This window comes from Rhea pennata, chromosome 5, assembly GCF_028389875.1.
Source record: "Rhea pennata isolate bPtePen1 chromosome 5, bPtePen1.pri, whole genome shotgun sequence".
NCBI lineage: Eukaryota > Metazoa > Chordata > Aves > Rheiformes > Rheidae > Rhea > Rhea pennata.
The window spans coordinates 17,687,574-17,745,515 of NC_084667.1; the positions used below are offsets into that span (position 1 = coordinate 17,687,574).

Here is a 57,942-nt window from a genome sequence, read left to right on the forward strand (position 1 = left end):
TCCCTGTTGCTGCAGCACCAAATCCTTCATCCTCATTTTCCCCAAGCCTTTTCTGCCTCATCCCTTTAGCTCCTGCATTCAGATTTCTTGCCTGAGGACCAGGATGGAACAGATGAATGTGTTCTCTAAATTTCAGCAACAGCTCAGACCTCTTCCTAGTGACTCATCTTGTACCATCCCTCCCCAGATAAGAAATCTTCCTATAGAGGCAGATTATAACAACAGTCTTACCCATTTGTCTTGGATTTCTGCCTAAAGTGCCTAAATCCCACTCTCTCTGGGATTAGATTCATCTCACTGACTTCAGCAACATAAAAACTGGATGTCCAGTTTAAAGCAGTGGTGCCAGTGGTATGAAAAAGGTGCTTCCATTTACTTTGTCTCACTGCCTCTCCACTGACTCTGGGGATTTGGGGGAACATAGGGTCTTGGCCTTGTAATGTCCCCCCAATACTCCGAGGAGCAGCCCTGCCTTTTGCATGGTGTCACACATGTGGCCAAGGATGGCATTTTTGGTTGTGTATCAGTCAGTCCAGAGGGATCCAGGAAGATCCAGCAGTAACAGCCTCAAGTCCTGTTGTGCTTTCTGACTGACGTATGAATGGGTCAATTCACTCCCTGAGTCCTTAGACATATTTTATGGGTATTAGCACACTCCTTCAGAATGATTTCTGTCCCTCACAAATGAAGGAGGTGAGCAGCGAGTACTCAGAGAAGACTCCCCCTCGGCGAAGGCTGGCTGTTATCCTGGACACACCATGATCTGACTGCCAATAAGAGGCCTAAGTGTGACATGAGTGATTTCACTACTGGCTCTCTTGCCTCCTCTTTCTCACAGTCAGCATCATCCAGGATGGGACAGTATCCAACCTCCAGCGAGATATCTGCTTCACTGGCCTATCATGGACAAGTTTAACTCAAGCCCTGGCACAGCAGTTGGCTTTCCTAGGGATGGCAGATGTCTCTCCACCAGCCTTGGACAGGAGATAAGCGACTGCATTGATCCGACCACACTGGCCACAGGTGGAAACCTTGCAGAAGCAGGTAGACCACACCAACTCCATCACCTTCCTCACAGTTTCCCCTGGTTAGCCCCAGCCTTCTGCGCCTGGGGGTCCATACCTGGGCCATTGACAGCTCTGCTCCTAGAAGGTCTCCAGGCCTTAAACTGCTGCACAAAGCTGGGCAGCCAGTGGCTTAGCTGGCTCAGTGAGCGGAGGTGAAAGGGCTATGTGAGGCTGGGCAAAGCTGAAGGTAGGTTGTGGAGCAGGCTATGGCACCAGCATCAGCAGGCAGGCAGACAAAGCTGGGCTCCAACATGGCAGATTGATAGGTGTCTCACAGAAAATGTCCTGCTGATAGCCCGAGAACAAAACACAAACAGGGAGAAATGACAGCTGTCCCTGTAGCTTTTCCATCATCTCTGCCGATAGCAGCCGTGGTGCCTGCAGCTCGACGATTGATGCCTCTCCCGGGACTCTCAGAGTGCGGATGCCGCAATCAGGAAGGATAAAAGAATTGCTACTGGAACCCAGAGGAGACTTCAGATCCTTATCAGGAACAAAAAGGACATCAATCTGGTGCCAGCACAAGCCTGTCAGATGCAACCTGCACACTCAGCAGTCATCCCAGCAATACTGGTAAGGTATATTTACCACTGCAAGGCTCTCATTGCTGTCTGGGGTAACTATTTCAGCCATGTACCTCTGGGCTGCAGCCTTCCCAGGGGAGTGCCACCGAGCCTGAGTTAGTGCGTGGACAAGAGATGGCCAAGACAATCCTTGGCAGGCAAGATGTGGAAAATGGAGCAGGAGACATGCCTCTTCTGAATACCTGCTGACTCTGGTGCACTTGGTACTATGGCTTCATGCAACTTTACACTTAGCTTAATACCCTGTATTTCTGTGTCAAGAGAGTCTCAGCCAAACTCTCCAGCCTGAACTGCAATATCTCTTACTGGTCCCCTGCTATTTGGCCTACTGTAGTCCTGGTACCAAGAATATAAGTGATTGATTTGTACAGCACTGGCCTAGGTTGAGAGCCCTTGGAGGTGGATGAAGTTAGCATTTACCATCTAGGTCTAACCTCTGAGCATGCTGGGAATGGGGCTCTGAGGGGCAAGGCATGTGGTATTGCTGGTTGGAAAACACCCAGGTCCTTGTGTAAGCTGGTCCCAGATAAATCTTGCTGAAGGAAGCCCAGTTGCTGTATCTCAGATCTGTATAAGGGGTAGTAGTCATGAGCCAGCTCTAAGCACTGCCTGTGGCTCAGTGGCAGGAGGATGCTAACCAAGGTCACTGGGAAGGGAGGGAAAGGAAGGAATGGGAAGCTCATGAGAACAGCCTTCTTGTCTCCCCTTTACCTACCCAGCTCCTGCTACCAGTTGTGAGAAACAACACCAGCCAGGCCCAGACCCCCTGGCCCTGAGAAGCAATGACTGCTGAGAAGGATCTGGATCCCTCCTCTACAGCTGGGTGGCCCTGGGGACTTTGGAGCCACCTGCAGCCTAGCAGAAGGTCAGAGTGCCTTGTCACAACAAACACTAGCAGCATCCCTTTAGCTGCCACTGCTCAGCAGGCGGCTGGGAGCTCCCTGCATAGGGATATGGTGGGCTGCCATCCAAAAGGATCCAGATGCTACCTCTCATGATGTGCCAGTTTCAACCTGCCTTGTAGGAATGCCATGGCCTGCTGCTGTGCTGCAGACTCTTCTGGGGCTGAACATCCCAGCTGCTTCATGACCCTGTTGCTTAAAACACGCAGAGGTTAAAGACGACATCACAGCATGTTCTACCCAGGGAGCACAGCCAGGTCCCAGGGCTGGCACAAGTCTCATCATAGGCACCTGCGATATGGATAGCGAGACTACTGTGTTGGGCCACATTAGTGCCAACCATGAGGATAGAGGCTGCTTGTGCTGCCTCTGAGGCTGCTTCTGCAGCACCCATATGTCCTGCAGAGACCAGCCATCCTCAAACCCAGGCACACAGCTGCATTGCTTCAGATCAGGCCAGAACAGGGCTTGAAAGTGGCACAGCTGCTTGCAAGGCCTGGCTGAGGCCCAGCAGCTCCAGCTGTGTCCCATCACCAAATGGTCTCCACCCTGAAGGAAATGCACACCACCAGGACCACCAAGCTAATAAAGTCAAGGAAAATTGGTGGGTATCACAGTTCAAAGAGATGCTGCCTGCTTGGTGCTATGACAGTTTTCTGTGGAAATGCAGTTGTTAAAGTGCATATTCTGCCTGGTGGGGTGAGTGAAATAGCATGTCCAGTAGCCATTTTTTCAGGCTAGTTCTGGGGCTTGTGAAATGCTGTGGTGAGAGCATCCTGGAATGTGCAGATACTGTAAACCTATCATTTTAATTTTCCTACTTATGGTGAGCGGTAGCAAAATTGTAAGATTTAAACAGCGAAAGTGAACTCTGATTTTAGTAATAGGAGTGTTTTGTTAGTCTTGGTGCACATGTGTGTGCACGCACACATATGTAGTCCTGCTGCACGTGGATCCAAAGGGGGAAAAGTTCTGATTAAATGTGGTGAGATCTTGCTACTGTATGGAACAACTACTAATGCATGTAAAGAATTCTAATTTGTCCAGAACTGAAGCCTGGGAACGTTTTTTTGACCACATCTTGAGGAAATTGCATTGTTGCCATTTAAAATTCCACTGCTGCTGCCCCCTGGAGAATGCTGACAACACTTATATCCCTCCTGGTATAATGTTTGCCTCTGCGACTTTATTTTGTGTTAATGCTTCAGCTACCATAGGGCTGCTGGAGATACAACAGGTGAGGGAGTGTTTTGGAGTGAGGTTTCACCTATGTATGGCACTTTTGCACCAAGTTGGATGGGCTTTGACCACTGCACCAGCACAAAGCACACCCTGGCTGTCCAATGCGTGGCTGTTGGCACAGCGCAAGCCGCAGTGGGAAAGATGATACGAAACGACTGGAGGAACTCTGTGACATGTAGGATTCTGGGCAGGGACCTTGAGGCTTGCATCTAGCTGGAGAAAGCTGCAAAGGGTGCGTCTGGCCAGAGCTGAGGTCTGGAAAGCAGAGCTGTGAGGCTGAAGGTGGTAGGCAAGGCTGGCTGCGAGGGCAGCCCTGGGGCTCCCCTACCTGCACCACCAGTGCCCTACCTTTTTCAGGACTTGCTATTGCTTCTGCAATCTCAGCTCCTGATCACAGGAGATGCTTGGCTTGCTTTTCTGTCTCTCCCCATGCTACTTTTTTTTTTCCTTTTTTAAAAGAAAGCTTCTATCCCTTGCTGCTTCTACAGAAGCTTTGAAAAATCTGACCCCTGTGCACTGTAGAAGCTCAGAAAGCAGCAAGTTTTTTAAAAAAAGAGACGTGTGCTCTGTTCTGGCTTAAAAGTTGCATTTAAGACATTGGCAGTCTCCTAACCCTCTTTGGCCTGATTCAGGGAACTATCTTCTCGTACCCCTGCATTTCCCCACCCAAACATGGGGCTGCCTCAGGAGGTTTTGGGGTTGTGGAGCCAGCACAGATTCCCCCTTCTGACAAGGTTTGTGCCTGGGAACAAGCCAGAGGGCCCATGTGGGCTCTGTGCCGTGAGCTGCGTGGCTTGCTTGCTTGCTCCCGGTGGCTGGAAGTCTCTCAGCTGCCAGCCAAGTGCTTGGGGCCGTGGGAGACCCCAGCACTGCTGTCACCATCATCCTTTCCTCCTGGAGAGCTTTACTGAGAGCACAATACAGTCATAAAAGCTGTGCCTGTGCCAACAGCGTTGCCATGGAGCTCACTGCAGAACTGGACCCCTCTCTAGCTGAGATGGGGCTCGGGGGATTTGGGTCCTCAGAGCCGTTAGCGGGAGCCTGGGGGCAGACAGGGACCCACACTGTTCTTGGGTGCTCCTGTGGCCGCCCAGTGCCTGCCCCAGGTGCCTGTCCTGGGCATGTAGGCATCACCAGCCCCTGGCAGAGAGGGCAATCAGCCTATTTAGGATCTGGGCAAGGCTGAATGAAGGTGCCCTCCATGTCTGCTCCCCTCTTCAGTTTGTCAGCTGTAAATCCTGGCAGGAGATGCCCATCTGAAAGTGGGCTGTGAGCCACTGGCAGGTAATTGCTAAAGCAAGCAGGGCTGCATTAATTGAGATGACTGCAGCCAGAGATGCACTCCCAGTTAGTCTTGGCTCTGCAGCAGCCAGTGTGGAAGTGAAAAATCCAAGGGGAGCAAAATCCACTTTTCTACAGTGCTGTCCCCTGCTGCCCTGAGGAAGAGACCTGGGAGGGAGGAAGGGAAATCTGCATTTCATCCTGGGTGATCCGAGCACACAGTAGATGTGAGATACTAGTATTAGTCGTGCTCAGCTATTCACTGTGACTTGATACCATCCTGATGGTGGCTATGCAGTGTCCAGCACTGAAATTGGCCTTGCTGACATGTATTCAGGGACCCTGTCCTGCCAAAGAAGTTCAAGACCCTGATGCAGTTGCAGGGTGGGAGGCATGCAGCCATTTGAGATAGGATGCGCAAATACAGTGCGGGGAGGGAAAGTCCGCCCCCTCTCCTCCCACCCTTGCTTGAATTGTGCCCGAAGGTACCGTGAGCTGCAGATGGGTTTGCAGCACTCTCTCCCTGCACAACCCGTTGCCAGAAAGAAGTTGTTGCTCAGGCAACACCAGTGAGTGGGAGGAGAAGGGGTGCAAAGCAGGCCAGGAATGAGGGACATTTGAGGAGCTGAGCAGGGAGCCCAGGGCTGCGCAGGCAGGAGCTTGACCTGCTGGGATTTGGGGCTGCTGACAGAGCAACAGGGAAGGCTGGAGACCTGGCTGAGTAGGCAGTGGGGGGCAGGATGGAGGACTGCCAGCACAGCTCAACCTGGGTCTAGGTCTGGGGTTTCTGTGGCTGTATAGTTTCCTTGCTGCAACCCCACATCTTGCTTCTGGCCACAAACAGTGCAGCAAAGCTGCTAGAGCAATGATACAGCCACTTGCTTCACTGCTCTGTCAAGCCATTGCTGTTAAGCTCAAACTTGTCAGCCCAGAGAGCAGAGCCTGTTAGGGCAGGGTTCAAAGTGTAGTCAACGGCCATTCAGCTCCTGAGGAGGAATCGGGAGCTCTGGCCACACCAGCTTGCTGGCTGCAAGATAAATTAGAAGGAAACAAGTTAGTTGTTGTGGCTTGTCTGGAATGGAAATGAGATTAGCAGGACTGTTGCAAGGTGATCAGAGCATGGGCAGCAGCCAGTAATGCGCCCTGTGCAAGCTTTCCTGATGGATGTTGCAGCCCAAGGTGCTGCAGACTGGTGCTCCTAGAGCAAGCGTGTTCCTCCTACCTGCACCCTTGCTTGGCCTTCCCCCATGAGCCCTTCCAGGACTAGGCTGCAGCAGAAATGATGGACCCTGCCCTCTGCCACCTCAGAAAATGGCTATAGCTGCCCAATGCTGGGGCACTGCAGAGATTAAAGCCAGAGTGATTGCAGATATTCCTTTGAGTTCATCCTGGATGCTGCACACTGATCTGTAGAGGAATTATTTAATCAAGGTCTTAGGTTAAATGGTACTGGAAAAGAAATCTGGTAATATCAATATGGGGCTTGAGAGCAAGGTATTAGGGCAGAGTCTCCCTGGTGCATGGGCAAGGGGACTTGTTTCACACTATCTTTAGGGCAAAAGCAAAGCAAACTTACTGGGTCTTGCTTTGATCCCTAGCGAATGCAGCAGTGGTCAAACTGAGAAATCAAAAGTGCCAGTAGTGTGGTTAAGTCACTTCTCTCTTGTGGCAGTAGGCATCTTTGTCATGCTGAGATGGCCTCTCATCAGCCAAGCATCACTTCAAACCGATGCTGGGGGCTGGAGCAAGTGTCCTCTGTGCCAAAGCCCTGGCTTGAACACGGGCTGGCACTGCAGCCTGGGCTGAGGTCCCTTGCAACAGTGGCTGTGGGACTGGGAGCTGCTGAGTGTACTGCAGCCTGGGCTGGAGGCGCAGGGGAAGCCCAGCGAGGCCTTGGCAGGCTGGCGAATACCGGCAGAGTTGTTCGTGCTGTACTCTGCCCTTCTCCCAGCATAGTGGGCGAGCCCAAACCCTTTGGTGCAGGTGTACAACCCAGGCTGCTGTATGCTTTAAATCCAGCCCACTTCGTTGCCTGGACTTAGGGAACAACACTCAGCCTTTATGTCAGAGCACTTGTCACATCACAATTTTCAGGTTGGTGTGGTCTGTCCCAGGACACTTCTTGGTGGTTAACACCTCATAGCACCAAGTCTACCACAGCTGAGCCTGCGATCTGCTTCCTAACCAGCTCCAGTGATAGTACTGGTGGAGCTGGCACCTGGCAAACTCTAGTTGTGTGACATCCAGAGGAAATGGCAGGTGGCCACTGTGGAGGGCGTCTGCAGGGACGCATTACTTCTGACCAGCCTTCCTCCGCTCCGTTGTGCGGCACAGAGTCGCTCACTGGCCATGGCTGGGATCGGAGCTGGCTCTCTGCAATACCAGACATGTCAGGGCTCTTGGCTCTTATGCAAATGGCATCTTTTGGTGCTTTGGTTTCACCTCAGTGTGCAAAAGGGATTTATTTAGTCTCACAGAACACAAAAGGCATTTTCTGCCCGGTTCCAGTCGCTGCACATACCTCCTGGCGCCTCCCTGGGACTGTGCCTTGCTGTGGGGCTCTGCAGGCTGGCAAAGCAGCAATATGGCTTGGAGATGTTTTCAGTGTTTCCTTGAGGCCTCCTGCCATGAGCAGCATGCATAGGCGCAAGAAGAGGCGTTAGATGTCCATGGGAATGCAGGCACCTTCTGTGGCCCTGACTGCAGGGGATTTGGGGGAACCCAAAGAGGAACCCTTTGGATGATGGTACCGGAGCCCTTTTGGGCAGGAAGAGGGCCATACTCTGGGGGCACGTCCCTCCCAGGTGTTGCACCCTGCAGCATCCCATAGTGGGGCAGGTGGGCTGGGAAGGATCGGATGCGCTGTTATAGCAACAGGAGCTCTCAAGATGAAGGGAAGGGAAAGGCACTCTAAGTCATGTTTCCATAGCAACAACCATCTTCAAAGGCTGGTTTTTTTCCTTTTTTTCTTTCTTTCTTTTCTTCTTTCTCTCTCTCTCTCTCTCTCTCTCTTTTTTTTTTTTTTTTTTTTTTTTTTTTTTTTTAAGGAGGTTTCTGTAGAGGGGTTGCTTCAGCAGGCTGAGCTGCTGCAGGAGCTTTGGTTGCTAAACTGGGCAGCTGGGCTCAGCACTGCTGGGGGAGCAGGGGTTCACTGCTAGGGGGTGGAGGGAATGGGCTTTTGTAGCTTAGGGGACTGTGCTGTTCCTCCGTCCTCCCAGCAGTTTTTTCGCCAGCCAGGCCTCTGCTACGCACTGCCCTCACAGGGCAGCAAGGTGTTTGGCCAGGTTGGGATCCCTCTGGCCTGATGGCTCCCCAGGAGTCTGCTGGGAGCTGGGAGCCCGCTCTGGCCATGGCAGGCCAGCAGCAGGGCAGGAGAGGCGAAGGGGCAGGTTGGTGGGGGGACCCTGAGCCATGCCTGTGGTCCCCGCAGGGCTCCGCTGTGCTGCTGAGCTTGTGCCTGGTGGGCTGCTGCCTTCCCCACACTGTGCTGAGGAGCAGCTTTTGGCCTCTCTGGCAAATGTTTCGGTACTGCTGCTGGACTGAGAATTGAATGCCATTACATCCAAATCCAGCAAAGAGGGCAGGGAACAAGTAATCCAGTGGAAGCCACGGTGCAAAGAAACGTCTGTGCTCTTGTTCTGACTCCATCAGCTGTGTCTTCCCTGCTGAGGGGATGACTGCCACAAAATCCCAGTCATGAGGGCTTGCTGGCTCCATCACCTCCCAGTGACGAGAAGCTTTAGGCCACGAGCTCTGGGACAGTACCACAACTCGGAGTGGGCAGCACAGCTCCATGGATGGGGATGGGGACAAGGCAGCACAGCAGCAGCTGTGATGGTGATGGGCCAGCTACCGTGAGAGCATCAGTAACAGCATGTGCCATGCCTTGCCAGGGGCAGGGAAGGGACGGAGCCGGGGTGGATCGTGCACCAGCTCCATCCTGCCTCTGGCCATGTGTGCTATGGACCTAATCCCAGCAGTCCTTCCCAAACCAGAGATATCTCAGCAAGTACTTCCTTGAGAAGTATTGTATGTTAATAGAGGGCTATTACATGCTAATAAAGGCTATAGTGGGCACTGGATTCAGCTACAGTGTGTGCTGGGGTAGGCAGGCTTGTAGGACTGAGTGTCACAGTGAAGTGCTGCAAGTGGAGTTTGGCCTCCTTTATCCTGCTTCCCCCTCTCCAGCCAGAAGCAGGTTTGCCCTGGCTCTCTCTGCCATGTGACTGCAAGCCCTGAGCTCACTTTCTCCTCCTTCCCTGGTGTCATGCTCTTGTCTGTGCCCCTTGCTCTTGGCAGGCTCCCTCCTGAGGTGCTGCCAGTCTTGCCTTGCACCCCCAAGTTATTAGAGTAACTGGTTCCAGCTCATGGGCAAGAGATGTGGTTGTAAGCAGAAACGTGTCTGCCTGGAGCTGCCTTCAGAATCAGGAGGCCCACAGGTGGGTGCTGAGCTGCAGGACCTTTCTCTGCTCTTATGTTGTATACTTTCATAATTTTACTCACAACTTCATTACTAAGGACGTCAGGCACAACTCCATTTGTCCCAGCCTTAAAATAAATCTTTTTTTTTTCTTGCTCAGCAAACTTTTGTTTTTGGGGTGAGGGACAGAATGCTGGAGGAGCTGTTGAGATTATGGAAAACCATGAGGGTTCCAAATCTGTAACAGCTGCTCAATAAAACAGTTGAAAACACTCCCCCTGTGTGTTCTACCCATCCCAGATACCTTCAGTGTGGGATGCACTGAATTTTAGCTCACATAATTTCATTGGTATGCTTTCTTTATTTCAAACAAAAGAATTCACAATGAAAAGGAGGGACGTTACTGGCTGCCAGATCCCCGGCCCTGCAACTGTCACCAGTTTTCTATTAGAGAACTCTCTAAGGGGTGACTGGAGCTAGAAACTGTTGGATAGTCACTTAGCCAGGGGTGCTATTCCTTATGGCCTGCTCCCTGGGAGAGCCGGTACACGGCTGCTCTCCCCTCACCCTCAGGCTTAGCACAGCCCCTTCCCTGCGGAGTAGTGTACTTCCACTCCTTGTTTTAAGCCATCAGTTTGATGACTAACAAACTCTACACTCAAATGATTTTGCTGCAGACTAATGCTCCTAGTCCTCCCCGTAGCCCCTTGGGATGCAGGAGAATAAGTACTTTTCCCATGCGTCTGGGCTCTGCAATCATATAGCTGTATTCTACGACGTCTGATACGGTAACCCTGCATATGCACCAGTGTCTCATTTTTATTGATATATTTAGAGAGGTGACTTTATTTGGAGAATCTTTTGACTGGATTCTTTGTCTAATTGCCTGCAATATTTGGCAAGTGTTTTGTGAGAGTTTGGCCTCACATAGCTTAACAGGCTAGAGGTAAATTGGAAAGGACAAGTAATGAAGTAGAAGTGCATTAAAAGGGCTAGTTCAAGTGCATAACTGAGCGAAAGATTCTGCACAACCAGAAAGGTGTAGGTGTAGACTGAAGTACGGTATGAGCTCTTCAGATGCATCAGAGCTGCACAACAGAGCGTTTCTCCAGGTGCTCACAGCTGATGCTGTGGGCTGCACAGGTTGGAAGCTGTACCTCCCTCAAGGGAAAGGGGAAAAACTCGAGGAGCTGAACCTGCCTGTCTGCCCCAGCAGGAGCTGGTCAGAGCTCAGGTCCAGGCAGCAGCAGGGAGCGACCCGGAGACAGCACTGACTCCCAGGGAGTTGGTCGCTTGTGCTATGCGAAGGGCAGGAGGAATTACAGCCCCACTCTAGCTACCATTAACTCCAGTCAACAGCTCCATGTAATAACACCACGGTAATCCATAGGATTCAATTACACTTATCGGGCAATTAGACTCACAACAGTCCTGTTAGTACAAATTGAGCGCTGGGGACCTCTATGCTGAGTAATGCAGAGCTCAGCCTTGGGGGAGAAACCCATGGACCTGGCTGGTGATGACAGAGTGGATTAGGGTGTATACTAATCCACTGTATACTGGGAAGCCCTGGCAAGGAATGAACTAGGGTTGGTACTCTTGCCTCTTGGGAGTAAGTTAGCAGGAGAACAGCTGCTTTCTGTCCTTTGGGGAGCAACATGACCTCCTGCCTCCAAATGTGTATGGAGTAGCACAGGCAGAGGCACACAACTATGATGGAGACTGTGGCCCCTCACTGCAGAGCACAGCACTATCCCAGGTTTGCTGTACCCAGCTGCTGTGAGCCCAGAGACTTATTCTCTTTAGCTCCCACCCTGAGTGGTGAGTGCATAGCTCTGCCCTGCGGATGCACACCCGTGGGCCTCTTATCTCCCTCTCCTGACACTCAACTGCCTGCAGCTGGACCTGGTGGCACTGGTTGTGCCTGAGAGAGGACTCTCACCCGGCCTTTGGTGCTTGCTTTTCTTCACCCTATCTGCCAGAGCAGGCAACACCTGAGGGCTCAGAATAAATGGGGGTGAGTGCTCAGGGCACAAGTTCTGTTAGTGGGGATTTGAAATGTATTTTGTTGTACTTAGAGAGTTGGTGGAAAGGATCTCTATATTGTGTGAAGAATTAGTGGAAGCAAGGAAGAGGGAGAGAGTTCCTCCTACCAGAAAGGAGGGGTGTGTGCATGTATATACACACACACGCATATATATATATATGAGCCTGTGTGTGCATGTGTATTTTTAAATCATTCTGGCTTCACAGACCTTGCACTAACCTGTGCAAAATGAAGAAGCAAGGGTGCTACACCCCCAAGATGCATCTCTGCCATCAGAATATAGGCTGCTCTGAGGAGCAGTGTGACTCCTGGTTTATGTTACAGCAGTCAACAGCTCCTCTATGAGGCACAAGCTCTCTCTTCGCCAGGTTAGTGCACGGGATGATTTGCAGAGTACAACCTGCCCCATGCACTGAAGCATAGCCCGCAGCCCTCTCACTGCGCACATTCTGCATTGCTTATAGCACAGAAAGATCAAAGTGATAGCTTCAGGTAGGAGAATTTTAGATTTGACTAAATTGGTGATGGTGGTGGGGAAACTGGTGAGGAAGATAGGTCTCTGTATCCTGCAGCCTGTCTGCCTCTGTTAGCTATGCCCGGGTGTGGGGCAGGCAGCCAGCCAGCCTGCCCCTTCCCAAGCCTGTGTCCCCCACAGCCTCAGGAGAAAGGCTGATCCCCAGCAAGCTCAGCACAGTGCCCTGCTACAGCCTGTTCTAGGGGACAGGAGAGAGCTGCCAAAATTAGCAGGGCAGGCATTAGCAGCCTGGAGACCTAGGTTCTCCAGGTAGTAAGGTTGCCTCTATTTCTACCTTGTATGGAGCCAGGTTTCAAGAGTTGAGGGGCATGACACCTCCTGTGCTGCAGCAGGTGCTGGGAGCTGCACCCCAGCTCCATGTCAGGTCTCAGCCTGCTTCCCAGCCTCATGCTCCCTTCCCCTCCCCAGTGATGGTCTCCCACTTGTCAGCTTCTCAGCTGTCCTGGACTTGCAGATAGTCCCAGAGCATCAGTTCCTTGCTGCAGGTGGACTTTTTGAGTTTGCTCTCTGAGTTGAAGGCAATCTGCAGAGCCGCTGAGCAGTTTGGGAGGTCAGAGCTCCTCAGACCCCTCGCCCACTTTCCTTTTGCTTGTTCATGGGTGCTGGGCTCCCGTGTTCTCCTGCTATCCCCGTGTTAATATTCCAGGCATGAGACTGTTCAGCACGACTCCAACAAGAGTCAGAGGTTAAAAAGTAGAAATATAATTATGGTGATAACACTGCTGCACTGGAACAGCCAGCTAGAATGGCAGAGGGAGGAGGCTGGAGAGGGTTTTGCAACCAGCCTTCACTCTGCCCTGCCTACCTCTGACAAGATGGTTTTCTTCTGCAGTTGAGGATAACACATCCTCACCGCCTAGATCCTAGGCCACAGGGAGGCTGAGGGCACCAACTTACTAGTTGTGGGATAGGTGACTCTTGGGCACAGTTCACTCTCATTCCCCTTGCCAGCTCCTGTCCCCACTTCACCACTTGCAGATTCTTCAGGTGCAACAGAACTGGGTGCTGTCTTTAAAACATCTGACCTTGCATTAACAATGTGGTCTTCCTGCTAACCATATTCATTTAATAACAGCCAAGGCCTTGTGTATTGCCTTGGAAGCTTGACCTAAATTCAGCAGCAAGGTTTCTCTCTTCTGCAGCTTGCACTGCAGTGGATGGGAGAGTCTGCAGCAGCTCTGGGGGAAAAAAACAAACCATGAAAGAGGGACGCTTGGGCTGAATTAGATTAGAATCACATTGCAGCTATCTCCTCTGTTCTTCTTTAATTGGAAGTTCAAATTCACTTTATTGTTCACACTTCTGTCATTTATAGTTTCCAACATGCTGCAGGATTCTCTATTACAAATGACTGCAACTGTTATGCAGAGAAACTTCGACTGCTGTGATTTCTAGAAATTGGGAAAGGTTTGTGATGCGGAGTGCATGATGTATTATAAGGTTTCAGTTAACCCTCAGCTGGGATGAATGGGAGGTTTCCACTTCTGTGAGGCATTGCTGGACTCCTCTTTTGCCACCTGTGGAAGATATTCTCTACTATGATTTATTTTGTGATGTTACAGTGATGCTCAGGATAGAGCTTTGACAAACTCCATTCTTGGGGAGCAAGAAAATACCTCGGGCGTGAGTATAACAACCCAAACAAGTCTCATAAATGTGCCTTTAACCACCTTGACTAGCCCACTAGTAGAGCTAGAGCAACGGTATGCTTAACCCTGGATGTTTGGCTAACTCTTTAACTTTGTTAGCTTCCTAGAGGAGGAAGACTACCTATGGGCCTGCATGACTGGCTGTATGCTAGAAAACGTTCCTCTCCTCTGCTGGAGAAGGAGGCTCACCAAAGCCATTGCTTCTGCTGATTTAGGCAAAGATCTGCAGCACTGAAGGGATTAATGTGCAGCAGACCTGGCCTGACACAGAGAAAGGCAAATTCCATTTTTCCCTGTAGAGAGGCAAGAGTACTCGGTTGGCTTGTGGGGGGAGCTGGCCATGAGCCAAAGCTAGCCAGCCTTCTTGTGCTGCCTTGGGATCCCGCAAACCCTACCTTTGGGACACTTCCTCAGAAAGATCTTGGAAACACCTCTCATGCAGTGGTAGTATAGGAAGAGGTATGTAACAGAGACAGGACAGGGCAGAGGGGCAGGTACATCAGGGTCACATTGTGATACCTGAATTTTCCCGGAGGGAGATGGCTGTTCTTGGAACATTGTCTGATCAGAGCTTTGCCCCAACCCCTGAGCAGGTGTGTTGGCACCACCCATTGATCCTGTGCAATCCTCCTCAGCAGGGACTTTGGGAAATGCTTTTTCCCTGCCAGAGGACTGCCTATGCTCCACTACCCTCTTTTTCTTAATACCAGCACTTCTACTGGGAGCTGCAATTGCATACTGTTGGCTTAAGAAACACAAAGCCATCAATCCCTGTTAGGCAACTCTGAGCTCTGTCGACCAGTGTGTTACACCAGCCAAACGTTAAAGAGCTGAGCCCCACTGTGCAGCAAGTTCCTGGGAACCTGATGTCTTATGAGGTTGGTTTGGTATGGTTTGCTTTTGTGCCATCAAGGAGGAAGAGGGGGAAAATGCAACCACTCCGCTCCTCTCAAAGGCTGGGCATGTCAGCTTCCCCCGTCTCAGCTCGGAGAACTGTGTCCCCTTTGTGCAGGAGAGCCAAGGGGCAGGGGTGATACCCTGCTTCTCGGGAAGGCCAGAGCCTGCAGTGACTGAACCTTTCATCTTCATCAGGACAGAGACCAGGCAGCATGGGAGCCCTTTGCATCACCTGTCGCCCCAGTGCAGTTCAGATCTGCTCTGGGCTGTGCCAGGGTGTAAGAAAACACTCTTTTAATGGGGAAAAAGCAGGGGCTGCTCAATAAGTAAATGCACATTCAGTCTGGAGAGGTAGAAAAGGCAGAGGCAGCCCACAGTGCTACTAAGGAGGATGGTGGGTGCTGTTCAGAGGGGTGCCCCCTGCCTCCTACTGCTGGGGCAGCCTCTCCATCCCTAAACATGCCTGAGGTCTTCTTGGAGAAACTACTCCTGCTGTCTGGTGGGGAAAAGCAGCCTATCCCCAAAGGGAGTCCTCTGCTTCCCACATCACTTTGGGTACCACAGCAGCCCCTTCACTACTCCTTGCCTGGGGGAGCTGGTGCTCTTGCAGGCACAGTGGGGAGGGACTGATGGCCTGTCCTGTAGAGACATCCTGTCTGGTGCTCCAAAAAATCAAACCAGGGCAAATGGAGCACCTAAGAGACCTGGGGAAAACAGGCATGGTTTCAGAGCCCCTTTTGGGGAGGCTACCCTGCCTGCTTGGATGCCAAGGCAGGGGGACATCAGCACAGCTCTGGGATGCCTTTCTAGCGCGAAAGGCTGACTTCAGCCTGACTGCGGAGAATGAAGCCAAAGCAAAGAGAAAGTAGAGTCACCCTTTGGTTTTCCCATCTGACCTAGCCTTAAAAACTCAATTTGAAGGCGGTATTAGGGAAGTAAGATATCGTTTATCAGGAACGACAGATCCAATCTATAAATTAACATGCTCAGCCTGGGAGTCAGGAGGCAGAGATATCTATCAATTTCTCCCTGGCAGGCCTGACACAAGCGCACAAATTTGGCCAATTCCCCAGAGATGCATCCGGTCTCCAGTAGGTCTGAGAACCCAGAAGTGTTTCGAGGGCAGAGCCAGTAACAGGGAAATTATATGGGAGAGCTCTGGAAAGGAACAGAGCTCCCTAACTCCCCTCTTTACTCCACCCCACTCTGTCCCTGCTGACTTTGAAAGGAATACGGCACTGCAGTGAGAGGTCCCCCAATAGCATGGGACTCATTTTTCAGTTCAAAGGTATAGGATATTTTTAAATGCGATATCCAGGTACTTAACATATGATGGGTGGCAAAACTGCTGCAGTCCATCAGGGAATAGCTGACTATTTCAAGATACATCTACACAGTTCCCTCCCTCCCCCCGCCCATCCCAGGGAAAGGATAAACTGTATGGAGGAATTATATGGAATACTAAATATAATGGTATTTGCTGTTTATGGAGGGCCTACAAAAGCACAACAGTTTGCATAATGTGAAGTTATCTCTCTTTTCAGTAAATCTAGGATTTTAGGGCTGCTCATCTTCCAGTGCTACGAGGTGCTTGGCTGAGTTCTGGAGATACCTGGCATGGGTCTGCTGTACAGAGCAAGCATACAAGAACATTCAGGTCCTTTTCTCACTAAATCCATTTTCTACAAAAAATCACAGAGGCTAGGCCAGATTGTCATACGCACCTACTTCTGGTGCTCCTGCCCACGGTGTACTGCTGCTGCCTCTCACGCCAGCGTGCCTAGGTGCTTGCTCAGCTTCAGCAGAAATCGTAGGGGCTCAAAACAATCAGCAACATGTCTTCCTTGGAGCATCCAAAACTAAATTGTGAAGCGACTTTGCCCAGGTCTGTGTGTCTCACTGCCCATCCTCAAGCACGTGCCGGGAGCATGGAAGGTGCTGTGATCGTGGGAAGCTCCCTGTAGCTGTGGCTGTCCCAGCCCCAGGAAGCACTCAGGTAAATGAGGCAGCAAGGGGTCTCTTCAGTGCCCAGGGCCCCTGACGTAGCTTTCCCTCCCTTCCCCACCTGCTCTGCAGAAGTAGATAGCAGATGCCTTCTACATCAACCACTGCCCGCAAGAAGAAACTATAAGGAATAGTGGCCAAGGGGATTATTCCCTTCAAGGGAAACAGAAGTGAAATAATCAGGGGGCTCAGATGGTGCAGCCAGGAAGCCTGTTAAAACCCTCGTAAATAAGAGTCCATGTAGACAGCAGGTACTGCAGGGCTTTATAGGCCTATAAAACACCCCGAGCTGCCACCGAGGCTGGAGGGGACGGGTAGGGAATCTAATTTCACAGGATTTAAAGCAGGTGAGAGAGATATAAATGTGTGTTTTTAATAGTAATTAATGCTGCCATTCAGAAGCACTTAAGCAGTGGGTTCGGAGAGTTTCCAAGGGCCTGTCTCTTAAATCACCAGCCTGCTGCCGGCCCGCTGTGCTCTCGGGGAGCTGGGCCACGGCTGGCACGCTTGATCCAGGCACTGCAGCAGAGCGGCCGTCTCCACAGGGGCTGCACGGTGCAGCCCACCAGTCCTCGCCCAAGAGGGGCAGCGGCAGCTTGCTTCACCTCCGTTCTCTCCGGTGGGAATACTAACAAGTCACTGCCAGGCTGGTGTCATTCCCAGCTGGCTGCTGAGGGTTTTGCACAAGTTTGGAGGCTGAGGCAGCAGGGCTGTTTCCCAGCCTGAGCAGAGAGCAATTGGGCTGCTCCGGAGCTGCTGCAAGTGGAGATTTTCCCAGCAGCTTCCCCTCGGCGCCCTGGTCTGGCAGAGCCTGATGCTGTGTACCTCCCCCCGGCCCAGTGGAAGGGAGACGGTGCAGCCTGCAGAAGGGCTCTCGCCAATTTATTGTGATCAACAGAGTGGAAAACAAGCATTTGAAATGCTCTGAGTCACAGAGCAAATTTGTCAAGTACCAGAGAGGGATGTGCGGGATCTCAGCATGGCTCAGGGAGGAAAAAAGAAAAGTTTTCAAAGAAATAGCAGGAAAGGTAGAAGTATCTGTTCATTTGTTTCCAAGGAATCTTCAGCTTTCTGGCCTTTAAAAGAGCAACAGATGAGCAGCCGGGCTATCCCTCTTTATCCTGGGCCATCCAGGTATGTGCAAAGAGACACCTTCCTCCAAGGTTATCTCTTTTTCCTCAGAGCCAAGAAGGCTAACTAGCAGCTTCTTCATGGCTAACTTCTTTCTTTTCTGCCACTGGCTACCAGTTCCCCCCTCTGCCTTGTTGAGCTGTTTCTGCCATGCAGACACTGGGGTCCTGGGCAGCCTGGGTTTCTCCAGCTCCATCTTCTAGTTGCGGTGAGGTTGCAGAGGCTGCTGCAGCCCACAGGGATGAGGTGGAGAGCAGAAGGTGCCAGAGGAGGGCACAGTAAATGCTCAGGTGCCAGAGAGTATACATAAAACCCATGTTGCTTTTTGTGATGTTATGATTTCTAAGCTGACATCAAGACTCTTGTGGTCTCATTTTACATCATTCTTGGACAAATAAGGCTGAGAAGACGACAGAGGCCAAGTAATTAGCAGGGAAGTCTAGAGCTGGCTGCTGGAGATGTGCCTTATGCGTTGGCATCCACAGAGCATGCAGGAAAGGAACTGCAGTGCTTGTGGCCTTCGCTGCACGTGTGCACCCACTCTCACCTCCCACGGCTGGAAGTGAGGAGGCAAAGCAGGATGGCAGGCCTGGGGCTCCCCAGGCCAGTGCAGTTCAGCTCCAGCTTTGCCCCATCCTGTCCAGCCCAGCCTGGGAAGCCTCAACCGTGTGTCTGCCCTGCCCTCTAGCGTCACTTTTACCACAACTGCACTTCATAAGCCAAGCCACTCTCTGCAAAACCTCTAGCACAAATTGTTCAGTGATTTAAGATGTTAATGTTTCAGGCTGAGCTTAACTTTTATACTGGGGGAGCTGGATAGGTGAAGGATCTAGACTTAGAGATTTGCCAAATGGCGATGCATTAATTTGGGGGTGGAAGGAACTTTCCTGTTCCCTCAGCCTCCATCTCTGTGCAGGGTCAAAGCAGATCACTGCAATTTCAGCTAGGCAGGAGTCCTGAGGAGACCAACGTTTGGAGGAAAAGGGGAGAAACTTCTCCTAGGAATGAACTGGGGCTGTAGCAGTTTGTCACACTAAGGTACCTCAGCAGGGGCGCCTGTGAAGGCACTGCTCAGCCAACAGCACAGAGCTCAGGAACCGGCAAAGAGCAAGGAAGTTGGGGAAACCTTCGGTAACTCTTTCGCATGCGCTCATCTTCCAGTTATCCAGGCTGGGGATTAAGCAAGCCCCAGATGCAGAGACTGTCTGAGATATGGTAGCATTTACTAGCACCTGTACTGCTCTAGAATCAGATCAGATCTGGAAACCATCAGCTGCCTTAGCCTGGCACAGAGCACCATGCAGAGGTCCTGTTGGGTCCCACTGGCTCCATAATGAGCAGAATCAGTGTTGCTGCTCCAGGGTCCTGACACCAGATATAGGGGGGTTGAAGTGCACAGACACTGCAGGAGCTCTTTATGGAGCCAGTGGGGAGTTATCCTCTTTTGGGCTGAGCCTCAGCTGACTCTGCACGAGGTCCCTCCTGCCTTGGGGTCTAGCAAGGTGTCTAACCTGGATGCAGCTGGATCCAAGCACTCTTCAGCTACTGTGACAAAGCTCCTGGAGCTGGGCAGCGTGGTGCATGCATGTCTCTGCAGCAGCTACTTGGGTCAATGAGGCTAGTGCACAACTAACTAATGAATCCAACTGGACCAAATCTGTTTCCCTACATGAGGATAGCTCTACACTGGGGTCCCCAGATGATTCATATTCTTCTGCTCTATGAATACGGAGGCATCTATTATCCTGCACAATGGAGAGGTGACTGTAGCATGATTCATTTCTCTGATTAACCAAGAAGGTTCTGGAAAGATGTTGTATCAAAATGGGGAATTTTGGCATTAGAAACAGGTATTGCTCTGGAAAGATACTGTGAGATTTCTATATTCTCTCACCCTGATTCATGTTTACTGTGCTACAGACACCTGATATGCCTGTTCAGATCAGACAAAGCAGTCTTGGGCTTTGCAATGGCTTCCTTCTCCTGTACCATCAACAAAATAGTGCAAAAAAATAGTGGTGAGACTACTGAGGTCTGTTATTACCAGGGAGTATTTGCTGTTGAAAGATGAAACATTAAAGCCTCAAGTTAATTCCAAACTTGCTGCCTCTATGCTGACATACATAGCAATATAGATGAATCACTGGTAGGTTTGTAAAGAAATACACCTGCAACTGAGTGAATCGTCCTGGGTTTTTAGACTCTGCTTGGATTCCATTACAGGTTCACATTGATTGTGTGTGTGCATACATACTCACTCACATGCATATGTACAGCCATACATAGACATATATCTATGTAAGTATACAAATCTATGTGTTTGTATGTATATACATATACATAGATAGATACTTTGACTTCTAAGACCCTTACTCTGCAAATCAGACATCTACCAAGGTACTCCACACTCTGCAATCAGTGCTCAAATGTCTGCATCAGGGATGTTTGCAGTAACTGGAAATCAGATACTCATATACACAAGGAACAATAAATACTTAAGCATTCAGGAGTTACCTCACTGGTGAGCTGGTTTCTTCCCATTCCCTTACAGAAACACAGAGGTAGTGGAATGTGGCCTATTTTTGACCCCAAAAGGGTTTCTTCCTGAAGACCCAGAAATGCCTAAGACTTGTAATGTTTTCTGCTATTTTGTTTGCTACACGACATGACTTAAAACAATCCTATTTCCACCTCAACGAGTTGATTGGCACTTTCAAGATACCTCCTCTTGGGTGGCTAGGAAATGAAGTTTATATGATGATTCCTCATGGGGTCTGACCACTCCTCAGCCAGGTATCAGCTCTTCATTGCTGATTTGCTTCCTTTTATGCAAGTCACTTAATTTTGAGGAGAACGGAAGAGTTCTTCTCAGGGGAATAACATTTGTCCTATTTTTAAAGGTTTTTGGCTAACATAGGAAAAGATTAAATGAGTTGTAGGAGTGCACGTGAAGCTGTGAGCGTGCCAGCCCCTGCCTGCTCAGGAGGAAATGCCGCAGGCGGGCAGAATGCAGGGGCCTCTCTAGACAGGGAAGCAAGGATGCTCCAGGGACAGCCAGATTTCCCAATATCAAGAACCCGTCAAAACTGCTCATTTTCCAGTTTGAGACCTACACTAGTGATAACTGTTTATTTTGCAAACATTCAAGGAACATGAACCAACTGTCTCCAGAAGCATGACCAGAAATAATCCTGTGCTGATCCTTTGTTATATTTGTTATTGTGTGAATATATAACCAGACAGCAGGGCAGAAAAATACCTAGGTCCTTTCCACGTGAGGAAGTCAAGTGCTGTTCCTATACCATAGTAAATATGTTCTATAGGGAAGTTAAATATATTTAACTTATCAAAAACTAGGTGAAAAGGTAACTTGGTACGTCTGTAAGTGCTTGCACATGTGATAAAAATCAGCAAAATTGTAACAAGATCCAGATGTTGAAACCTTGAGTTAGGGAACTCCAAATATGAAAAAAAGAGCACGTGTTATTTAGAGAGAAAGCAGTCAGACACTGGAATGCTTTTGCTAATGTCCTGCTGAATTCTGTATTCCCTGAAATGTTTTTAATCAAGATTTTTTTCCCCTTTCCTAAAAGATCAGCTTTAAATTAAGCAGGAATTAATTCAGGTAAGTCCAAGGTCAGCGTTTTTCAGGAGGCCAGGCTACACTGTTGCAAAGGCCCCTGCTAGTCTATTAACTATTACCTTTACTCCAGAATCTCTAAATCGCCTAAAACTTTAAAGCACCTTTACCCCTAAGCACAGCACCCACGCGCAGCAGGTAGGCAGGCACAGCTGTGGCAGTTTTCCCACTTAGGCAAGCTTTTCTTCAAAGCACTTGTCAAAACCATTGCCATGCTGTAGACAAACTCCCCCCAGAGAGACTGACCAGCACAACTATCACAGAACTAGGTGATTATCTGAGAATAAATCACTTTTATTTTGGAATTCAGTGTCAACACCAGGGAGTTATATCAGCAGAGCTGAGAGAGCTGTTCTGGTCAATTTTCCTATGTAGACGTGCCATACATACATTACAAGTCTGGAGAACAATCTCCCAAGAGAAGCAATGAACACTTCATTGATTGGGATATTTCAGACTTGTGCTGGACAAAGCAATCTTTTATTTGCTGAATGAACAGACAAGGTGGAACTCAGAGGGATTTTTTTTTTCTATTTCTAATTTCTGTGTTTAGTTTAGAGAAGACATTTTGAACAACACTGGCGAGGGGCAGGGAAAAAAATATGATCTGTATCTGGCTCTATTAACCTCAGAGAGGCTGCCTTACTCATAGCATTATTGGCAGGAGAGGCAATTTCTTTCAAATTAGAGATGAACCTGTGAGGCTGAAGCCACAGGTGTGTGTAACAAGCCATTGGGACTTTTAGACTCTCTCCAGTATCTCACACACAGCCTAAGGCTTGTTTTGCTTTCCTTATCCATTTAGTACAATTCACAAAAGAAGTGTTGGGATCAGTTTGAACCTCGGACTGGAAGGAAGTGAACAGTCAGGAATACAGCAAAGGAAGTCTATGATGAAAAAGCCTTAGCTGCACTTCTAGTATGCAGGATAAAAGCATTGCTGCGCTAGAGGGAACACCTATCAGTAATTTCCAGCACATCAAGGCTTTCCCTGCCTTGATACCAGCTCCTCTGCAGACTAACCATCTCTTCTGTTTACATGGCAGGAGCTGACAAGCCTGTGTTAACCTGTTCTTGTGCCCTTGCGTGTGTTGAGGTATTTGGGCACCTTCACCAGGCAAACACCTCTCACCGTGGCAGCTTTTGCGAGCAGGCAGAGCAGAGAGGTCAGCGACGCGAGAAGGCTAGAGCCCCTTGGGACTCCACGGTTCGGACCAGGCTGGAAGGATGCGTGTCTGATGGCCCACTGCAGTGTGCAGGAGCGAGCCCTGGCATTCAGCGCGTACCCAGGGAAATGCTCCAAGGGCTGCTCTGCGTCACCCTGCGCGGCACTCGGGCGGCCTGGGACAAACCCAGGCGCCAACTTTGTCTGTCTAGCAGCAGCTCTATTCCCAGCAATGCCCAGATGCTTTTGGCAATGGAAGGTGTACACAGAGATACAACATCTTTTATTAGACAAATATAACTGGAAAAAAAATCCAGTGCTGTTTTAAGAGACTTGAGAAAAGTATCTTGTGCCTGAAATGTTTTCCAGCCTTATCAGCTGGTCTAACGAAACACATTATTTCTCTCCCCAGTAACCTTGTGGTGCTTCTGCCCTTCACAACTGCCAGAGCACGGCTGCTGTGAGGGCCATTAACACCGCTGACCCTGCCTGTGCAGTCGCGCTAATCATGCTCCCTGCGAACCGCTGGGCCCCAGGACAGCAGACAGGACGTTCTGCAGCAGTCTCGGCCGAGGTAAGGCGTGGGGAACGCACTGAACAGCGTTTGACACTGAACTCACTGCTGCCTCCTCTGCATATGGAATTTGGTATTAATTTTAATTTATTATGTTGTGTTCAGCAGTTTAAATTTGCAGCGTGCTAGAGAGTTTAGTATTGAAAAAGCTTCATTGTTATAAAACATCGCTAAGAAAGGACAGGAGATTTTGGCACATGGGTAGGGGCAGATGGTTTTTATATCTGGAACAGTGATTTGGGGTTGTGGGATAACCACCTTAGCAGGGGAGACTGTGTGCACAGCTTACATGGATACCCAGGCTACCTTTAAATTAGCTGGTTCCTGTATTGCTTGCACTGTAGCGGGTACAGAGTTCAGCACAAATCAGTAACGGAGCAGTTAATGGGGTTGGCAGTGACATTTTCATGGTTAGATTTTAAAGTTAACACTCCAGGAAGAGGAACAAGGCAGCTGACACTTCTCTGTATTATCTTTATGGCATGTTTGCAGATGTCACCATGCCTACTCCATTTTACCCATATTTACCTCCACAGAAAGGAGAACTTTATTTCTGTAAATAAGGCTTAGACAGCAGAGCACAGATCCATATTTTGTGGCCGGCTGTGGACAAAACGCACATTAGAAATCACTGAGTATACAGGACCCAAATCACATTTAGTCCAACCAGCACATAAAGGACATTGATATAAGATAGCAGAACAGGTATTATTTCTGACAGAGGTGCTGCTCTCAGTTAGCTCCTTGATGCCAAGACCTGTGTAGTGCAGAAGGAAGCTGTTCCACGAAAAGGTGACCTCTACCCTGCTCTCTCTCCACATCTTTAGTTGTTAATTCAACCCCACATCCTTTCAATGGCACATTACAGTACATTGATGGTAAACACTCAGTTCACCTGAAATATCTTTAGGCCACCTGACATTCAGATTTTGTAGCATCAAATACTTCACTGACAAAATGAGCCTGTGGTCCTCACCAGTACAAGGAACACAGCTCTGTGAAGAGATGTATGCTATCTTCCTGAATTTGCAGGCAGCTTCAAACACTGGCTCTGTTCTCATATTTGCTGTGCAGTCAGCCATGACTGCAGCTTGCAGAAGCGTACCCAAACTGGCTGCGTAAGCACTTCAACCATAGTAGTGTGCCACCTGATAGTGGCAAATTATCTGTATGTTTTGCTATCTTCAGAGGATAGCCCCCTCACAACAGTGAGCTCTCAGCTACCACAACTGTATTAGCAATATTTGTGATAGCCTACATGAAAGTAGCTCAGGTTCAGGTGCAGATGTTCTTTGCAAGCAGCACCTGTGAGGGAAATCCTGAGGCAAGCTTGCACCCCAGCTCGTGCCCTAAGCAGCTCGTAGCTGCCATCTTTGGAATTAGATTAGTATTTGCCAGGGAGCGCTGCCATCTACATTCAGAGACTTCACAGAAGCTCCAAAACCAGCAGGGGATGCAGCACAGATTTGCTTTTAGAGACATGATCAACCTGACCTTGTTATATTAGCTGAAAAGGTAACTTCAACAGGTAAGCATGACAATGTGTGTGTCAATACCAACTGTCTTTCTTCTGCTCACCATAGCAAATAACATAGAGAAAGAACTGAAACAGAAATGGGATAAAACTTAGGAACTACAGCAAAAAGAGGAGAGTTAGCATAGGAAGAGAGATGAAGATTGAGGTCCAGTGGGAGGAGAACTGCAAAGGGGCTCCCAAAAGAAGGCGTATGGTGCCCAAAGAAATCTTCTCCGCCACTTTCTTCAGCCAGATCCATGGGTGGAGGCTCTGGGCTGATGAGCAGCCAAAGCCAAATTGGAGGGTTACAGTTAGGGAATGAGCTGGGGGAAGAGTTAGGAGCAGGGCTGGGAAAGAAAAAAAACTTGTGAAAAAAACTTCACAAGGAAGTATGGGCTGAAAAACAAATTGTCCTGTGACAATATTTGCTGCAAGCTCTTGCATGGGCAGCCTTGCCTAGGCTTAGCTCATACAGGCTTAAGATTTCAGTTAGATTAGGGATAGGGTTCAGAGAGAGACAAAGTGTGGAGATGCAGGTGGACTGTCACTCAAGAGGAGATTCCAAGAGAAGTGAAAGGCTGCCAAAATATTTGTCTTGTGACAACCACTCCAAATGCATCACATACGAGTGTCCTTGTGTAGGCTCAGCCTCAACTATGATCAGGGTTCAGAGACAGACAAAGTGAAGAGCTGCAGGTGGATTGCCACCGAAATGAGCCCTTCAAGAGAACTGAAGTGTTGCATTAAAAAATTGTCCCGTAATATATTTTCACCTGGACCTAACATCTGGTTCGTAGCCTAGACTGAGTCTGAAATAGGGAGAGGGTAACAGATAGGGTTAGGGTTTAGAGAAAAAAAAGCGTAGAGCAGTACCTGAATTGACACTGAAAAGGGTGTCCCAAGGGAAGTGTAGCACTGCAAAAACATTTGTCCTATAACAATAATATCCCGTTCATAATATATGGGCATCCTGGCCCAGGCAGAGCCTGAATTAGAGCTATGTTTAGAATTTGTATTCAGAGAGAGAAAAAAGGCAGAGCTGCACATGGATTGCCACTGAAAAGGGGCCTACAAAGGAAGGAAAATACAGCCAAAACAATAGTCCTGGGACAAACTTTTCCATGGGAACACCTATGCATGTTCTTGCCTTGGCTCAGCACACACTAGGGTTAGCGTTCGGGTTATCTTTTGGCGAGAGACAGGCCGTAGAGTTGCGGTTGTATTGCCACTGTAAAGGGGCCTACAATGGAAGGAAAACCCTTCAAAACAATTGTCCTGGGACAAACTTATCCAAGGAACACCTCTGTGCAATCTTGCCTTAGTGAAACCCACAATACAGGTGACCTTACTGTTAGGGTTAGGGTTTGGAGAGAGACAGAGAGTAGAATGATGGCTGAAATGCCACGGTAAAGGAGCCTCCAAAGGAAGGAAAACATAAAAAGAATGTCCTGGGACAGCCTTTCCAGGCTGAATAACTATGCACGTCCCTGCCTTGGCTCTGTCCATGATAGGGTTAGGTTGGCATTAGGGTTACAGTTCAGAGAGAGACAGACAGTAGGACTGTGGTGAGATTGTCAGAGAAAAGGGGCCTCCAGGGGAAGGAGAACACTGGAAAAAAATATCCTAGGGCAAAATTTTCCAGGGAAAAACCTATGGGTGTCATTGCCTTGAATTAGCCCACGTTAGGGTTAGGATAATGGTGTGGAGAAAGAAAGACCATAGGAAAGCAGCTGAACTGCCACTGAAGAGGAATTTCCAAGGAAAGGAAAACCATACCAGAACAACTGTCCTGGGACAAATATTACCAGCAGAACACACAGGCATGTTCTTCCCTTATCTCAACCCACACTAGATTAAGGTGAGGGACCGGATTTGGGGAGAGAAAACCATAGAGCTGAGAATGCACTTCAACAAGAAAGGGGCTCCAAGAGAAGAAAAATCCTGTCAAAAAAATTGTCCTGGGACAATATTTAACAAGAGAATACACAAGCATGTCCATACCTTGGCTAAGTCCCAACTACGAGTAGTGTTATGGTAAAGGTTTGGAGAGACACAGACCATAGACCTGTGGCTGGGCTGCCACTAATAAAAGGACTCTAAGGGAACTAAAATCCTGCCAAAAAATTTGTCTGAGATGCACATTTCTGGTGCTCCACCTATACATGTCCTTCCCTTAGCTTACCATACACTAGAGTTAGAGTTAGGGTATAGAGAGGCAAAGACTGTAGAGCTGTGGCTACATTGCGACTGAAGCAAATCTGTGCCAAAACAATGCTCTTGAGACAAAATTGTCCAGGGGAACACCTATGCTTCTCCTTGCTTTAGCTCAGCGCACATGAGGCTTACGGTTACATTTTACACAAACAAAGATCACAGAGATGGGGCTCCACTGCAACCAGAAAGAGGCCTCCAAGCAAAGAAAATCCTGACAAAAAAATAGTCCTGGAAGGGCCATTTCCAGGGAAACATCAATGTATGTCTTTCCTTAAGCTCAGCTAACACTAGGGTTAGGGTTAGGGTTTGCACAGGGAAAGAGCTTAGAGCTACGGCTGCACTGCCACTGAAAAGGGGCCCCCAAGGAAGGAAAACCCGGCCAAAACAAGGCTCCTGGCACAACCTTTGGGAAGGCCAAGAGCTAGGCAAGTCCTGGCCTAAGCTCAGCCCACACGAGGCCTAGGGTTAGGGTTAAGGTTGGAGTTTTGAGAGAGACAGTAGAGGTAGACCATGGAGCTGGTGCTCGCCTGCAAGTGGAAAGGCGCTTCCAAGGAAAGGAAAATCCTGCCTAAACAGTAGTCCTGCGATACGTCCCTGCCTTAGCTCAGTGCATATGAGGATTAAAGTTAGGATTAAATTTAGGTGTAATGTTTTGAGGGATACAGAGCATAGAGGTTTGGTTGCACTGTCACTTAAAAGGGGCCTCCGTGGGAAGCAATTTCCTGCCAAAGCCATTATGCTGGGACACACTTTTCCAGTGTTCCACCTATGCACATCCTATCCTTAGCTCAGCCCACGTAAGGTTTAGAGTTAGGGTTAATGTTAGGGCTGATGTTTGCAGAGAGAAAGAACTTAGAGCTGTGGCTTCACTGGCACTGAAAAGGGGTCTCCAAGGGAAGGAGAACCCTGACAAAAGAGTTGTTATGGACAGACTTTTCCAGGGGAATAGCTAGTCAAATCATTGCCTTGGCTCAGCCCACAATAATGTTAGCTTTTACATTAGATTTAGGCTTTTGAGTGAGACAGAGAATAGAATGTTGCCTGCACTGCCACTTAATAGAGGCCTCCATGGGAAGAAAATCCTTGCCCAAAATTGTCCTGGGGAAACATTACCAGTGTTCCAGCTATGCATGTCCTTCCCTTAGGTTACTTCATACTAGGGTTAGGGTTACGGTTACGGTTGGCTTTATGGTTAGGCTTCAAATATATCTATCCTGAGATAATATTTGGTCCTTGGGCTTGCCCATGTGTCCTTGCCCAGGCTCAGCCCACACTATGTTTAGGCTTCCTGTTAAGTTTAGAGTATGGATTAGCATTCAGAGGGACAAAGCAGAAAGCAACACCTGGACTGCCATTGAAAAGATGCCTCCACAGAAACGGAAGCACTGCAAAAACAGTTTTCCACTGACAACGTTTTTCATTGTGCCACATATGGTTGTCCATGTCTATGGCAATACCGAATTTGAAGTTTCAGGTAAGAGTTTGCCTTTTTATGGAGATAAAGTCTAGCCATCCGGTGCAAGGTAGGTTGCAAAGGAGTTTCCAAAGGAACGTATAGCATGCCGAAAGAATTGTCCTCTGACACCTTCCTTGGCCTGTGGATGGGGGTCTTGGTCTGATGCTGTGTCAAAGCCAACCTTGAGCATTAGGGTTACAGTTAGGATTAGGGGTAGGGACTTGCCTGGGCATCCTTGGCTAAGCAAGAGTCAAAGCCTAAGTTCTGAGATAAGAGTTAGGGTTCTGACAGAGACGAGCCAACAGGTCATGTGTGTTCATTTAGTGACCTAAATACTGGGGTGGGGAATAGGCATGAGATGTATATATTTTACCCATCAGAAGATGTAAGCCAAGAAGCCTGCAGATGTCATGAGCAAGAAAAATTACGTCTAAATAGCTCCAATAACAAGGACGTTAGCTGCCCTTGTGTGATTTTAAGACTCCATAATCAGAACAGAAGTTGACAAGAAAAGCAGAGGAAATTGTCCTTGGAAGGAATGTAATGATGAGAAAAGAAGGCCAGTACCAAAGTAAGCACAAGCTTTACCAGCCTCACACAAAGAACTGGAAAGACCGCAACAAAAGGCGATCAAAACAAACTCAGATGCTGTGAACACTTTGTACTTTAAAAAAAGCAAAATCCACATGGCCACCGCTATCTTCAGGTTCCTGAGTCTTCCAGGATGTCTGACCAACAGACTGGCAAGCTCATGCACAACAGTTTGGGGTGGCCCGGCCACATCTATATTCAGCAGTGCTCACATAGCCAAGAGTGGACGAGTGTCCTGTCTGCTGCTGACGGCCCAGATTTACCCACTCGGGCAGATTTACCGCTCGGGCAGCAGACTGCTCCGATCGCCGCGTCTGAAATGCTTTCCACAACATTTCACCAAATGGTTCCTTAACCGAGCCCATCACTTCTAACTACATCGTGTACTCCAGTGCTAATTACACTCAGTTATTTGCCCATTATTTCCAGTTCCGGCTTCTAGCCATCCAATAGAATTTTTTTGCTAGATCGTGAAAAGAAAGAAAAAAAATAAAAAAACAAAAAACGAAAAACGAAAAACACGTAGTCATCAAACATCTGTTTTTTGCACAGTGCCCCAGCCGCTCCTTTGGGGCCGGGCCCAGGCCCCGGGAGGGAGGCGGGGTAGAGGAGTGCCTGGTCCCGAGGAGCGCCCGGGGCCGGCGCCGGGGCCGGAGGATGAGCCGGGACCGGGGCTGGGGCCGCGGCCGGGGGATGGGCCGGGGCCGGAGGATGAGCCGGGACCAGGGCTGGGGCCGCGGCCGGGGGATGAACCGGGGCCGCGGCCGGGGCGGGAGCGGCCCCCCCGCGGCGCCGGCCGGCCCCGTCCCAACATGGCGGCGCAGGCTGCCGGGCCGGCGGCGGCGGCGGGTGCGGCCCGCGGGGCGGGAATAAAGGGCGGCGGGCGGAGCCGCAGCGCTCCGGGGAGCGCGGGGCCGGCGGCGGCGGCGGCGGCGGCGAGGAGGGGAAGAGGCGGCGGCGGAAAGCGCAGGTGAGCGGGGGGCGGCGCGGGCCAGGCCGGCGGCGGGCGGGCGGGCGGGCGGGCGCCTGACGGCCTGGCCCGCCATGAACAGGGCGCAGCTGAAGCGGCCGGGGATCCTGCGGATGGCGCTGGGCGGCGGCGCCGCCGACCCGCTGCTGCCGGCCGAGGGCGGCGGGGGGCGGCCGGCGCCCTTCCTGCTGCGGGCCCTGCGCATCGCCCTGGTGGTCTGCCTCTACTGGTTCACCTCCATCACCATGGTCTTCCTCAACAAGTACCTGCTGGACAGCCCCTCGCTGCGCCTCGACGCCCCGCTCTTCGTCACCTTCTTCCAGTGCGCCCTCACGGCCGCCCTCTGCCTGGGCCTCAGCCTGGGGGCGGCCTGCGGGCCCCCCGGCTGCCCCGGCCTGCCCACCCTCCGCCTCGACCCCAAGGTGTCCCGCAGCGTCCTGCCCCTCTCTGTTGTCTTCATCGGCATGATCGCCTCCAACAACCTCTGCCTCAAGTATGTTGGTGTGGCCTTCTACAACGTGGGGCGCTCTCTCACCACCGTCTTCAACGTGCTGCTTTCCTACCTGCTCCTCAAGCAGACCACGTCGCTCTATGCCCTGCTGGCCTGTGGCATCATTATAGGTGAGTGAGGCTGGGAGGGCGCACGGGCTGTGTGGTGTTGGGGATCTGCAGCTCCTGGTGGTCTGTGTGGACCTGCCATGCAGGCAGTCCTTCAGCCTCAGAGAGCTGGAGGAGGGATTTCTCCTGAGGCTGGGCAGGTAACTAGAGAGAGGCCCAGTTAACTCAGCTTTTGGGTCCTGGCATCTCACTCTGTGGGCTGTAGCACACTGTTGTACTGCTTCATCCCATGGGGTGAACGCCTGTTGGAGGGCCCTGTTTGCTCGGGCTGTTGTCACTGCAGCATTTCAAGTCTCTAGCTGCTCAGTACTATGTGTTCCTTCAAGACAGAGGAATGGTAAACTCCCACAGGCCTAGTGGGAGATTCTGTCCTTTATTTGCAGGAGTTGCTCAGCACCCCTCAGTAGTAGGCAAAGCCTACCCATAAGTGGGCTGTAGAAGTGTTAATTCCTCAGGACACTTGGGCTTGGTAGTGCTGTTCTGGCATTAAGCTCAGACCTGGACACTAAGCTGACTCCCTCAAATACTAAGCCAAGCAAAACTGTCCTTCCTCTCTGTTAGTCTCCCCCACAAGTACACAGCTGCTCCCTGATGAGATAGCACAATTTCAGGGCTCTTTTCCTTGCTCTACCTTGGACAATCTGCTTTGCGTGTCTAGAACATGTAGGTAAGAGTCTTTAACAGAAGAAATGACTCTTCTGACTGGCACTCTCTCTTTACCCCCTTCTCCACCCCATCCCACCTTGGAGCATTAAGTAACTCCATTACTCTCCATTTAAGTTTAACTTACCTTAACTTGCTATTATTTTTTTATAGAAACCTTAAAACAACTGGTGGTTTTCTCTCTAATTTCAAATGATTGTGGCATTATTATCTTTGATAATGGTATTTAGTATCTGTAAGTACTACTGGGACCATACAATGGAGCCTGTCAATTCAGAGAAGCTGAATGCGTATAATGAAGGGTTAGCTAATCAAATTTATACACAAACAGAGCTTGTGGTGTTTTAAGGAATTACGGTAGGCCATTGACTGGCTTGAAGGGCACAACTTAGTGTTACATTTCAAAGACATCAGTAATGCCAAAAGCTACCTTCCACTTCATGGCTGTTCAGATGCCAAGAATAGTGAATTTTTTTATTTTAGTCCAGTTTCAGGTGGATATGTATTCACTCCAGTACTTAGACAAGCAGATGGACTTGAAAATGAGTTACCAGACTCTCCTCTTTACAGAAGGGGTGAACAGGAGTGCCTGTCTGATTAACAGCTACTATTTTTCCCAAGAGATCCAATCATTTGATCTTGAGTGTTCCTTTAGAAGCTGATCTCTGCTGTTACAGTTTTCTCGTGAGCTGGATGAGGGGAAGTCTCCCACTCTGCCCTGGAGAGACAGAGTTTGTAGCTTCTGTTTCAGAGGTGGTTAAAGATTATATTGACTCTCAAAGTTCAACATGATAGAGAAACTGAGTACAGTACCTGTATCTTGTGATCTCTTTTGCTAAAACTTTAGTATTGCACGCCTGTTTTACTGTCTTGTCTTCCGATTTCTCATGTCTTTTTGTCTTCCTATAAGAGTCAGCCAAGGCTGGGTGGGTTGTGGGCCTGACTTCCTCCCCACCCAGTGGTAAGAGAGGAGTATTTCTTGCTGCCTATATATTCCACTTGCTTCCTGGTCCAAAAAAAAAAAAAAAAAAAATCACGTGCTCTCCTTCTGAAAATGGCCCGTGCACAAAGAATGTCTTTAACTTTAGTTCATGGCTTTTTGGAATAATTGTTTCTAAACTCATGCTGCCTACTTGCTGTAGAAATCAATCCTCTAAGATTGAATGATTGTGCACTAAAACACCTGCACTTCTGAAAGAAATCCTTTCAGAATACTAGTCATGATACATTATGGATTTACATAGTAGGAAGAGGAAACCCTTAAGGCCACCTCAGGTTATGAGTGTGGGTTTTCTTTCAGTGTAAGGTAGGTTATGAATCACTGGCTGTATGTATTTTGTACCACTTGTTCAGATTATTCCTGATTTGTTTGGTTGCAGGTGGCTTCTGGCTGGGTGTTGACCAAGAAGGAGCTGAGGGCACTCTGTCGTGGGTTGGTATATTCTTTGGGATCTTAGCAAGCCTGTGTGTCTCGCTCAATGCCATCTACACAAAGAAGGTGCTGCCAGTGGTGGATGGTAGCATCTGGCGCCTGACCTTCTACAACAATGTGAATGCTTGTGTCCTGTTCCTCCCCCTCATGATGCTGCTGGGCGAGTTCCACACAATTTACCACTTCGATAAGCTGGGGAGCCCCAGCTTTTGGGGCATGATGACCCTGGGTGGAGTGTTTGGCTTTGCCATTGGGTATGTGACTGGACTGCAGATTAAGTTCACTAGCCCACTCACCCACAATGTCTCTGGGACAGCCAAGGCATGTGCCCAAACAGTGCTGGCTGTTGTCTATTTTGAGGAGACAAAGAGCTTCCTGTGGTGGATGAGTAACTTGATGGTTCTGGGGGGGTCCTTTGCATATACATGGGTGAAAGGGCTGGAGATGAGGAAGGTGCAGGAGGAACCTACTCTCAGAAGCACTGAAAAAAATGAGACTGGTGTATAGGCAACTCCAGCCTCTTTCCAGCCTTTGTTTCTGTGTCTGAGGAGCTAACCTTCGATGTGAAAGGAGCCAGGAGCAGGACAAAGCTGACCTGCAAAATTTATGAAGAGCTGTTTCAGGATCTGGAGCCAAAGGCCTATCTGGATTGTGTTTTATCCGCTGGATCACACCCTGTCTCTGAGTTGGGAAAGCATGTGTTGGAGAGACTGACAAGTTATGATCTGTTTTTTAAAATGAATATTTTCTGGATAGCCTGCTTCTCTGGAGGTTGCAGATAAAGTAGACAAAGAACAGGATCAAAGCTGTGCATATTGGTGATACAGAATGACAGCAAACTGAATTAACATAGTCTGAAATGATAAAAATCTTGAATCTTCACGTAAGGAAGAAGCAGGTAGCCAGACCATCAAGAATAGTCTCCAGTAAAGTGTTCCCCTATAGTAGAATTGGCAATAGTAATTCTTTCTATTACTCACTTTAAAGCAAGTGATTGGAAAATTCCTCCCTTCTAGTTCTGTACAATTCTAAGCAGAAGCAGTTCCTCAAAATCTCATGTCTGAAGACTGAGCATCTCTTCCTGTTGAGATTTTCTCATCTGTGTTTCTGTCCATCTTGTTTCTTAGTTTAAGAAACTATCCAAGAGGCGAGGATGAAACTTCTCATTCCCTCTGCACCTTTTTCTGTGAGGGAGAGTATGCTGTCTTAAATGGCATGCTGTTAGAGGAGCAAGACCTTTGCCTTTTCTAGGGTTGGAAGGGAGGGGAAAAGTCTCCAAGCACTTGCTTCTGTAGGGTGGAGATGCCAGGGCAATGCTTGTTTGTCCTCTTTCCCCCCTGTGTAGGGGAGAGGTTTGTATCTGACAACTATGTTGTTACTAATTAGGCCAGTTTCAGGGGGCTTGTGCCATGCTGCCTGCTGAGCCCCTCTGGTGCTTATGGTTTCTCTTTTGGCTTGTTCCTTGTAACTTTTTTTTTTTCCTCCCCCATGTCTAGATCACTCAATCCTTTGCTCAAAGAAAAAAAAAAAGTTCTGCCCAGCTGTGCCAATCCCTTTAACTGGAACTTGCATTGAGGCTTCCTCTAAAGAGTTACAGTCCTGCAGAATTCTGCACCCATCTCATCTTGTGCCAGTGGCATCTGAGGCTACTCTAAAGCCATGATTTCTGATCCTTGTAAGCAATGACATCCTGTAATAAGTTGTCATGCTGTACTGTATACTGTATCAGCTTTCTAAACTCTGGGCCCCTTTAATTTGAGGGTTATTTGAATTGGGATTTGGGGCAAATGGTGCAATGACTCTATAGCGTGCCCTAGGGGACCCTACATGGTGATATCTGACCACTACTGCAGAAACACTAGGACACCTGTTTCTGTCCTGGTTTTTTGACCATGTTTACCACCTTGGTGGGGGCTGCCTCTCTTTTTTTTTTTCTTTTTTCTTTTTTCTTTTTTTGTGGTGGAGGGTGGGCTTTTTGGTCCTCAGGTTTTCTATCAGAGGAGACTTTTTTAATTATGCAAATACTGACTTGTAATTGTCAAATCTGTTGAATAAAAAATGGGGATTAGTACCTTGGTCTGTCTCATTGAAGAGCTGTTTAGCAGCACAAGGGAAGAGTGGCTCCTGAAGCGGGAACAAGGAAACTGAACAAGGAAATTGTAGCTGTTGGGTAGCTTCAGATACAAAATCTGTTTAAGGTGCTGAGAAACAGATAACGCGCGGTTGTATTTGTGCATAGGCGGTGAGGAGGGCTGCGGTGGGACCAGGCTAGCTGCCGGCACAGCTGCCTCCGCCGTTCCGCGAGCCCGAGGCGGGGCTGCGCCGGCCGTGCGGGGGGCGATCGGCTCCTGCGGCCGCCGCACGCCGGGGCTGCGAGCGGGACCGCGCTGCGAGCGGGGGCTGCGGCCCGGCCTGGGGGCCGAGCAGCGCCGCGCTGCCGCGCCGCGCCCGCTGGGGGGCGGCAGAGCGCGCGGGGGGGGGGGCGGGGCCCCTTTACGCGCCGGCCCCGCCCTCCGCCGCGTCCTTCCCGTGGCGGCGGCGCTGCCGCTCCCGCGAGCCGCGCGCACGCGGCGCCCCGCGGCGGCAGCCAATGAGCGCGGCGGCGGCGGCAGCGATGGCGGCGCCGGCCGCGGCCCCGGCGCTCCCGGCCCCGGCGCCGCCGCGCGGCCCGTGCCGCTCCGTGCACTGGTTCCGCCGCGGGCTGCGCCTCCACGATAACCCGGCGCTGCAGGCGGCGCTGCGGGACGCCGTGGCCGTGCGCTGCATCTATATCCTGGACCCCTGGTTCGCCGCCTCCTCCGCCGTGGGCATCAACCGCTGGCGGTGAGCGGGCCGGGGCCTGTCGCGACGCGGGGGGAGGCGGAGTACTGGGGGGGTGTGCGGAGGGGGGGAGGCGGAGGGGTACCGGCGTCCGGTACCGGGGGAGCGTGCGGGGGGGGGGAGGCGGAGTACCGGCGTCCGGTACCAGGGGAGCGTGCGGGGGCGGCGGGGTACCGGCGTCCGGTACCGGGGGGGGGGAGGCGGCGGGGTACCGGCGTCCGGTCCCGGGGAGCGTGCGGGGGAGGCGCTCGCCGCCCTTCTCCGGGGCCGCCCGCGGCGCCGCGCAGACGAGCGCGGACGGGCCTGGGGGCTGCGGCGCCGCCGCTGCCGTGCGGCTCCTTGCCCTTCCCCGGGGCCGGCGCGGCGCCCGCGCCCTCCAGGCCGTTCGAGAGCGGCTCCCGCGGGCTGGCGAAGAAGTTGTCAACGACCAGAGGTTTTCCCCGTGCGGGTGCCCGGGCTGCCGGCGGTGGTGTTGCCGCGTAACGCCCTGGAAGCCTGGAGCGGGCTTTCCGCAAAACAGGCTTTTTCGTACAGACGGCAGCAGGCAGAAACGCCCTTCGCGCGCTGCTGTCCTTGCTAGCTCTGGCCCCGCGTAGGGGGACGGAAACTGTGCGTGAAAGGGTTGGTTGAGACCTGATCTGCTTAATCCTTGCTTCCCTCCCACCACAATGTTGGGGAAAACCAGGTAGTGGTCTTACTTATGTTGCAGTCCTGAAATGTGCAAACGTGTATATATATATGTATGTTTCTTGGAGGTGTGTTCTCTTTGCAAATAACAGCAGAAACTTGCACCCCTGGCTGTTAGGCAAAAATGTCCTACATTATATTTACTGGAGGTTCTGCTGTTTCTCAGGGGATCCTTAGCTTTGTTTTGCTAACTTTTTCCCTGTAATTATTGGTATTCAGAGTTTTGCACTCCAAAGGCAAGTGTTTGTGTTAAGTTTAACTTCCAGAAGTTTATCATGTGGAAAATTTTCTTATCGCTTAACTGCACAGCATATAGGTGAGCCAAATAATAGCAACACTTGCTTTATTTCCGGAGCACCCTGGAGAGCAAGCTGGTATTGCAATTCAACAGATGTATACTGAGCAGGAGGTAGGGGAGTGGTTTGTTCTCATGATCCAGACCTGGTTCTGGATCGTCTCTAGTGTGCTGCTTGGCATGTCTTTCTTTGAAACCTTAGTCCCTTTCTCGTTCAAGATGTGCAGAGGGAGCTTTTTCTGTCGTAAAGCTTGCAATTCATATTATGAGCAATGCAGCTGAACAGAGGAAGTACCCAGGTTGCAAGACAATTGTAGTTTAGCTTTCCTCTTGACTTTGTGTGGTCTTGAGTTGATACTGCAGATACTCGTGTCTTACAGGTCGGGCTGCAGAGCGGGCATGTGGGGAGAGGGAAAAGCTGCAGGGTCCATTAGGAAGGGTTCTAGCTTGCAAGCACTGGTGCATACCCCTGCAGAGGTTAAAGTTTAGCTGAGACTGGCATTGTTCACGGTTTTAGACAAAACAAAGAAGTCAAGTTATAACGTAGATGGGGTTACATTGTTGTATGGCTGTGAAAGCAAAGATGATGTGCTTGAAGTAGTACAGCATAGTGTGAGACGTATCGTTAATAAAGTACTTAAATGCTTTTTGACAGCTTTGGGGTGGGAGGGAGTAGATAAATATCTTAGCGTGCTCTCATCTGCATGATGTAAGATAAATTGCAGTTCTGTTTGCAGCTGTTCTAAGTATGGCTGTCATGTGGAGAGAGCAGCTGACAGGGGAGTATCAGCTCTAAGTGGAAAACATAGGAAGGATAGGGATTGCAAGAAGAAAATCCTGGAGAGCACTCTCATTTGGCTAAGCAGAACATGCATGTGAATGGCTGGGGACTGCTTGGTGCTGCAAAGTCTTAACAGTTAGTAGACAGACCAGGGGTGAATAAGAACTCTTATTTTCTACATTTCTTGTCCTTTAGCTTTTGTTTGGAGAAATGATCAACGGTGCAGGCTAATTGGATTTCCATGTAAATCCTCCTGATTTGTCTTTTAGCTGTAACTGGTCTGATTGACATGAGCTGCTCTTGTTTTTTTCTCTGCAGATTTCTACTCCAGTCCCTGGAAGACCTGGATAGCAGTTTAAGAAAACTTGGCTCCCGCTTGTTTGTGGTACGAGGGCAGCCAACAGATGTCTTCCCAAGACTCTTTAAAGTAAGAGAATAAACTAATTTTTTGGAGCATTGTCAAGCAAAACTAATGCCCTACTGTAAATGGTATTCTTGTTTTCACTCTCTAATGTGTAGTTGTTGGAGGTCTTCTGGCTTCTCTTTAACTTCACTACTATTCATACCAGCCAGCTTAGGAGCCAGATACGCTCTTCCACTCAGATTTCCACAGAAATTTAGTAGTAGGAAGTAACCTACCACCAGAATGCTTGTGCTTTGCTTTAGGGACAGTGGCCTTCACCTTGTTTCTGCAGGTCAGGTTTCACTAGGTTGCACTGTAATCCACTGATTCCCTTGTATTGAGAGTTTCTCTGTACTGGAAATTTTCTGTTTGCTGCTTCTACTAGAGAACACTGGAAGATCTATACACCTTTACAGATACCTGAGAAAGCATATTGATCTACATCTGAGCTGCAAATAAGGCTTTGTGTTTTATAATTTGAAAATTCAGAAGCTTTTATGTTAACCGCCTCCATCCTTTCCTGCTTCCATTCAAGACCTACAGGTTTTTGTTGCTATTTTGTTTTATTTTGTTGTTTTTTTTGGTTAGCTCAATAGCAGAACGTGGCATGGGTCTAAGCATCTTGAAGATGTACTATTTAACACTGTGGAATATGCAGTGACCTCAGGGCCAAAGATGGATTAGTGGGATATATTTCTGAAGTGATATATCAATGCTGCAGATAGGGAGAGAGAGAGGGCTGGCAAGATGATCTTCTTGAATATCAAGATTCCTGAAGCAGTAAAAGTCTCTGACTCATTCCTCTCTGTCCTGTTCTCAGATTATATTAATTGCTGTCTTTGAAGCCTTCTGACAGCCACTTTGCTAGAGTTACAAATCTAAATGAAGAGAACATGGTTCCCAATGCTCTTATGAGTTGGATTTGTTGCAAAGACTGTACCTTATCTTATGTTTGGTAGAAATAGTGTCCCCAAAGCCTGTTGTAGACCAGCTTCTGGGAGGGAGAGGTATACTTGGATCTGTATCTATATGCTCCTGCAGTATATGGTCACAATACAATCCTCTCTAGAGGGAGATGGTACTAGGAAGCGAACTGGATGATGCAACTCAGAAGGTGCAACACTCTCTAATTTGGTTCCTGCATGTTAGCACAGGACACAAATAACCTACCTGCTGCCCTTAGCCATTCTACAATCTGGGTTATTTTTATCTTTTGATCTGTAAGTAAGTTCTGGCTATTTATGGTCCATGCCCTTTCCTTATTTTTGTTCAAGGACTAGATATTCACATGATAATTAAAAGTCTGCTGGAGAAAAATACTCATACTTTTCAAAGAACAGAAAGTAGATAGCAGAGCCTGAATTTTGGAGAGATGATTGTGGAGACAGCCAGACCTACTTCTCACTGTGGACTGTTTTTCCTAGGCAGGTGTTGATGGATATCTTAGAAGTGCTGTAACAGAGCTGAGGAGCATGTTCCTCATGCTACTACAGGGAGAACGTATGGCTTGAATGTGAATTCAGGCTCCCACAGAGCTGCCGCGCTGAAAAGTGAATGCTGGGCAAATGAAAAAGAGAGCTCTGTGATCATACTTAAAATTTATTGGGCCTGTTCTTGGACAAGCCTTACACATAGCTGGGGTGGCCATAATCACAACAAAGGTAAATGCCTATGGAGAACTTTGTAAACAGTGCAGGACAGCAGAACAGGACATTGTTCCTTTTTCATTTTGTAATTAGAGTAATAGAGCAAAAAGGCATTTACAAAATAATTGTTGCCCTGTTCTTTGGAGTAAGATAAATGCCACTTACTGTGGTTCCACCAAAGAGTATCCACTGTCTTATATCTGAGGAGTTTAGTTTTACTTTCTGCTTAAATCTCTAGACAATTGTAGAGTTAAAGGTAAAGAGTAACATGGATTTGGGTAGGAGAAAAGTTTGAGTGTTGAGTCTTATCCGAAATGGCATGCCTCATGGCTATAATGCACTGCAGGCAGCTCCCTCAGATAGGCAGCTCTTGGAGCAGTATGCAAACAGCCCTGGTGCTCGCACTTTGCTGTCCTCTGTTGTGGAGAGGAGAGTTATGCGGGATGTGGTAAGGCAACAATCTTGTCTAATCTAATTTCTGGTCTTGCTGCCAGTAGCAGAGGTATGTTGCTGATACAGTGTCTGGAAATGCATTGTATGCATGGATCCAGTGAAGATGACAGATAAAGTGTACACATTACCTCTCTGTTACCATTGCAGTGTGCACTAGTGTAGCATATACAATGCTGTGCTTTAAAAAACTGGGTGAAATCTGCAGCAAACTACCTGAATTTGACATTCTTATCCTGAAAAAATCACCATTGGCCTTAAATGTATTTTTTCATTCGCTTCTCTCCACGCAGTAATACATGTTCTTCAAGACCAAACGTATCTCTTCTATGCATTCTAGCTGGTACTACCATTCTTTTAAAGGAAAAGATTAACATGAATCTGTTAAATCACATTTTAGTAGGAGAGAAGAGCAGGCCCTGGATCATGTTTGCATTACTCTTGCTCTGACTTAAGGATTCTGTCATGTTCTTGCTTTGGAAAAGGAGTAGAGAACATCTCAGAAACATACATTCAGTGGTACATAATTGTTTTCATTTTCTCTCCTTCCCTATAGTAACTGTAATATTGAATCTGAAAGAGTTTAGAAAGGAGAGGAGGCTTGTACAGTTGTTTTCTGCATCTGAATTCCTTCCCTGTCTTTGGCATTCTTTTTTAAATGGGCTGCAATGAACTAATTGCATCTGTTCTTTGTATGGTATTTGTGTTTCTGATGCCTCTCAGGTCTGGTTCTGAGATGGAGGATACTGTCCTGTACATACAGAGGTGACCTACACTGTTTCATTTGGAGAGTATGTTTCATATCTTAGTTGTGTGAGGGATTTTTTTTCTTTTTTTTTTTCTTTTTTTTTCTTTTAACATGTCTGTAGATTATTTTTTTTTTTTGGCTGTGTTTGACGAAATGTTTGCTAAACAAATCTGTGGGCTGCAGCTCTGTTTGACAGATGTCTCAGGAGGGTCGCTGTGGAAACCATTAAACCTCCTCTTATAGGATTCATTTTCTGAGGAAAACTAGGCCATAGACTTTGAGAGCAAATTGTGCTCTAGAAAAGCCTCCAAGAGGCTGAAAGCTATTTCATAAGGCCTGTTCCATGTAATCTGTAAAGGACCTATTAAAGGTGTCAAGGCACAAAATAGGTTCATAGCTTGACTAGAGTGAAAGAAATCCCTACCTTTGGGAAGTTAATCATTTAAATCAGAACCATAGCATTCTCCTCTCCTACTCTGAGAAGAAAGGTCCACTTATCCTTCGAGCTATCCAAGCTATCTTTTGTTCTGCGTTTCACACTGCCGTGTTTCTTGCTGTTAGGGTTGAGTATTGGTCCTCTATTATGTGACAGCTGTAAAGAGCCATTGGGGGGAGAAGATTAGAGATTACTCTTTTTATTTGATGATAGTCTCCACATAAAAATGTTTTTTTAGAAGAACTTGTATTGAAAGATTTCTCAGAAATGCTTTCTCTGCAAATGCTAGAACAGGATGGTAAATTTACTTTCAGACAACGTGGGTAACAAAACAAGATGCTTTTAAGGCTTAGTGGCTGAGCTGTGACCTGAGAGGAAGGTTTATGGAGGCGAACTAAAACCTTCTCCTGTGTGTTTTTAAACCTAACTTACAGGAGTTTGTGTAGCAGATGTGGTGTTTGCTAGAGCTGCTAAAGTTGTTGATTCATCAGTTATCTTGACTCCAAGCTGCTGTTCCTCACAGGAACTGTCTGAGCTCCCAGGATTTAGTATCAGCCAGAAGGTTTATTTGCTTTCCTCTTTAGCAATTGTACCCCTTGGAGAGCGTCTTGGATTTGACAACTGTGTGTGTTGTGCTTCTTGCAGGAATGGGGAGTTACCCGTCTCACCTTTGAATACGACTCGGAGCCGTTTGGAAAGGAGAGAGATGCAGCTATTGTCAAACTGGCCAAGGAGGCTGGAGTGGAGGTGGTGATAGAAAACTCGCACACGCTGTACGACCTGGACAGGTATGGAGCGAGCAAGGGCACAGGTGCTGCCCAGGCTAGGCCGGGATTGTCACGTCTGGGACGGTTTCAGCCTCCTCAGCTGCACTGAGAGCTATGTGTTGCTCACTCTCATCCCCTGTGAGCCTGGATGGTGTCGAAAAGATTATGCTGCGCACTCGCGCTTTTGATTAGAGCGCGTCAAAGTGGTGACAGTGACGTGAATGTAGGGAAGGGTGTTGCTTCAAGTTAATTAAACTCTATACTTCAGTCATTTAAGTAGCTCAGTTGTGTCCTATTGATTGCTGTGCTTGAGCTTGTTCTCACTGCACAGACTGCTTTTTTTCCACTTCAGTATAATACAAATAGTGGAGCTGTTGTCTCAAACAGGTTATGAAGGCGGATTTTGTTTTTAATTGATGGATGCGTCAGGACAGCTGTAATAAATAGAACAAGATTGACTGCGGCAAATTTACCTTTTCCTGAAACTTGTATGCCTTGTCTTTGTTGGGTGTTTGCTGTGCTGGAGCCTTGCCTTTATTTTGAAACTCTTAAAAAAAAAAAAAAACTATAATACTAAGATATGTGCAACTTCAGCCGTGTTTCAGTACTACTCTTACAGGTTGCTTTCTTCCTTCACCCCCGCTTTTGGCTGATTTGTGCCAAGAATGTTAAAAGCCTCTTTCCTCCTGTAAGTCTGTTGTATCTATAATGTCCTGTGGGAAGGAGCTTTGCAGTTTAGCGCATACTATGTGGGAATGTTTGGGGTGAGAGGTATTCTTCTTGAACCTGTCTCTTGAGTACACGCTACTCTCATTTTTGCATTAGAGGAGATCACAAACACTTATTTTTTCCTTGCCTTTTCAATGCTCCTCATCCTTGTGTCATGTTTGTCTCTTCCAGGCTGAAAAGTCATGGTCTAAGTTTTGCAGGTAGAATCTGTTGCATACCTTTGTGACCTTTTTATATACTTTTTTTCACCTCTGTTCTCCATTTCAAGAAATAACTGTAGCTGGCATTCAGGATGTATGAGCACAATGGATTTATATAGTGCTGTAATGTTTTCTGTCTTCTCCTATTAATTGTTAGCATTCTGTTTTCTTTTCTTTTTTTTTTTTTTTATTAGCACTGCTGAACACTAAACTGATTCAGGGCTTCCTTCCTGAATAGCCATAGCTAGTTGAGAGCCCATTAATATATAAGTGAATTTAAGATCACAAAGCAATGCGCATGGAGAGACATTACCAACACAGAAAATTGTGTTATTTTTCTCAGCTAGTCACATGGTGTGTGGGGTAGTTCTTCAGTTGCCTTTCATTTTCATCTATCCCAACTAGCTTACTATGTAAGTAAACTTCATCACCTTGCTGCTCGTTGACCCTTTCCCCGTAACTTAGGAATAATTTCAAGCAGTGCAGGTCCTAACTCAGCTCTGTGTGGCTTTTTAAATCTGGAGTCATACTTGCTATTTTCTAGTAGTATTTGGATAGTTTTAAGGAAAGTGTTAAATGTAGCAGTAGTAGTTTGGTCACTTCTTCATGTCCATTGATAGTCCTTTGTAAATACTCTCTGGTCCTGGCAAGCTCTTACTGTTCAAGCATAGCTTCATTCTGTTGATATCCCAGTCTGTGACATTCCCTGAGGTATTTCCTTGAAGAGATTCAGGGTGCCAACCTCCTTGAATACCTCCCTAGTAAATACAGGTGCAAAAAAAGAAAGCGTGCTGTTTTTCTGCTGTGATATTGCAGTGTCTGCTTCTTTTATGCTTTTGTCACCTCTTGGCCCTGTAGGTATCCTACAGTGTTTGAAAAGAGACTTTGCAGCACTTAGGCTTTTTTGGTTGTTGTTTGTTTCTCAAGCCTTCATTTGGGCTGAGAAGTGCCCCCTGCACACTTCAGCTTTCTGAATGATTCTGCCTTCTAATGTCCTCACTGCTGCTGTTCTTTAACTGCTTTGACTTTTGTGATTTTTTTTCCTAAAATCTTGGAGTGTGACATTTACCCAATCTGTGTGGAGGTAGTTGGAGTCTCCAGTTACTATGGTGTTTCCTGGTTCTTGGCCTCTCTGAGTTCTCTCGGTGGGTGGTATATTTCTAATACTGTATTTGTCCTGAAAATTTGTCAGACCAAGTATATTGCCCTACAGGCTTACTATCCAGTCTTTAACTCAAGACATGTGTCATCCCTATGCCCAACCTACTTTTTCCTATATAATTTGTAACCCGGTGTTGGTATCTTGCTTCTCATCTTCCTTTAACCAATTCTCCAATGAGACTGTCAGGCCTAGTTTTAAACAAATAGTTTGATATTTCACTTCTACCTATGTGATTCCAGTAGTCTGTCTGTCTCTCCGCCAGCAGTGTGTCCCTGCTACCATCAGCAGCAGCTTCTTTTTGACATTTACAAAGAGCCTATTCATTTAACTTGTACATTTGGCCACTTTTATGCCCTGTAGGAAGGTTGCAATGTGTTTCTCTTTGGCACTGCTGACACAGCTGTGTGATGATCAGTTTCTCCCCCTCCCCTGTCCCAAAACAGGGAAAGGGCTGTAGAAAAAATAAGCATCAGTATTGGAAAATACTCCTAAAAATTTTCAAGAATTCACAGTCAAGATTAGCAATGTTCAGATTCTAGAAGTCAGACAGAAAAGATAATCTTGTAGGTATCAGCTTAGCCTGCTCAAAGCCTTTACTTAACAGTTATTCTGCCTGACAGCTTCCAGGTGACAACTTGTTTTGTCTCTTCTCTGGATCGCCTGATTTCCCTTCCTTAGAATCTAAATGCTCTATAGTCTTCTTGCTGGTGGTCAACGTCGTGGTTTCTGTAATCCTGGGCAGCCTGGGTCATTCTGGACCGAGCAGTTTGGAGCACAAGAAGGAGCATTGTGAGCTTGGTTTTGTAATATACATCAAGAGCTGTTTTGCCACCAGACATTCTAGCATACGGTTGAAATTATAATTAAATGCCTTTTAATGGGAGCATGTACTGACTTAAAGGAACGAAGCCCTGGGGAAGTTTGCATGCCTTGGTGTTTTTGTGATGGATAGTTAGTTACCTTATACCACAAACTTTGTTTGTTTTCCATCTAAAAAGCTTCTGACTTCTATCTGTTGAATCATACTACTGTTGTCTGTCTTGCATGGTGATTTAGCATCAGGTGTTTTCTCCCTGCACTGGTACTTAGCAGGTGATCAAGGCACCCATCTTTCACATGCTTGTATGTGTGTGATTCTGTGGGAGTGGAATAGTTTGTCCTTTGTCCAGTGTCTGTTGTATGGCATATCTGTAGGTTATCCTCCGTCTCCACTGTGAATCTGAAGAAAAGCTGCTTGTCTTAGGTGTGCACAGCCCTACACGAGCTCTCTGGAGAAAGGATTTAGATCAGAACAATTGCATAAGCTGACAAAGGTTAATGAAATAGTATATGTGAATTGGTAGTCTGGTACGTTGTGAAACAGCCTACTTCCCGAGTGTTGGCAGCCAGCTCTTCTGCACAGGAAGAAGCGGATGGGAGCACATTCGGTCCCTTGACAAATGGGGCCCTGTTATTTACGAGCTAGGTGAGGTGTCATGTTTCTGAGGAAAGCAGCTTTCTCCAGACTGGTAGCTATCCCACTGGGCCACTGCCACGGAGGCTTGAGTCAGAAGCTGGTGCCTGTGGGAGTGTGCATTTGAAATCTGCAGATGCTGTGGCTGTCCTGGATGACTGCAGTATAATGTGTAACCCTAGCAGTGCCAGAACCATGTTTAGTCAGGTTTTGGTTGCTCTCCTTCTTGAGGTAAAATGTTATTTTGTGATAATCAGAAACATCTGGGCACTGTCAAATAATACAGATCTGGCACTGTCAGATATACTGGTTCTGGTAGTCTTAGAGCACCCCAATTTTACATGTGCTCAGTGATACCAGAAAGGTTATGTAGTATATGATGAATAAAGCAGCTCTACTCTTCTGTGTTATTCTTCAGTTTTCTTTGAGCAGAACTGCCACATGTGTAGTCTGTGAATTGTGCTGCGAAAGATAGAATGAAATAGGGCATTAAATCCTGGGGAAGGTCCTGTTGTTGCTTTGTGGCCCCGTCTGCCGTGGAGGTCAGTCCTGTGAGACTACTGCTTGGGTTAGAAGGAAGCTAGGAAGAGACTTGTGCCTATGGGGCTCTGGCTTCTTCTGCATCACCTTGCACAAAGGTCTAAACAGTTCATAATACCTGATGATATTTGATATGTATTTTCACAACACCATTGTAAAAATTTTGTTGCATGATGCCAGTGTCAAGTGTTGTAAAACGTGCAAGTTGTCCTAGTTCCATCTCTTGGGAAGAATTGTGTCCCATACCCCATAACTGGCTCTTTAGGAGTTCGGGAGAGGTAGTATGTTATTTCAATCGTGTTTAAATTCTTGAGGATGCTGAATGAGAACAGTGGCCTCCATCTGCAAGTCACAGTGATTTAGTCCGAGTTGCTGTCTGTTTGCAAAAGCTTTAGCTGTGAATTTCAGACGTGATATAATAGTGTGTATCTTGGAGTGAGGTGCAGCACAAGCAGAGCTGTGGAAGAGGACTGAAAAAAAGAGGTAGTGTTAAAGCAGCAGCTCCTGCTGTGCCAGAGATCTCAGGGCAAACACTGGGCAGCTTTCTCACGTTTTCATCTCTGGATACTGAACTTCTCTGAAAACACGCAAGCCTATCCCAAATGCTTGCTGTAACTGAGAAGGCCTCATTTTCCTTCCAGCAGCAGTTGTGATCTTTCAGCAGTCCTTATGAACTTACGGTCTTGTTTGAGGTTCCAGCATTCAGAGCAGACAGCAGGGAAGTTTTGGTGGGTAGTATTCATGAGAGTTCATGGTCTCTTAGCATCCATGGTATAGTACATCAGAAATAGCTAACCAAAAAACATGTCTGTGAAAGTGTAGGAGATGCTCTCTGATGTGAAGAAACAGGACAGAACGTGTTGCCTATAGAAGTCCCCTCAGTACCTTTGCTTGGAAGAGTGAAAGAGGATGCTGAGCTACACAGTGATCATGCTTAGAGTCTTACAATAAACTTACTGTTCTCTGCACACCCTGATGACCCTCTTTACTATGCTTATTAATTTCTTTTTCTCCAAATACCTACAGCTTATTACATAAAAAAATTAAAGGAAAATGCAGGAGGCTTCATTTGAAATCTCTTTAATCTTTGCAACTGTGCTGCCACTTTTAAAGGCTTCCCTTTTCTCTGCTCACAGTGTGTAGGTGGCCTGGGCTTCTGGTTCACGCATGGCCTAGATGGAAGCAGCAGCAGCAGGGACGTGCAGAGCAGGGCACAGCTTCCCACTTTGCTGTTGCTATGTTGAGCAGGGAAGCTAGGTCACTTTAGAGCACACGTGAGGAATGGCTCGGGGAAGGCCGTGGGTTGGCATGTCGCTCCTCCTCGCTACACGTGCAGTTATTGGGGGAAGGGGAGGCACATGGCGTCTGCCGAAACACTCGGCTTTAAGCCCAGCCCCTTGCATAAGCCGTTGACTAATGGGTGGAGAAGGCTGCTCTGCTGCAGCTCGTGTGTGAGCTGTGAGGTTGGCTGCCTCAACTTTATGTAATGCTGGCGATCCGTGTGCTGTCTGCTTTGCTCTTAACTCCTTCCCCTCCCTGCAGGAGCTCAGGTTAAAAATATCATGGGAAAACCTACCTTGGCCAGGAGGTTTCTCTGAGGCCTTTGTGTTCAGTGTCCCAAGGAAGATAAGACTGTGTGGTCCTAGCAGACTGTGGATACTTAGTGATACAGAGGAGAGGGGAACTGTGACTGTCTTGCTACCTTTTCCCTGGTGTGATCTGACAGGTCTGCTTGTGACCTTACAGGGTTGGGGAGAAAGGGGGATTTCTCTAAGCACAAGAAGAGAGAGGAATGACGCAAACTAGGATTTGTCTCATCCGAGATTGGTAGAAAAGGGATCAGAATACCATGAGACTTCTTGTGTTGGGAGAGGAGGAAGTAAGGACAGAGACAGGTTAGGATATCTCAAGGGGTAGGGAAGAACGGATACAGATGTAGGTCTGGGATTTGTCATCTTGGCGAGACATGGAGCAATCAGATTGAGGTTTCATACGCAGGATTGATATGAAGAGCTCTGGGAGAGACATGATGCAAAGCCTGATTCAGCTGTGGTTGTTTTCTTGTGTTTTCTATGGAGATGGATTTTTTTTTTTTTTGGCATTTTCTTAAATATCCCCTTGAGGGATGCATCAGGAGGAGCCTAGATATGTACAGGATTTCCGTACTGAAAGTGAAAGGCTATTCTGAGCTGAGGTAGCAGGATGCAGTTTTGCTGTTATTTCCTTTTCTCTTATGTGGGTAAATGTCTTTTTATTTTGTCTCCAGAATAATTGAGCTGAATGGCCACAGACCACCCCTCACCTACAAGCGCTTCCAGGCCATCATTAGCCGTATGGAGCTCCCAAAGAAGCCGGTGAGCAGCATAATAAGCCAGCAGATGGAAACTTGTAAAGTGGACATACAGGAGAACCATGATGATGTATATGGAGTCCCATCCCTGGAGGAGCTGGGTATGTGTTTAGGGTGAAGGCAAGGGTTAACTGCCAGCTGAAACGGGCTCCACTGAAACGTGTTTCTGATGGCTGGCGTGCACCCAGGACAACTCCAGTGTGTCATCTGACCTGGGTTGCCCCTAGCTGTGGAAGCAGCATTTGATTGTTAGAGAGCGCTGGAGTCTGTGAAAACAGACCACTTCCCCTTGCGTTACAGTCATACAGGGAGCAGCATCCCCTTTAGCATTGCTCTGAAATGTTCTGCATCTGTCCTAGTGTTCTCTCTGCTGCTCTGAACATGTAACCACTGTTACCAGTGTCTCCTGTCCACACCAGCTGCTTCCTTCTTATTACCATCTCTGGCAGGTTGTGTAATAGACCTGAAGAGGTGAGCTAACCATGTGGCAGGTTCAGATCACTTAACTCGCTTGTTTCCAAGCAATGACAATTTGGGAGCTTAATAAACAAAAGATAGTACTGAAACCCCTTTCATCCATCCTGCTATGTCTTTTGATTCTTGGGAAGTTGGGGTTTGTTTCCTCCTTCCTAGATGTGGGTTTTGGGGGAGTTTTGGGGATTTTTTTTGTTTTTCTTGGAGAAGGCAGGATGAATAGAATGGTGTAGTGTAAAGAATCTGAGGCCTGTATCAAGGATCTGAATTGAAATGCAAGGAAATTAAGGGTTACTGTAGAATATTGTCTGCATGCATGTGATGCTGGAGGCTTGACGCCAGTTTCCTAGGAGTATCAACTTGGCACCTTGAAGCACAATTTAAACAGTCATGGAAAGGAGGGCTTCACAACAGGAGTACCCTGAAGGCTGCAGTCCTTGGCAGATCATCTTTCCTTATTGTCTGACCTAATGCAAGACTGTGTGCAGCTTTACAGTGCTCTGCTTGCCACCGGGGGAGGCTCTGCTATGAGCCTAGAACAGTGCAGGGAACCTGCCTTGTTGCTTCACCTGTTGCCTTGGTTCTGGAAACTAATGAAATATAGCTCTACAGCACTAATCCAACACCTTTCCCAGCACCGTGTCAGGAGCCTCAGCAGGTTTTCTGCTGAGCTGCTGGTAGCTGTGGCAGGGTATTTTGTAAGCCGGACCTGTGGGGCACGTGTTCCCTCTACCAGCCATTCTGGCCCTTGGAGCAGAGCCCTGTGGGTAACACTAATTCACAAGGGTGCCAGTGTGTGAGCAATAGAGGAAGCCCCCCAAAGGCTTCCTGAAGCATTGCAGGGACAGGTTCTTGTACTGTGGCGTAGTAAACAGGCTTTCCCCGTGCTCCAAATGATTTGCCTGCTGTAGGACTAGAGCAGCAAGTAAGCCATGTTAGGCAGCTCAACTAAATACTACAGTATTCAGCGTGTCTTGCTGTTACTCATGCTTAATTACATCTGTTCATTTTGTCTAGAATTGACTTCAGATCATACCAATTTCTTTCCCTCAGGTTTCCCCACAGATGGCCTTGCCCCTGCAGTTTGGCAAGGAGGGGAGACAGAAGCCTTGGCACGACTGGATAAACATTTGGAAAGAAAGGTAATCCATATTATTCAAGTGGGTGTTTCTGCAAGCAGTAGCCCTCAGTGAAAAATGTTGAGCATTGGCCATTGCACTCTTTTCTTTGTTTTTATAGCAGCAATTGCAGCCTTCACCTGTAGCAGGGGAATCTGATACTGATGCAGTACTCCTGACCTTTGGTTGTATGTAGAGCAGAGAACTCCACTTCTGGGCAACACCAACCCAGAGAAACAGAGTTGTGTATTAATTATACTGTTGTGAGAAGCACATAGGACTCTTTCCTTGCTATTTCTCCTTTCATTTCCCTTGGAATGCAAATTTGGAGAATCTCCTACAAAGTTATTCAGTCTGTGCTACATACCATCTCCTCTTGTCTATGTGAGGTATTAGGAGGGGTATGCACTCATAAAGAATGCCTTCCCATTGTATGTCTGTCTTATTTTGCCTCACTAATTGGTATTCCTTTGGCTCCTTGCTGAAATACTCAGATCCCTTCTATGATCCTTGTGCTTTTCATCATAGTGTGCATGAGGCAAACAATATTGAAGTAATGACTTGTGTCTCAGGTGGAGAGATGTGGCTCAGTTTTAAACCATTCATGTCTCTCTAATGCCAGATGGCTTGATGACAGGTATAGAACTCAAAGTATATATTCTGATGTTAAAGAAAGAATAAACCTTCAACTTGCACAACAAACAGCTCTGAACTTCCTCAGATTATCTTATTCCACACACTAAAAAGACAGGCATACTTGGACGTAAAAAATTGCATTAGCAGGTGTCCCTAGGAGATTTCAAGGTTATTAGCTGAGACATGCAATGCAAATTTAGTCCTTTTCTGGACCAGAATGACTAACTAGCTCAAATCCTTGTGGAGCAAGTGTTTTGTATTCCTTGAGTTGGGTTGTGGGGGTTGGAATTGCCCACTGGAGATGTTCAGTAGTGGCAGGAACTGAATAGAAGAGACCTGAGTGACCTCATCATCTTCAAAGAGGCGTGTTCATAGCAGGGTCTAAAAGGTTTTGTTTTCTTTGCCTCATTTCTCCTGAATGTGTCTAGGCATGGGTTGCAAATTATGAAAGACCAAGGATGAATGCCAATTCATTGCTGGCCAGCCCTACAGGACTGAGTCCCTACCTGCGTTTTGGCTGTTTGTCCTGCCGCTTATTTTACTATCGTCTCTGGGAGCTGTATAAGAAGGTAAGACAAAAGGAAATCCAGAGGTGTTCATCTGGAGAGTGGGCTGGTTTTGAGCATAGCAGGATTTTGGCTCCCAGAGAGTGAGCCAGAACAGCTGCAGAAGTTGCTCTTGCCTGCTCTGTGTCTGACCCTTGAGCAAAGCTTGCTGCTGCTACAGAAGACACTATGGGGTGATAAAAAGTGATTGTCCTGTATGTAGTTGAGCAGACTGTCAATCTGATGATCCTGTTCTTCAGCCTGGACTCCTAAGTCATCAGCTATGTAGAGCTTTTTATTGTTAGTTGTTATTGGTGGTTCAAATTGTTTTTGTTGTACTGAGTGAACTAAAACTCATGAGCTAACTTTACCAGCTGGAGTTTCTGGTGAGGTATGAACTAAAATTGAACTCCTTTCTGACAGCTGCCAGTAACTAACTGAGTTGGTGGGAATCATGTGTGTGAATGTATAGATGGCTTACAGTTCAGCTTGATGAAGCCAGTCTTCCCCTCTCTGAATATCCTTGTTTCCTCCTCCACAGGTGAAGCGCAACAGCACACCCCCGCTCTCTCTGTATGGACAGCTCCTTTGGCGGGAGTTTTTTTACACAGCAGCCACCAACAACCCTAAGTTTGATCGCATGGAGGGGAACCCTATCTGCATCCAGATCCCCTGGGACAGGAATCCTGAAGCCTTGGCAAAGTGGGCAGAGGGCAAGACAGGCTTCCCTTGGATTGATGCAATCATGACCCAACTGAGACAAGAAGGGTGGATCCACCATCTGGCCAGGCACGCTGTGGCCTGCTTCCTGACAAGGGGCGACCTCTGGATCAGCTGGGAGTCAGGAGTCAGGGTGAGTCTGGCATTTCCAGAGGCTTGCAGGAGACCATAAGGAAAACAAAGTCTCTTTGGCACTCCCTGCAAGGATAGGAATACAGGTGTGACTTTCACTTGGCAAGCAGAAGTTGCGTGGAAGAAGATTTGCTAGTGGGCTCTTGGCCTGCCAGCAGCCTGACTTCTTGCTGCCTTCTGCAGTGAGGGCTCTGAAAGTAAAGAAAGTTTCAGGTAACCCCTAAGAAAAAGTTAGTGGGACCCACTTGTAAATATGGGCTGGAATTTGGGGGACTCTCTTATTTTTTCATGTAAAAGTGCTGTCAGTCCATCTGTTTTCTTTGCAAGTTCCATGGCTCTTTATAACTGGACCTTTTTCCTCATTCTATAATCCGTCACCGTGCTAGTCAGGGAAGGCTCTGTGACTGAAATCTGAGTCTAGAGTCCCTCAAGGAAAAAGGTAAAAGATACGCCTTTTGGGACATTTGAGGGGTCAGACAGCTCAAAGCTATTGGGTATACATAAAACCTATGCCCCCCCCCAAAAAAAAAAAAAAAAAAAAAAAGCAGAGGCCTCTTCTTACAAAGTTGAAAGTGTATCTTAGAATCGGACGTTAAAAGCACAGCTTCCACACATGGATGCGAGTATACCTCTGAAACCTGGCTGCTCCTGAAGATATGGTTAGTGAGCTTTGGAACCCTTAGAGAGGCTTTTTCTTCTTGTTTGGTCTTTGTTCTTCTATGCAGCATCTGTTAGCTTTCCAGGGTCAGTGCTTTGCACTTCTTAGGTCTCCCAGGTTAGCATCAATACTCAGGGATTGCTGTAACACTAAGCAGTGATTTAGTCTGTAGCTCCATGAGACATTAGCCAGCATTTTATCAGTGCGAGCAGACAGTGCCTCCCTATGTGAAAATGTCAGGAAGTGAAAAATATTGACCAGCTGGCTGGCTTCTGCCAGCAGATCACCTCTTTGTTGCTCTCCTGCTTCCTAGGAGCTTCCTCAGACAGCTGGATGTCTGCCATCTGAATAGCTTCTTGATTCCTCCTTCTCCAGACAGGAGTTTGTGGCTGCTCTCACTGCCTCTTCTTCCAATTGCTGCAGGTATTTGACGAGCTGTTGCTGGATGCAGATTTCAGTGTAAATGCAGGCAGCTGGATGTGGCTTTCGTGCAGTGCATTCTTCCAGCAGTTCTTCCACTGTTACTGCCCTGTGGGCTTTGGACGTCGCACAGACCCCAGTGGTGACTACGTTAAGTAAGTAATGTGACTGGAGCTTCCTTCTTGCTTGATCTCCAAGCTGAAGTTGTTCAGTAGCTGGCAGGTGCATGGAACTTCCTGTGCACTGTGAACCCTGCCTTGCTGCTTTTTAACTGATGTCTGCGCATTGTTTTACTTGCGCCATAGGCGATATCTGCCCAAACTAAAGGGGTTTCCTTCACGATATATCTACGAACCCTGGAATGCCCCAGAGTCTGTGCAGAAGGCAGCCAAGTGCATCATTGGGGTGGACTACCCTAAACCCATGGTGAACCATGCAGAGACCAGCCGGCTGAACATTGAACGCATGAAGCAGATCTACCAGCAGCTGTCACGCTATAGGGGACTGTGTAAGTATCAACATCTGTAACAAGAGACAAGATGCTGGGAGGAGGGCCATAATGTAAAATACACAGTGCTTGTGTCCCTGGCCACTCCTTGCAAGAGGAAGGAGTCCATATTGAAAGCTGTTCTGAGTCTGTGTTTCCAGGGAGAGCCTACAATGAGCTCTTAGACAGCTCAAAGTGGGATTTGGTTAGTCTTTTGGGAGCTGGGGATGACATAAGGTCCTGTTTAATCCCTGTGCCACGAATGGTCCATTCCTCACTTTGGAAAAAGTAAGCAGAGCATCCTAAATGAACATGCTGCTAGATCATGGTGCCTGTGGCCAGCACTGGCTGAGCAGAGCTTTGAACTCATCCTAGTCTTTGGGAATATGGATGTACTGATTGTATACTGATAGTGTTGATGATCACTGTTTCAATGTGAAGGGCTTTTATTCTCTCCTCCTACCCTTGACAAGTTTCTTGTTTCTCAACTGTGATCCTCTTGCTTTCCTTCTCTAGGCTTATTGGCATCAGTCCCTTGTGTGGAAGATCTCAGTGGCCAAGTTGCCGATCCAGCTTTAGGGCAGAGCAGCAGTACGAGTACAGGTGAGTTGGAGCTATTTGTGTTCTTCTGAGATAGTTTCATAGGGATTTAGAGGCTCTAGGCAGCAGAGTAAAATTCTCTTCTAATGAGAAGAGGATGTGTAGCTAGGAGAACAGATCATATTCACCTTACTTTAGGCTTTGTTCAGAACTCTGCAGTGAGCCTTCATTCCTAAAAGAGCTGCAGAATAGGAATTCACTGAAATGAATCTTTAATGGCCTGTTTAGGATCCTACACAGCCACTTAATGGAGCAGTGTGGATTACTGTAGATTTGATTAGATATAATTAAGTTGTTCTTCAGTGAAGTAGAACATCTTTGGGTTTGTTCTGGGGGTCTTAGTCATCCTACTTTTAATGAAATTTGTCAAAAGTGAATGCTTAAGGAGGCTGTGACATCTCCCTGTGCTTGTACAACACGATTTGCCCCAGTGCAGTGGCACGTTAGAAACCCAGGGTGTACCTGTGAGATGATCTACAGCTGGAGGAAATGGTTGCAATGACTTTTCTTCCTATACAGTGATGAGACTACCACAATCTGACCAGGCTTCTCCAAAGCGCAAGCATGAGGGAGCAGAAGAGCTGTGCACTGAGGAACTGTACAAACGAGCCAAAGTAGGAGGTCTCCCTAATCCAGAGATCCCTGGCAAGAGCTTGTGACTGTGAGTAGTGCTAGGCGTGGTCTGGTTCAAACCATCTTGTTTTGACAGTTAGCAAGGGCCAATCTTAATTGCTCCCTGAACAAAATTTACTTGCTTGAGGAAGGCATGGATCCTGACTGTAATTTCATAGCTCTGTGATTTGCCAGTGACTGCTTTCTGGTTGTTCTGAATTTGCTTGATAAGCTCTTTATCCCATACTACAGCAGAGAGTAATACTTTATTGCTAGAGCAATTACAGAGCAGAATTATTCTTGAATTTGTTCCTGAAAGCTTTCTGCCTCTTCGATAGAATGGGGTTGCAGCTGGGTTTGCCCCTGTGGTGAGGGTACAGGGTAGAGGAGGGGAGCTGGCAGGTGGGTGCTGTTCCTAATCATCTGCCTGAAATGCTTGATAGCAGCAGGGAAGGAGCTGGCCAGTGTTCTGCCAGTTCCCTTTTCACTCTGAGGGGGGAATTGAGGCAAACTCTCTCTTCTTTTTCCTGCAGCCAATGACAAGCAGCTCACAAGTGAAGAGCAAGTGCTGAAGAGATGACAAGAAGAGTAGGGGTTGTTGCCACAGAGGGACTGGAACTTGAGATCCGCAACGGAAAACCTGGGGTGTCTCATGTAAATGTGTAATACCAATAACTGCCACAAAAGGGCACCATATTGCTTGTGCTTGGGGATGTTTGGCTTTCTGGCCTCCAAAGAGCCAGATGTCTCTCTTCAGCCAAGCTCAAAATCTGCCTGCGTGTAAGGGGGCAAGAGCTTTCTACCAGTTTGTTCACTTCTAGGTGTATCTTTCTTTTCTGACAATGGATCAGTGCATGTGACTTTATGCATTGATAGGGAGCTGCATCTCAGAAGTAGTGAATGTCCATTCTCAGTACTACTAGACAGTGAGGTGGGCCATGGTTAACTTAGATTATATTAACTAGATTATAGTAGGAGTTGAGAAGGAAGCTGATAGAACATCAAGAGTAGTGCCAATCTACAAGAAAACAGGAAAATCTCAGTGTTTGTTAAGCTAGGCCGACAGAGATATAAATGCTTTCTGAATACATGAAGGTGGTATACGTGTGGGATGGAAAAGAAATGAAGGGCAATTGTAGCAAACGAACAAAGTGATATGAACGGTCTTTGCACTTGAAAGGCACTTAACTTTGCAGTGGTGAGATTTCTCTACAAGGAAGTTGAGCCGTAGTGCCGTTGCCTGGAACAAGAAGCTTGAGAGTAGTTTGATACCTGGGGAAAAAGACTCAGAGAGGGAGGATTATTTGGAGAATAAAACCGTGACTTGATATTGTTAAAGCGGTCTCCAAGAAACTTGCTGCTCCAAATAGCAGAGGGAGCTACACTTGGCAGAGGGAACAGTCCTGGTATTGGGAGTCTACTGCATTTCCTTCTCTGAGCAATAGCTCTTTTAAATGGAGTTACCAGTGTCTGGTGTGTAGCCTGTGGAGTGCCTAATACTGCTGGAGGATGAGTTACACAGCAGCTTCTTGAAGTGAGTCTTCCTTGGGCTCTGTCCATTGTCTGTTCTGTGTGGATGTTTACTCCCTCCTGTATTAGCATCTGTGTGTTGAGTTTGTAAACAGTATAATCCCAAAATCTCATCCTCTGTGCACCGCTCCTTCCTGTTCATGCTCACATCCATGCTTTATAGTGTAGAAGGACAGCTGTATAGCTTTTCAAGCTCTTAACCGTATATTCCTTGGCCTTGTCCTGCTACAGGATGTCATTTCAGCACAGTGCTGGCAGAGTGACTGTACTCACCTTCCAATCTGGGAGGGCAATGGAGAGCAGTCCTGTAAAAGAGCCTCTGTTTCAGCACTATTTCAAGTAGTTAATCCCATGCAATGGACTGCTGTTGGCAGTTTTTATTTGCTATCCAAAATTCTTCATCCCCGTCTGGCACAGATAGAGTGTGGCTATGTGTAAGCTTTCTCAGCTAATGGTTTGAGGAGCACAGGATTTGTCTCTCATTCTGATTGGGATAGCTGAATTCAGTTTTGGAGCCCATCTTTGAACCCAGAACGCTGGGGTTACAAACAGGAAACCAACTCAAATATATCTGAGAGGCTTATAAAGGGGTGGAGGAAGTGGAGGAGTTGAACTGTGTCCAAGAATTAATTTATTAAATAGCTGAACAACCTTTTCTTCCCGCTAATCTCCCTAGGGCATTGGCCCTAGATTCCCTTTCCTAGGGAAATCCATTGACCAGAGTGTCTGAGTAAACAAGAGTCACTTTTCCTGACTTCACTTTTCTTCTAAGCTGTTATTCATAGAGTCTCCCTGGTGAATAATGCAGTAATCAGCATCGCTTGGGTTTTGTCTCCTTCAGACTGAATCTGGACCTTACTCCCACTGTCTGAGGACAGAAAGGTATAAGGGAAAGGAGAGACCCCCCCTGTCTTCTGCTGCAGAGGGAAGACATGCACTTTGTACTCTTAGATTACAGAAACTTGATTTCTGACATTTGGAAAGTTTCATGCTTAGGCAATGGTCTGTAAATATGACATTAGTTTTTTTATATATATATATAAATGTCTTTAACCCTTTCTGCTGTGGTCCAATTTACTTTATTTGTAAGTAGTGTGTTAGAGCTGAATCCATCAGGGTGAAGGGCCAAGGGGAAAGGAGACAGAAGTGATCTCCTAGAAGGCTTGGTGGGAAAGGGGGAATCCCATTTGCAAGTTTTCTCTCAGCTCCTGTAGTGTGGATGGTAGCTGGAACAGCCACAGTTCAGGTGGTAGAGCTGAAAAGGGCACACAGAAACACACAAAGAACAATTCAAGATGTGGAGTAATTTCCATACAGAAACTTATTAGTAGGTTGGGATTAATCCATTCTGTTATCTTTTCCCCTTTGAAATGATAAAGATGTGTGACACTGAGTGACAAAGAAGTGGAATGGGGAATGATTATTCACTGTTCTCTGTAGTGTTTAGGTTTGGGGGTATTAATTTAAACTACCAGATGGCAGGCTCAAAACAGATGAGTATAGCATGTCTGCAGTTTCCTCAACAAGGAGTTTTTTGTGCAGGCTCTCAATACGTTATGGGTACAAACAGTTTTCCTGGATTCAAAAGGCCTGACAAGTTCATGGGGAAAGAAAAAAACATTAGTAGTTGTTAACAAAAATATTATCTTTGTTTCAGGAAGGAGCAGAGGATTGGTGGAGGCTGAGATATACAAAGGGTGCATCATCAAATGCATGCCCCTTAGGTTTATGATGTTTTCTGAGATAACAGTTATTCTCTGTGGCTAAGGGATATGGGACTGGAAGGTTATCTGGTCTGTACTGGTACAGGCATCTCCAAAGAGTGCATACAAGGGTGAGGAGAAAACTCTTGAGTGGGAGGAGAAAACAGCTTATTTTTGATGCTGAAAGGGTAGTGGCTTTTAGGACTCCCTCGCAGAGGATGTTCCATGGAGACCCAAGACTC

At 47.7% G+C, this 57,942-nt stretch overlaps 2 protein-coding genes across 2 annotated transcripts; both read left to right on the forward strand.

Moving 5' to 3' along the window:
• Window positions 1–29,959: 29,959 nt before the first annotated feature.
• Window positions 29,960–34,669, forward strand: SLC35C1 (solute carrier family 35 member C1). The gene is made up of 2 exons (XM_062577078.1): window positions 29,960–30,506; window positions 32,546–34,669. Exons 1-2 carry the CDS (start codon window positions 29,960–29,962, stop codon window positions 33,103–33,105), a joined length of 1,107 nt encoding a protein of 368 aa, XP_062433062.1. The 3' UTR covers window positions 33,106–34,669.
• Window positions 34,670–35,212: 543 nt separating this feature from the next.
• CRY2 (cryptochrome circadian regulator 2) lies at window positions 35,213–57,055 on the forward strand. The gene is made up of 12 exons (XM_062576395.1): window positions 35,213–35,421; window positions 37,500–37,608; window positions 41,510–41,652; window positions 47,982–48,166; window positions 49,593–49,681; window positions 50,722–50,862; window positions 51,380–51,691; window positions 52,772–52,923; window positions 53,074–53,276; window positions 53,772–53,858; window positions 54,375–54,516; window positions 55,001–57,055. Exons 1-11 carry the CDS (start codon window positions 35,213–35,215, stop codon window positions 54,512–54,514), a joined length of 1,770 nt encoding a protein of 589 aa, XP_062432379.1. The 3' UTR covers window positions 54,515–54,516; window positions 55,001–57,055.
• The last annotated feature ends 887 nt before the right edge of the window (window positions 57,056–57,942 follow it).

Excerpts from the sequence above, each read along its gene's own strand:
- SLC35C1 (XM_062577078.1), top strand. The coding sequence starts at position 29,960 with ATGAACAGGGCGCAGCTGAAGCGGCCGGGGATCCTGCGGATGGCGCTG. Across the intron at positions 30,507-32,545 it reads GGCCTGTGGCATCATTATAG|GTGGCTTCTGGCTGGGTGTT; the intron begins GTGAGTGAGGCT and ends GTTTGGTTGCAG.
- CRY2 (XM_062576395.1), top strand. The coding sequence starts at position 35,213 with ATGGCGGCGCCGGCCGCGGCCCCGGCGCTCCCGGCCCCGGCGCCGCCG. Across the intron at positions 50,863-51,379 it reads TCTGGGAGCTGTATAAGAAG|GTGAAGCGCAACAGCACACC; the intron begins GTAAGACAAAAG and ends CCTCCTCCACAG. Across the intron at positions 53,859-54,374 it reads GAGCAGCAGTACGAGTACAG|TGATGAGACTACCACAATCT; the intron begins GTGAGTTGGAGC and ends CTTCCTATACAG.